The following is a 72,089-nucleotide window of genomic DNA, read 5'->3' as shown; positions in this document are numbered from 1 at the left end:
TTTTCCTCCAATTAATGATGTAAAATGGGGTCTCCTACCCCATATGAGGTAAATGATTCCTCCTGGTGTTAAAGGTGCCTCCTTTACCTCTTGATGTTATGGGCACCCCCTCCTCTAACTCCAGGTGGTAATGGAGTTTTCTCCTCCTCCTCCTTCTGATGGCACGGTGTTACCTTTTACTCGTCTTCTGTGGCACAGCAGCAGCTGAACAGCGCCCTCAGCCTACAAAAGAAAAACCATCATGACTTTCCTGAGATGGGAGAATAGCTAAAGGGAGACAACGCTGGAGCACCGTTCATCCCATATTGGTGTGTTATCATGTAAATCCATTATGACTTGTATTTACCTGGATAGGATGGTCCTCCTGCTGCTACTTCTGTCAGAAAAAAAAAATATTTAGAAATAGACAGAAATAAGTGGTATCATAAAACATCTCTTATATAAATATGTAGTTATTGGGGATAGTATACAGAGATAGATCTGAACACATGACTGAACTTTTTTTTCTTTGTGGCATGTTTCTATACTTTGGGTACATAATTGTGTGTTCTATTTTATTTGTTCTTGTTGTTTTTGTGCAATTTTTCACATTACAAATCATGCTATTCAAAAAGGAACCATACATTTACATGATCTATGAATCACAAGATTTGTTGAGGGAAAATACCCTAGAAATCAGCCCCCAAAAATCACAGGATCAAAATGCCACAAAAATGCCAGAATAAAATGCATGTAGTATAATAAAAAAAAAATAATTAAGCTGGTGTTTAGGACTTAAAGGGAACCAATCAGCAGATTCTAGCATATGAAACATTAGACAACACTTTATAAATGCTAAAATCATTATCCTCAACATCCACGGGGGACGTTTTCACCCCCAGAGATGGTGAAGATATTAAGACATAATGTCCCACCCAGCCGCCCCGCAAGTAGTCCCCTGGGCGGGGACTTTTGCTTACCAAAACTTGTTGACCCCCATTCCTTCAGCCGTGGCCCCGCCCCATCAGCTTGATTGACAGCTCGTGTCATCGCTCTGCTGCCTAAGCAGACAGAGCAGAGCAGTGATGCAAGCCCTCAATCAAGATGAGGGGACGGGAAGACCGCCAAAGTGACGGGTAATGGTAAGTAGAAGTCCCCGCCCAGAGAACTACTTGCGGGGTGGTCGGGGGGTGGTGAGGATACCGATTTTACCATAAATAACGCGTTGTCAAGCGTTACATATGCTAAAATATGCTAATTGGTTCCCTTTAACAGGGTACTCCACTACTTTCAAACTTATCTCTGATGCACAGAATAGGGAATAGATGTCTGTTCATGGGGGGTCTGACATTTGGGATCCCCTGCGATCTCTATAACAGGGTCCTGTCTCTCCCTGTGAATGGAGCAATATGTCGGCAGGCACTCCATGCATTCTCTATGGAAGTGCCGGAGATACATGTGCTCTGTACTCGTGTATCTCTGGTGATCCCATAGACAGTGCATGGAGCATGTGCCGACATACTACTCTATGTACAAGGTAAGACGGGTGCCATTCTGGAGATCTGGGGGGGTCCCAGAGATCGGACTATCAGACAATTTTCTCTTACAAGTTTTATTTTACACTGTCAGTGAGGTACTTACATCTGGTCCGGGGCATCGTCCTCCCTCTGGTCTCCATCGGTGCTGTTGGTCACACAATAGAGAAGATAGTGAGAAAACAACACACTATAGAGAACATTGATACATTAATATCTATTGGATTATCGGTATTGATCAGTGTTTCCCAACCAGCGTGCCTCCAGCTGTAGCAAAACTACAATTCCCAGCATGCCCGGACATCCAAAGGCTGTTCGGGCATGCTGGGAGTTGTAGTTTTGCAACTGCTGAAGACACGCTGGTTGGGAAACACTGGTATAGATACTGACAATATACCACACACATGGAGGGGATTCAGGCACACATAAGTTTTACATTTACAGTAAAGAACACTAACCTGGCTGCGGCTGCCGGTTCTTCCTCTGAAAAAAAAAATATTCATGTAAGATAATTTATATAAAAGAGGAATAAAACTAAAAAAGTCTCTCATTATGGCGGATGACATCCCTTGTGCCCTATGTGGATGGCTACATTGACAGAATGTACAATATCTATCTGTGCACGGACTGGCACGCACCCCATAGACTTCAATAGCCAGACCGTACCCAGATAGTGACTATGTTATGTCATTTTTCTGGCGTATACGTGTTTTATCTCAGACTCTAAAATGCAGCGATCCACGAGAGATGACATACATATACGCTGGGAAAATGACCTGAACGAGGTCACTAACTGGGTCCGGTCAGACCATTGAAATCTATGGGGCCCCACATGTCAGATATGAAATATATGGAGATGTTATTAAAGAGAACTCACCCTCCACGACGGTCTTTGCGGCCTGTAATAGAGAACAGAGAGTAAGCAGAGTATAGAGACAGGTAACCTGGAATAGGATCGGCTGCTGATCACTTACGGGGAAATCCGGGAGCCTGATCCCGTCATCCAGCTTCATAAAGATCGGCTGAAATAGAACAGAGGAGAATCAGGATTTAGTCGGCCAATATGTGCAATATCTGCCAAGTCACTTATTTGGAGCTTAAAGGGGTACTCCGGTGGAAAACTTTTTTTTTTTTTTTTTTAAATCAACTGGTGCCAGAAAGTTTAACAGATTTGTAGATTAAAAAATCTTAAACCTTCCAGCACTTATCAGCTGCTGACACAGAGGAAATTCTTTTCTTTTTGGAGTTCTTTCCTGTCTGTCCACAGTGCTCTCTGTTGACACCTCTGTCCATGTCAGGAACTGTCCAGAGCAGGAGAAAATCCCCATAGCAAACATATGCCACTCTGGACAGTTCTTAAAATGGACAGAGGTGTCAGCAGAAAGCACTGTGGTGAGACAGAAAAGAAATCCAAAAAAAAAAGAATTTCCTCTGTGTCAGCAGCTAATAAGTACTGGAAGGATTAAGATTTTTTAATAGAAGTAATCTGTTTAAATTTCTGGCGCCAGTTGATTTAAAAAAAAAAAAAATTTCCACCGGAGTACCCCTTTAAATATTTCAGAACTAGGTATATAGAGACTCTTACCCCGTCATCGTCATCGTCCTGGTCGTAATCCTGGAAAGATAAAATATATTATTAGAACTCTGCCTGGTGTCTTCTACATAAAGTCTGGTTTTAGGGTACATTCACACGTGCGGATTTTCGCAGCGGATTTCGCTGGGGATCTGCCGCTGAAGGTCCTCCTATATGCTGCCTTTATATGTGCCTGCTCGGAGCGGCAATACGCCGCTATGAGCAGACACACTGCGATGTGCGAGTCGCCGCGCGCATGCACAGTATACTCGCACATCGCGGCAGCTCTCGGCCTAGCTCATTGAGCAGGGGAAGCGGCCGCGATGTGTGCGAGTACATTGCGCATGCGCGGCGATTCGCACATCGCAGTGTGTCAGCTCGGAGCAGCGTATTGCCGCTCCGAGCAGGCACATTTAAGGGCACCATACAGAGGTCCTTCAGCGGCGGATCTGCAGCGTAAATTACGCTGTAAATCCGCACGTATGAACGTATCCTTAGGTTGTGTTTCCTATAGTTCTGTACAAGGGCTTACATACTATAGTGGAGGCCGGTGTAGCGGCTATGGAACCAATGGGGAGAAGGAGCCCATTCTTGGTTGGTCTGGGGTGGGATGAATTTGTACATGATATGTGGCCCCCAATCCCCCATAGGTAATGTGAGGAAACAAGGAAATGGAGAGTATACCCATAAATATGTGATGGAGGCCACAGAACCTCCCGTCCCAGATGGTTAGGAGTCTGGTGGTACCAAGGAGAATCTAAAGGGCCTTCTATTCATGTTTACTATTGGCCTCCTCGTCCTTTATATCAGTGTTTCATAAGCAATGTGCCTCCAGCTGTTGCTAAACTACAACTCCTAGCATGCCCAGACAGCCTTCGGCTGTCTGGGCATGCTGGGAGTTGTAGTTTAGCAACAGCTGGAGGCACACTGGTTGGTGAACACTGCTCTGTATATACCTGAGGCTGGGTGTGATGTGTTCAGTGTGGAAGGAAATGATGTGTGATATAAAATGACAACACTTACGTAGCGCTGGGTGATCCCGATCCAAAGCGGTCTCGTCTATAAGAGAAATAATGTTAAATACAGAAAATGTCAGTGTAAAGGGGTAGTCCGGGGAACTGAACTGATTAGACACTTATCCCCCATTCTGTGTATAGATGATAAGTGTCTGATAGTTAAAGGGATAGTCTGGAGAACTGAAGCTATCAGACACTTATCATCTATACACAGAATGGGGGATAAGTGTCTGATCAGTTCAGTTCCCCGGACTACCCCTTTAACTAAGTGAATCCTATAAAGAGGTTACAGGAGAAATTATAATAATAATCAACACAGTAAATAATAAGATATTATACCCATTACCAATAAGAACCATTCTCAGTGTGAAGCAATTTTATTTTACATTTTTCTTTTCTTCCAGCTATTGGAGGTAAGAGGTGCGACAGAGTGTGCTAACCCCTTAGGCATTAGCTGGTATAGAAAAACAATAGTCACATACAACAGTATTGGGGAATGTAAAGGGGTTATCCAGGAATAGAAAACCAGAGTTTATGTTTTCTAGAACCAGCACCGCCCCTGTCCTCAGGTTATGTGTGGTATTACAACTTGGATCAATTTATTTCAATGGAATTGAGTTGCAATACTGCACATAACCTGAGGGCTGAGGTGGTGCTATTTGTTTGTGAAGAAATCAGCTCTGTTTCAATAATCCTAGATAACACATTTAATAGAGGAGAATCCCCCCATTAGGGTCTTTATCTATTAGCCAGAAAAATAACAGCTACATAAAGAGCATGTGTCCCTCTGGAGCAGTAGAATCCAACCAGGGGGCCTTCAGCTGCTTAGAAACTACAACTCCCAGCATGCCCAGACAGCCAAAAGCTGTCCAGGCATGCTGGGAGTTGTAGTTGTGCAACAGCTGGAGGCATCCTGGTTAAGAAGCACTGCCCTGGAGGAACTAGGGTGTTGTGGTAACATTGCAGAATACCTGAACTCATGCTGCCCGCTTCCCCCACAGATCACTGATCATCACTAAGGGACCTTGGGATGAGCTGATAGCCGGGGGCCATTCTAACAAGTGGACAGTCCCATTTGGGCAGAGGTCCCCAACCCAGTCCTCAGGGCCCCCAACCGTTCAGGATGTGATTTTTTCCCCCTGTTCTTTTCCAAAGTAGTAACTAAAAAACCTGGAATGTTGGTGGAGGAGGGGACCACTGCTTTAGGGTACGTTCACACTGCAGATTTGCAACTGATTTTAAATACATTGTTTTGATTTCATGTAGAAACGCTACTAACTTTCTGCATCTCATCTGCGGCCAATCAGTAATATATTAGTCATAGTTTGGACTATTATAGGACATTCAGGAAACAAGGCTCTTACCAGGTCACGCCACTCATCCAGATATTCAAACAGCTCGTGCTGGTCAGGGATCAGCTCCTCCTCCGAATCGACATACGTCAGATAGACCTCCTCCGGCTCTGCATGCTCCAGGTGGTCCTCCTCCATCTCGTCACACGTCGCATAGTCTTCCTCCGGCTCTGCGTACTCCAGATGGTCCTCCTCTGGCTCCGCGTGCTCCAGGTCTTTCTCCTCCGGCTCCTCGCAGTCCATGTAGTCCTCAATCGACTCCACGTGCTCCAGGTCATCCTCCTCCGGCTGGTCCTCAGGCTCCTCCTCTGGCACATCTTTGGTCTCAGCTCCTCCCTTAAAAATGTAAACAATAAACAACCACTATGAGTACCGCTATATATGTGCCCAACTGGCGTTTTTTTGTGTTGTTTTTTTTTTTTTTTTTTAATATCAGCGATCAATCAGACTTGACACCATGGCCCTATAGGAGTCTGTGGTGGCTTCCTGGGTAGTTTAGCAGATGTTCCACATGAAGGCATGTCTGCTATAAGATGGCAAGACGTCCACCCTAGTGATGTGACAGCGCGCCATTGACCTCACCAGAGAGGAGCACAAAGCACAGAGCAGAACACACTCCCGTCTCACCCACCCTACAGGAATCATTCTTCAGGGCTCTGTGGCTCTATAAGGGTTAATTAAATAACCACTATTGTAACAACTCTATAATAGCCTCTGAGACCTGGATATTATAACTACTGCACTGTACAATACTCCTCTCATCTCTTCTGTTATATTATCCAAGTCTCAGAGGCTATTATAGAGTTAATACAATAGTGGTTATTTAATTAACCCTAATAGAGCCAGGGAGCCCTGAAGAATGATCACTGGACTTGGGTAGTAGCATGACTCGGTGATCATTCTGTAGGGCTTTCTGGTTCTATAAGGGTTAATATAAGATACTTCCCAAGCAGTATTTATCGAAAGATACAGGACAGAGGGGTTTGGGGGAGGAGAGAGACGTCTAAGAGGGGGGAGAGAATGGTGTAGGGGTAAGAGGGGTGTGTGGGGGATCAGAGGGGTCTCAGGGGTGGGGCAGAGGGGTGTTGGGCGAGTACAGAGAAGTCTAAGAGGTGGGGCCGAGGGGTGTTGGGGGAACAGAGGGGTCAAATTACTAACTGTGTTAATAAAAAAAGGCAGCAGTGCCGAAGACATCATCCAGGAGACATCAAGGCTTTCTTCTTCCTGGTCTTTGGGAAGGCGCTCCATCTCCGGGGTCCTCGCTGCTGGCAGTGTCAGTCCGGGTGGTCCTCGCAGTCCGGGTGGTGTCAATCCAGGTGGTGTCAGTCCAGGCGGTGGTCGCAATCCAGGTGGGGTCAGTCCGGGTGGTGGTCGCAATCCAGGTGGGGTCAGTCCGGGTGGTGGTCTCAGTCCGGGTGGTGGTCTCAGTCCGGGTGGCGGTCTCAGTCCGGGTGGTCCCTGAACACAGAAGCAGTACTTGAGTACAATGTATTTGTAGGTATAAATACAATAAAGTCCATATCCTGCTGTGTTACTTGTAGAGATGTACGGACGTCTACATAAAGTCACAACTAGAATATTAAGACACAAATATGGGAAACAATTTCACAAAGCAAAGAACTGCCTCACATTTATTAAGACTGGAGAATCTTACTTAACCCTTTAAGAACACAGAGTTTTGGACTCGAGGACGCAGTCAGTTTTTTATTTCTGAGTTTTTGTTGTCTGAGGGTCATAACTCTTTTATTTTTCCATCTAAAGACCCGTATGTAGGGGCCATATTGTTTTTTGCATGACCAATAGTACTTTATAAGAAGTTCTATAAAAATATAGTTTTTTTGTTGTGGGGGTGGGCTGCGGCCTAGAAAATAAACTTCTGTTTAGTTTTCATGCAGTGCTGGGGGGGGCAGACCCTATTAGAAGATCTCACCGGGGAACCAATGGGGTCTAGATTAGGAGACCTCCTGTTATCAGGGGAACTGATCAGACCCCGCATATATGTTGTGGGGGTGCCAATCGGGCAGTTTATTGTGGACCCCAATATACCCCAATTATAAAATCCATACCTCTTTCCTTTCTCCATCTACAGACCCATACGAGGCTTGTTTTATGTGGTATCTATTTTACTTTTTTTTTAAAGACATCACTCATTTTACCACAAGGAAACAAAAAATTTACAAAATGTATTTTTGTGAGGTGAAATTGAAACTAAAACCATAATTTATTCTATAGGTCCATACCATTACAGCGATACCCAATGTATAGGTATCTTGCTTTATTTTTCTACTTTTAAATAATGTAAACGTTTGTAAACCCCTTTAGGCAAATTTTCATTTTTACATTAAAAATTTTTCTTCTCTTCTTATTTAATGATTAAAAGGTTACTCCTTCCCTAAACATCTCATCCACTATTCACGAAGGGGCGGGCCCGAGATGTCCCGGCCTACGGCCCCTGTATCACCCGTCATCAGGCATGGAGCGAAGTTGACAGGGGGTGCTGCAGGAGAGATTTTGGGGGTTCCCAGCGGCGGGACCCCTGCGATCCGACATCTTATCCCCTATCCTTTGGAGTGCGGAGTAACCCTTTAATTTTTTGGTTATTAAAGGGGTACTCCTGTGGAAAACATATTGTTTTCAAATCAACTGGTGCCAGAAAGTGAAACAGATTTGTAAATTACTTTTATATAAAAATCTTAACCCTTCTAGTGCTTATCAGCTGCTGTATGCTCCAGAGGAAGTTGTGTACTTCTTTCCAGTCTGACCACAGTGTTCTCTGCTGACACCTCTGTCCATGTCAGGAACTGTCCAGACCAGGAGCCAATCCACATAACAAACCTCTCCTGTTCTGGACAGTTCCTGACATGGACAGAGGTGTCAGCAGAGAGCACTGTGGTCAGACTGGAAATAACTACACAACTTCCTCTAGAGAATATAGCAGCTGATAAGTACTGGAAAAATTAAGATTTTTATATAGAAGTAATTTACAAATCTCTAACTTTCTGGCACCACTTGATTTTAAAAAAAATTTTCACCGGTTCACCCCTTTAATGTTTTACTTTTACATCTACAGACCCATATGAGGCTTGTTTGTTGTGCAACCAATTTTACTATGAAATATCTTTTTATTTTACCATAAAGTGTATGGTGCAATCAAAAAAATATTATTTGTTGCAGGAAATTGAAAATAAAAGTGCTACTTGGCCATTAGAAGGCAAAGAGGTAAAAACGAAAGTCCCGATGTACTTAAGGGGGTTATATTTTATTTTAATAGTTCGGACATTTCCACACGCGGCGATACCAAATATGTTTGTTTACCTAATTGTTTTTTACTTTTTTATTTGTAAAATGGAAAATGGTGTTATTTCTTATTTTATTGGGGTAGGAGCTTTATTACTTTTATTTAAAAAAAAAAAAAAAAAAAGTATTTTTCTTAACTCCCATAGGAGACTATTTATAGCAATCATTAGATTAATCATAGGCATAACACTGATAGGTAATATCGGAGATCTGTTTCGATGGCAAAAGACCGCCAAAGTGGGCCAGGTGCGGGTGAGAGGAGCTTCGGCCGCCATCTTAACTCATTTTACCCCCCAGAGTGCGCAGTGGGTGGTCTGATGAGTGTCTCATATCCCGTTATACTTCAGAATCCGTGATCAGTATTGATCATGGCATCTGAAGGGTTAATATCGGGTATCAGCATGATGGTTGATGTCTGCCATTAGCGGCTCCTGCGCTCGCTTCATAATCCAGTAGAGACTTACACCAGGCAGCCAGAGTGTACAGTAATGTCCTGTGTCTTCTAGGGGTTAAAGAGGACCTGTGGCCTCCTCAGATAGCTCCTCAGATTTAATACCCCTTGAAAGCTTAGGGTGCCCTAAATCTACAGGGTTGTTCTTATTTTATAAATGTGCCTTCCCCCATTCCCAAGATAAAAGGTTTTTGTACCCTCTCTTATTGTCAGTGAATCCGTCAGATGAGCGTAGCCTTCATTACAATACTGTGCACTGATGCTGCAGTGAGGGGGCTGTGACTTACATAGGGGGCGTGCTGGAATGCAGACCCCCCCACACAAGACCCCTTAACTTAATAAAGACACACCAAACCTCCTAAATTAAGCATGAGACGAGATCCCTATACTAATACAGACCCCACACAAGACCCCTTTACTAATAAAGTGCCCACACTGGACCCACTAAGCTAATAAAGACCCTACACAAGACCCCAAAACGAATACAGAATCCACACCAGACCCCTTAAACTAATAAAGACCCCACATACCAATACAGCACCGCACTCCTGACCCTCTCAACTAATACAGACCCCTCACCAGAGCCCACACCAGACCACCTAAGCTATTACAGACCCCACACTAGACCCACGAGTAATGAACCTACACCAGACCCCTTCAACTAATACCAAACCTCACACCCGACCCCAATACTTATACAGAACCCACACCAGACCACCTAAACTAAGACCCCATACCCCCCTAAGCTAATACACCCCCCATACCAGACTACATGAGTAATGAGCCTACATCAGACCCCCTAAACTAATACCAATCCTCACACCTGACCCCAATACTTATACAGAACCCACACCTAAACTAATAAAGACCCCATACCATACCCCCTTAAAAAATATACCAGACCTCTAAACCAATACAGAGCCCACACCAGACCACCTAAGCTATTACCAACCCCACACCAGACCCCTAAGCTAATACACCCCCCCATACCAGACCTTCTACACGAGTAATGAACCTACATCAGACCCCCTCAACTAATACCAACCCTCACACTCGACCCCAATACTTATACAGAACCCACACCAGACCCTCTTAACTAATTGCAACCCCATACCAGACCCCTATACTAATACAGATCCCACACAGGACCCCTAAACAAACACATATCTCCACAGCAGACCCCTAAATTAATACAAACCCCACAATATACCCCTAAACTAATACAAATCCCTCACCAGTCCCGTTAACTAAAACACTGATGATTTAAAACCAATGTCAGTAAATGCACGGATTATACAGAACCAATGTCAGTAAATGCACTGATTATACAGAACCAATGTCAGTAAATGCACTGATTATACAGAACCAATGTCAGTAAATGCACTGATTATACAGAACCAATGTCAGTAAATGCACTGATTATACAGAACCAATGTCAGTAAATACATTGATGATACAGAACCAATGTCCTTAAATACACTGATGATACAGAACCAATGTCAGTAAATACACTGATGATACAGAACCAATGTCAGTAAATACACTGATGATACAGAACCAATGTCAGTAAATGCATTGATTAGTTTAAGCTAACACAATATTTGATTTTTCAGTTTTGTGCAGGTACCCATTTCCTAAAATGTAATTGCCTTTTTAATTACCATTTTCTATAGTTTAAATGTTGTGTAACATTTTGCGGCTTTTTTATCCAGTTGTACAAAAAATGTGTGTCTTTTTTTCACACAGTAAAAAAGTAAGCCATGTCTGGGCATGCTGGGATTTATTGTTTTGCAACAGCTGGAGTCACACTGGTTTGGAAACACTGCAGTGGGGAAAGCTCCATCCCTACACGATGATGTTGTTTATGATGTTTTTCTCTCCCTTGTGGTGTTTTTTGGGGTCAGGGACATTTAAAAAAAAAAAAAAAAAAACAGTGGGGGAGAGTTTGTTATAGCAACCAATCAGATTCCACCACCCATAGCAACCAATCAGATTCCATCACCCATAGCAACCAATCAGATTTCATCACCCATAGCAACTAATCAGATTTCATCACCCATAGCAAACAATCAGATTTTATTGCCCATGGTAACTAATCAGATTCCATTGCCCATAGTTACAAATAATATTTAATTGCCCATATCAACCAATCAGATTCCAGTTTTCATTGAATGCTGGAATCTTATCGGTGGCTATGGGCAATGGAATCTGATTGGTTGCTATAGATGATGGAATCTTATTAGTTGCTATGGGCAATGGAATCTGATTGTTTGGTATGGGCAATAAAATCTGATTGGTTGCTATGGGTGATGGAATCTGATTGGTTGCTATAGATGATGGAATCTGATTGGTTGCTATGGGCAATAGAATCTGATTGGTTGCTATGGGCAAAGAGAATCTGATTGGTTGCTATGGGCAAAGAGAATCTGATTGGTTGCTATGGGCAAAGAGAATCTGATTGGTTGCTATGGGCAATGGAATATGATTAGTTGCCATGGGCAAATGATCAAGAAATCACATGAATACAGATGAAAAAAAAACATTACAAAAATACACATATAGTAATACGCAATATTTTGGAGCATAGATTGCCACAAAAACAATATAAGGTACTATGAGGCAGATTCATCAAAACTTGTGCAAGGAAAAGTCAACCAGTTGCCCATAGCAACCAATCAGATCGCTTCCTCTTATTTTTAAAAAGGCCTCTGAAAAATAAAAGCAGCAATCGGATTGGTTGCTATGGGCAACTGGTCGACGTTTCCTCTACACAAGTCTCATTACAAGTCATGTGATTCTTTCATCATGTGACTTAAGAATAAATTTTGAGAAAAAAAAAAAAATTCTCCCATAAAAGTATATTGAAAAAAAAAACGCCAAGATTCCCTGAAAAAAAACACCAAAGTCTCTGCGTGCTGCAATTTAAAGAAAAACACCACAAAGCCATAAAACGCCAAGAGTGAAAAAAAAAACACCAAAGAAATAAACGCCAAGTGGGTCCAGTGTTTTCTATTTCCCATCTGGCTGCTGCTTTTTTTGCCACCAAAAAACACCTTAAGGGGTTTTCCTGGAAAGACGCAATAAAACCGTAATGGATGGGGCGAGGCTTTTATTTCCGCCATGTCCAGGTATTAGGTATTAGTCAGTAGGACAGTGTTTCCCAACCGGGATGCCTCCAGCTGTTGCAAAACTACAATTCCCAGCATGTACGGACAGCCAAAGGCTGTCCGGACATGCTGGGAGTTGTAGTTTTGCCACAGCTGGAGGCACCCTGGCTAGGAAACACTGCAGTAGGGAATATAAAGCTCCATCCGTACACTGCGTTGTTGTTTATGATGTTTTTCTCGCCCTTGTGGTGTTTTTTTGGGTCAGGGACATTTTTTCCTGAAAGCAGTGGAGGAGATTTATATACCTTGTGCTGAGGATCAGGGGGGCAGTTGTCCATAGCAACCAATCATATTCCATTGTCCATAGCAACCAATCATATTCCATTGTCCATAGCAACCTATCAGATTCCAGCTTTCATTTTCAGGGGCCTTTGTAAAAAAATGAAAACTGGAATCTGATTGGTTGCCATGGGCCATGAAATCTGGTTGCTATGGGCAATGGAATGTGATTGGTTGCCATGGGCCATGAAATCGGGTTGCTATGAGCGATGGAATGTGATTGGTTGCTATGGGTGACTGCTCCCCTGATCCTCTGCACAAGGTTTGATCAGTCTCCCCCAGTATGATCCATGGCGACATTTTTTGTCACCCAGTTTGTGTGGTTTTTCCTCCCATTGACCTCCATAGGTTATTCCAAAAAATGCAAAAACACACATGTACTAATACACACTCTTTTTTTTTTTTTTTTGCGGGGGGGGGGGGGGGGGGGGGTGGTGGGGGGGGGATTGGGTAAATGCTACAAAATCTACATACATTTTTTGTCCCTTTCTTCAGGCCAAAGGGAGGAAGCCTGTGGGATTGTCAACACTGCGTATTTTGCTGCATATTTTCCGTAGCTGACTTGAATGAGTAGCAAAATCCGCTGCAGAAAATCTGGCACAAAATATACAGCAAAATACGCACGAGTTACGCTACCATTGATTTAAATGGTTCCACAGACAGTCCGCAATTGTGTCAAATTTGAAATGAATGGTAGCGTAACTCGCAGCAGATTTCCCGCAGTGTGAAACCCGCTGCTAGTTACTAGCGTGTTAACGTACCCTAAGGGTAGGTTCAGACGGGCGGATTTTTTTGCGGGTTTTCCACTGTGTATTTGAGTGGGCGGGCTCTTCTCGGCTGTCCGCAGCAGATTTTCTGCGGTGGAATTTACGCTGCAGAAAATCCGCCGCAAGTCCCATTGAAGTCAGTAGGGACTGCGGTGGATTTTCCACTGCGGAAAATCTGCTGTGGACAGCCGAGAAGAGCCTGCCCACTCAAATACACAGCGGAAAACCCGCAAAAAAATCCGCCCGTGTGAACCTACCCTTAGGCTGGATTTTTACTTGTTTTTTTTGCAAACCCCCCCCCCCCCCCCACCAAAAAAAAAAAAAAAAAGCTCATGAGAAATATAAAACACCAAAACAACTCTTTATTGGCATATTTTGGCTTAGAGGCAGTTTTCAGAAATCGCTCCAAGCTGAAACTTTGTCGCTTTTATTATTTATTATCCAATAGACTTATATGGGAGGAAACAAACACCAAGAAAAACATAATTTGGGTTTAACATTGGCGTTTTTTCTCGATATTTTTAAACACATGATTAAATAATTACATGATTTGTAATGAGAAAAACCAAGAGACTAAAATGGAAAAAAGACAAAAGCACCAAAACTAATACCCATTATTTAAAATAAATAAATAAATAAAAAACAGCACAAAAACTGCACAAAAAGAAGCTTAAAATGAGAGGGAAGTTTTTTGTGATGTTTTTAGGTAAAAATATGTTGTGCAGAAACTTAACCTTAGACTGACTTATAAAACATCACACAATACATCTGCCCCAATATGTGACCCCCCCTACCCCCCCAAAACAAACAAAAATATTTTCCTTATTGGCAAAAAAATCTATTTGAGCCCTAACACCAAAACAGATGTACATTGTAAAATGTTAAGTTTAATTATTATACCAGGACATTACACCTGCAGTGCATGAGCCTGGCCATAGAGGACGCACTGACCACAAGGCAGTTGTCATGCTCCAGCTAAGCCCCGCCCACTAAGATGGGAAAGTGACAGTTGGAAAGTGACAGTTGGTAATGTTACAATATGGAGGATAACTAACACAATGTATAAGGTATTTATGGACCCCCTGTACTGATCCCATCCCCATCACCACTGATCTCTATGGGTGGGGGGGGGGGGGGGTTCACCAAAATAACATCATGTGATGGGGAGAAGGGGGGGGGTAATCAAATCTTACTCAATCTCTGACCCCTAACTCTGTATTGAATAGTAAATTCTGAATCACCTGCATCAGGAAAAATCGAAAAAAGTCGATGTCCTCTGGGGGCCGGTCCATGTCCACGAATACGCTCCTCACTCCTCCTCCAAGCTTCTCCTCACTCCTCCTCCTCAAAGCTCCTCCTCCTCCTCGGCTCAAAAAGATTTTTGGCAGTAGCAAATCGCAAATATCTCCTAAAATCATAGAAGAGAAAACATTACAGTAAGAAAATGTACTGAAAATATGCAGAAAATAATGGAAAAGATCCCCAGGAGGAGAGGAGATCCTATACTTACCAACTCCAACTCCAACTCTCATCAGAAACCGGTCGGCGCTGGATTATGTAACCTGCAGTGATGATGTCACCGGACTCCATTTAAAGTGATAGCGTCTCTATAATTCACCATCATGGAAATAAGCTTTGTATACACTGAAAATAGAGAAAATTAAGGTAAAATTTGATATATTGTGCTTTTTTGTCTGTTTTATTATATAATAAAGGACTGACTCTCGCCATGACTTGTGTGTTTTTTGTTAGGGCTCATACAATGATATCTATGGTGTCGGCTGCAGTGATTTCATACGGTTTAGATTGAGAGGGGTTAATATCGCTCACACCAGAAGAGTATATGGTGCTAAAAAGTTAGAGCCCCTCCTGTAAGAACAGATTCTTCTGTATAATATCATTACTATTTGTATTAATATTATAATTCATGGACAATAGATAAAATCCCATCCATAGAAATGAAGGGAAATATAACCCAGATTAATGTCCCATCCCGGCTCTTCTCCCCTCTACTCTGCTCTCGGCCTGTGTGAGGCGCAGTTCACATTTGGGGTTTAGTGTTGACAGAAATGACCATTACAGCTCAGCACCAGCTTCATATATGTATCATTATACCTGTAGGGCAGTGTTTCCCAACCAGGGGGCCTCCAGCTGTTACAAAACTACAACTGCCAATATGTCCAAACATCCAGCATGCTGGGAGTTGTAGTTTTGCTACAACTGGAGCCCCCCTGGTAGTAAAAAAAAAAAACACTTCTGTAGGGTAAAGGGACATTTGGGGAGATTTATCAAAACCTGTGCAGAGGAGAAGGTGACCAGTTGCCCATAGCAACCAATCAGATTGCTTCTTATATTTCTCAGAGGCCTTTTCAAAAATGAAAGAAGCGATCTGATTGGTTGCTATGGGCAACTGGTCACCTTCTCCTCTGTGCAGGTTATGATAAATCTCCTCTATAATGCCATGAGTGAGGCCTGAAGTGCAGTAGAGCATAAAACTATATATGGGGATAAAATCCTAAAATGTGAGTATAATCCCCCATGACACCCGGTTTATACCGCTATACAGCCATTACTAATAACGCCCCTCACCTACAATATTCTCTCATTCTCACTGGGACCAGATTTCCTTAAACCGTCCAATTCTTGCACATTGCAAACTTACATAAAACAATCTTCAAATCCACCAATGACAACAAAGAGGCTCTGATTTACTATAACAAGTGTGTCCAGAGGTGTACCTAGTGCCCCTTGGACCCCTGACAAGGTGCTGTATTAGTGCCCCCCCGCACACAAGCATTGACGCCCTACATCCCTCACCTTCCCATCCTCTTTCCTTTTCTTCTCCATGATCGCCATGACGACTTCTTCAGCCAAAACTTCATCTCTTCATCATCTGCAGGACAAACATATTAGACTCCACAATTTTTTTGAGTGCTCTCCCCAATTCTACACAATCTCCTCATCTATAGGCCTCCAAACTGTAATAATGCCCACCTGGGTGTCATGCACAGTAAAAGTGAGCAGGTAGGTAGGTATGTCCTACAGCAATTAGTTACCTTATTAGATAACACCCATAGGCAGGTATATAGGCAGGTAGGTAAATATATCCTTAGGTAGGTAGATCAACTCCCCAAGTAAGTAAATATGCTGGTAAGTAGGTAGCCAGGCTTAACACTAGTAGGTATGTAGCTAGCTAGGTAGGTAGCAAAGTAGCTTAGTATGTAGGTAGATAGGCAAGTAGGTAGATAGGTAGCCAGGAAGGTAAATAAGTAGGTAAGTAGATAAATAAATAAGTAGTTAGGAAGCTATGTAGGTGGGTTGGTAGCCATATAGCTAGGTAGGTAGCAAAGTTGGTAGGTAGCTAGGTAGTTATACAAGTAGATAGCTATGTAGGAAAGTAGGTAGGCAGAAAACCTAGTAGCTAGGTAGATATGTAAATATGTAGGTAGGTAACCAGGTAGCATGGCAAGTAGCTATGTAGACACCAAGGTATGTAAGTAATTAGGTAAATAGGTAGGTAGATAAGGAGGTAGCTATGTAAGTAGGTAACAAGGTAACTAGGTAAGCAGATATGTATATAGGTAGTTCGCTAGGTAGTAGGTAGGTAAGTAGTTAGGTGAAAAAGTAGGTAAGTAGGTAAATATGTGGGTAGGTAGGTAGGTAGCTAGGTAGGAAACTAAGTAGCTAAATTTATAGGAAGGTAGGTAAAACAGTAGGTAGGTAGCCAAGTAGTTAGGTAAGATGCTATGTAGATAGGTAGGTGGCAATTTTGGTTAAAAAGCCATGTACATATCGATGTTGTTTAGATAGCCAGGTAGGTAGTATTGTTGGTTTGGTATAGGTAGCCAGGTAGGTAGAAATTTTGCTTAGGTATAGGTAGCCAGGTAGGTAGTAATGTTGCTTAGGTATAGGTAGACAGGTAGGTAGTAATGTTGGTTAGGTATAGGTAGCCAGGTAGGTAGTAATGTTGCTTAGGTATAGGTAGCCAGGTAGGTAGTAATGTTGCTTAGGTATAGGTAGTCAGGTAGGTAGTAATGTTGGCTAGGTATAGGCAGCCAGGTAGGTAGTAATGTTGCTTAGGTATAGGTAGCCAGGTAGGTAGTAATGTTGCTTAGGTATAGGTAGCCAGGTAGGTAGTAATGTTGCTTAGGTATAGGTAGCCAGGTAGGTAGTAATGTTGGTTAGGTATAGGTAGCCAGGTAGGTAGTAATGTTGGTTAGATATAGGTAGCCAGGTAGGTAGTAATGTTGCTTAGGTATAGGTAGTCAGGTAGGTAGTAATGTTGGTTAGGTATAGGCAGCCAGGTAGGTAGTAATGTTGCTTAGGTATAGGTAGCCAGGTAGGTAGTAATGTTGCTTAGGTATAGGTAGTCAGGTAGGTAGCAATGTTGCTTAGGTATAGGTAGCCAGGTAGGTAGTAATGTTGGTTAGGTATAGGTAGCCAGGTAGGTAGTAATGTTGGTTAGATATAGGTAGCCAGGTAGGTTGTAATGTTGCTTAGGTATAGGTAGTCAGGTAGGTAGTAATGTTGGTTAGGTATAGGTAGACAGGTAGGTAGTAATGTTGGTTAGGTATAGGTAGCCAGGTAGGTAATGATGGTGTTAAGATGGTTTCACCAACGCCTAGGTGCACTACTAAGTGTGCCTGAATTCTGGTGAAATTTGGAGCCCCCCAAAAATTTGTCTTACATGACTTGTGCATTATGAGTTTTAGACACTTTATAGATGCTTCTTGCTGGGTCCAACAAAAGGAGAGTGGTCTGGGCAAAGGGGTGTGGCTTATGTTAAATAGGGCGTGGCCTTAGTGCACCCAAAATCGGTCTGATGTGGGCCAACTATTAGCGGGTCTAAGCTTAGACTAAACAGACCGGCCGGATCTATCAGCCTGATGGCTGTGTCCAGATGTTAGCTGCAAGTCAATAGTAAACTGCAAAATGCCAGATTCACTTGGCATTTTTCAGTTTGGCGTTTTTTTTTTAATCCTTTTGCTGTTTTTCAGCAATTTCAGGCTCAGAGGCTGGATTTTCAAAACGCCCGACAAAACCTAGTATGGCCTTTTTTGCCCTGAAATCGTGGCGTCTTCCTCCCATAGAAGTCTATGGATGAGCAAAAACCACAAGAAAAACGCCATGTTGGTTTTACATTATGCGTCTTTGCAGGCGGTTTTTATTCTCTTTTGGACTTCAGCGATCCAAAAAAGTGATGGAGATACTTTTTTTTTTTATTAAAATTTGGTAGGGTACCATTAAAAAAAAATAAAAAAGATACAGTAGTGATGGAAAAAATTATATCTAAGGAAATGTATCTTTTTTATTACGAAATGTTTATTAATTTTTAAACAGGGATCAATTTATGAGGGTGGGTAAAGCACAAAAAATGTAGCCGACAATAATAAAAATACAATGTGTGTTTTTCACTGTTCCATGATGGGAGTAGTAGTACCTGTATTAATTGACAGATCGCCCGTTGCGATCCTCCTGTATAATGTATAGATGCGGCCGGCCGCTCTTCTATGGTCCCCTGCACTGACGTATATATACACCTAAGGATAGGGGATAAGTTTGAGATCGCGAGGGGTCCGACCGCTGCGATCTCTCTGTACAGGGCCCCGGCTCTCCGGCCAGATAGCGGGTGTCGACCCCCGCATGAAGCGGCGGCCGACATGCCCCCTCAATACATCTCAATGGCAGAGCGCTTCAGCTCTGCCATAGAGTTGTATTGAGGGGGCGCGTCGGCCACCGCTTCGTGCGGAGGTCGACACGCCCCCTTCCCGCGGGCTCTCGAGGCTCCATACAGGAGATCGCAGGGGGCCCCAGCGGTCGGACCCCCCGCGATCTGCAACTTATCCCCTATCCTTAAGAGTCACCACTGGACTACTCCTTTAACTGCAGGTACTACTGCTCCCAACATGGAGTACACTCTGCTCCATGCTGTGAGCTGTAGTACCTGCATTAATAGACAGATTGCATCATGTGTCGGAAATTACACTCGCTGCGATCTGTCTATTAATGCAGGTACTACAGCTTCCAGCATGGAGCAGAGTGTGCTTCATGTTGGGAGTAGTAGTACCTGCAGGTAAGAAGAGATCACAGCGGGTATCACTACGGACACCCGCTGTGATCGTCCTGTCTATAGCAGAGATGGAGCGGCTGTATACAGCACTCGCATCCCTGCTCTGTACCCCGGGCCGGCCACTCACTCATTCATATTTTCCTCAGAGCTGTGATTGGCTGCAACCATGCGGCCAATCACAGCTCTGGGCGGAAAATGTGAATGGCCAGTGATGTGAATAGAACATCACTCAGAACAGAGCAGAGGTGCGAGCGCTGTATAGAGCCGCATCTCTGCTATATTATGGAGGATCGCATCGGGTGTCAGACTGACACCCGGGGCGATATGTCTATAGCACAGGTACTACTACTCCCATCATGGAACAGTGTGTTTCATGCTGGGAGTAGTAGTACTACATAAAAAAAAATGTACAAAAAAAAAAATAAGGATTAAAAAAGTTAAACACACACATTATTAAAATGTTGTTATAAAAAATAAAAATTTAGTTAACCCCTTAAGGACCAATGCAAATAAACCTGTACGCCCCTGAAAGACCAGGCCTGTTTTTTCAAATCGGGGATGTCTGTCTTTATTAGAGAATAACTCTGGTAACGTTTTGCCAATCACGATAATTCTGACATTGTTTTTTTGTCACAAGTTGTCCTTCATGTACATAGTAAAAGTAAGCCGATATCATTTGTAGTTTTTTTTTTTACAATGCAAAAAATCATGAAATTTTTACAAAAAATTACGATTTTTTGCTATTTTAACACTAATTGGTTGCATATATTTATACATACTGACCAAATAGTTTATGAAACTTATATTTTCAGATGTCTACTTTATTTTGACGTCATTTTTTAGTTTTTAATTAACATTTTAAATTAGTTAGAAGCCTAACAATTTAACTTGAAATTTTGAAAATTTGAAAAGTACATCTTTTTTTTATGTGCTATGCAAGGTTTGCAGAAATTAAAAGGTAGTAGAACATAGGACCACCCCCCCAAATGACCCCATTTTAAAAACTAGACCCCTCAAGGTATTCGCTAGGGGGTACAGTGAGTATTTTAACACCATAGCTTTTTGGCAGGAATTATTACAAATTCGAAAATTGCAATTTTTCACAAATGCATCATTTGGGGGGCATATTTTTTGTACATCACTTCTGATATTGAAAGAAATGCATCCTATATTTTATTTAGCTGCTTGTCCCATGTTCGGAAATACCCCCGCTTTGGCCATATATGGTTCCTTGGCCGTGTGGTAGGACTCAGAAGGAGAGGAGCGCCATTTGGCTTTCAGGGCAGAACAGTACCCCAACCCCCACAAGTGACCCCATTTATATACCGCACCCCTACAAGTTATTGGCTGGACCAGGGACCTCTCTGATTGGTCCTTGGTCAGCTGGCAGTATAACGCATCTGTCTGTGACAGTTAAGGCTCCTGATGGATATATCCGCCATGTTGTGGGAATAAGCACGCGCTCATGGCGAATATATCCATTACTGCTGCAGCTGGGTAGCTCAGTGTGTCCGCTCATGACTGCTGGCGGAAAATCCGCCGCTATGAGTGGACGCACAAAGCTACCCAGCCGCAGCAGGGAGCTCATTACCGTGACTGCTGCAAAATGTGTAGGAACACATGGGACATCAGCAGCATATTACATGCTGAAGATGTCCGCCAATGCAATCCTACACATTATGCTTTTTTTTTTTAATTAGATTCATTTAATAAATGTATTTTTAATATATATATATATATATATATATATTTTTTACACTTTTATTACATTTTTATTTATTTTTACACTTTTATTTTATTTATTTTTACACTTTTTAATGCTTTGGAATACTTAGTATTCCAAAGCATTGCAGTTATATGCTGCCTGCCAGTTTTCACTAGCAGGCAGCATATTTCACTAGCAGGCAATACCCAGGGCAGACCTGGGGGTCTTTGTAGGACCCCCGGCTGCCCAGGTATGCAGCAGCACCCCGCGATGCTCCGGGGTGCTGCAGGAGAGACAGAGGGAGCCCCCTCCCTCTGTCAGAACTCCTTACAGCGCGCGGTCACTTCTGACCGCGGCTGTAAGGGTTAAACTGTCGGGAGTGAAGTGAACTTCACTCCCGGCAGTGCGGCAGGCCCCGGCCAGCCGCGTATTACACGCAGCACCCCGCGATCGCGATGCGGGGTGCTGCAGAGGAGACAGAGGGAGCTCCCTCCCTCTGTCATAACACTTACAGCCCGCGGTCACTTCTGAACGCGGCTGTAAGGGTTAAAACTGCCGGGACCGAAGTTTACTTCGGTCCTGGCAGTGCAGCAGGGTCCCGGCTGTGTGATACAGCCGAGTCCCTGCCGCGATCTCGTGGGTGCACTGGGCAGCACCCACGAGAAGAATGGACGAGTATAGACGTCCAGGTGCGGGAACGCCCGCCAACCTGGACGTCTATACTCGTCCATGGTCGTTATTGGGTTAAATAAATTTTTTACATCCCTACTGCATCTTTTTTTTTTTTTTTTTGGTACCCAACTATTTTGTAAAAAAAAATGCCAAAGGGGCCAAAAAAGGCAAATTCCACACAAAAGGTAAAAACGCAAGAAAAAACACCAGAAAAAAAATGCCAAAAGGCAGGGAAAAACTATGTAGAAAAGTCCAAAAGGGTAAATATTTATACAAGGCTGTTTATGCTGTGGTCAGGATTAGTGATGAGCGAACTTCTGAAAAATTTGATTCGCCAATTCGGCCGAATTTTCCGAAAAAATTTGGTTCGGTACGAATTTATTTGTGGTGAATCTGTATTAAAAACGGCTATTTCTGGCCCACAGAGAGCCTCAATAGGGGTGTAGAACAGTTTGCCTTGGCCTAACACACAAAGTGTGTGCTGTGTTAGTGAAATAATATTGTTATTCAGTATAACATGCAGATTACAGGCATCGCTATTAGAATCACTGCAGCAGAGCGTCTGAATGTGGCAGCAGGGAGACCATATGGCATCAAAATTGAAGAGAGTAAATAGATTTTTTAATGTAAGTTTTATTTAATTTAATATGAATTTATTTACATTTTTTCTTGAGTACCCATTCTGGTGAGCATCGAGCTGGCGGTTCGCCGCAAGGCGAGCTACCACCCGTTCCAGCCCCTGCCTCTCACCGACCCCAGCCCCCCCCCCCACTGTCTTACTCTTTTGTGGAACTGCAAATGTTTCATTGAATTGGAAATTAATTGGTAGTGACCCCAAAATGGATGTATCTATACCTGCTAAGGACATAACTTGTTTTATCCACCTACCAAGAGTTGAAGGGGATCTAGGTAGGTGAGGTTTACAATATGAAATAATTAGTTGAGAGTTTGAGGGGTTTCTAATGGATTCAGTTTTATGTTCATAAGATTTAAGACAACTAACTATGCAAAGATTTTTACGATCAGGAAAAATTGGATAAAAAAACCTTCCGGATGTTAGTTTTTGTACATTTTTGTATAGAGAAAACAACACCTTGAGGAGTGAATTATCTGTGTAAAATGTCTAAGGCTTTAACACCAGAGACTCGTTTAAAAGATATTAGGCATAAAAGCATTGTAAGTGTGTAAGATAGAAGTTTTAAAGGGGTACTCTGGCGCTTAGAAATCTTATCCCCTATCCAAAGGATAGGGAATAAGATGCCTGATCGCGGGGGTCCCGCTGCTGGGGACCCCCATGATCTTGCACGCAGCCCCCCGTTACCATCAGTCCCCGGTGCATGTTCGCTCCGGGTCTGATGACTGGCGATCACGGGGCCGGAGCATAGTAACGTCACGGCTCCGCCCCCGTGTGACGTCACACTCCGCACCCTCAATGCAAGCCTATGGGAGGGGGCGTGACAGCTGTCACACCCCCTCCCATAGGCTTGCATTGAGGGGGTGATCGCCATTCATCAGACCCGGAGCGAACATGCTCCGGGCACTGATGGTTACAGGGTACTGCGTGCAAGATCACGGGGGTCCCCAGAAGCGTAACCCCCGCGATCAGGCATCTTATACCCTATCCTTTGGATAGGGGATAAGATTTCTTGGCGCTAGAATACCCATTTAATGGTAAAAGGTCATTATCTCCCCAGGAATTTATTAAATATAACACTATGGAAACATCCCATGTAGAATGATATTTAGGTAATGGCGGACATCTATATTTAATGCCCTTAATAAGTTTACAAACTAAAGGAGGTTTACCTACAGAAATGAAATGTATCGGGGCATGATAAAATGATATGGCTGCACGGTATACGTTAATAGTACGATAAGTCTTAACTTCATCATAGGAATGAAAAAGGAAATTAATGATTTGAGTGGCGAGAGTGCCTACAGGCCATGACGGTGGAGGGCATGACTTACTGGTTTCTTTGAGACAATAGTAGCTGCTCCACAAGTCTTGGCTCTTGGACATCTATCCTGATTCTTCTTTTCCTTCCTCTCAGAAATCTTGTGAGGAGCACCTGGTCGAGGCAAAATTTATGGGGAAATGATTGTCTTTCTAATTCTATATTATGGCCCCAACAGGGCTCAATGGAACATTCAGAAGCTTAGAAATGCACCTGTGGCCACCGCCATCTTTATAGATTACAACAATTAGGTTGTGAAGGTTTTGAGTTCTTTGCTTTTATCCATGATGAGATGTGTCTTCAGCTCTTTGCTTTTACCCATCATGAGATGTGTCTTGTATGTCACCTTGGCAACATGTAATTCAAATGTTTCCCAACCAGGGTGCCTCCAGGTGTTGCAAACTAAAACTCCCAGCTTGCCTGGACAGCTGTTGGCTGTCCGGGCATTCTGGGAGTTTTAGTTTTGCAACACCGGGAAGCACCCTGGTTGGGAATCACTGGTGTAATGCAACGTTTTTGTAGCCATCAGTGGGGACTGAACCTGCTGATATTAATTTGCACTGAAAAGGGACTGGATTGCGTTTTAATTACTGATAAACTTCAACAGTTGTTTTGGCTTTCCATGACTTTTTGCACCTCCCTTTCTTCATGTATTCAATACTTTTTCCCTGTGTCATTTCACATTATTACACGTAAATTAATTTTTGATCTTATACATAGATAAAATATCTCGATTTCAACTTAAAAGGGGTACTCCGCCCCTAGACATTTTATTCCGTATCCAAAGGATGGGGATAAGATGTCCAATTGCAGAGGTCCAGCCTCTGGGACCCCCTAGATCTTTATGCAGCACCCGGCATTCCGAACATTTGTTGCGGGCAGCCGTGACGTTACGTCCCCTCAAGTCTATGGAAGGTTGCGAGGCCTCTGGGACCCCCCCCAGCTGGTGGCTGTCCGGGCATGCTGAGAGTAGTAGTTTTGCAACAGTTGGAGGCACCGTAGTTGGGAAACACCATCTTATACACACATTGGAAGCGATTGCTCAATTAAGACTCGAGTGTTCTAATATTACACTTTAAGTGTCTGATGCTGGGAGAGGTAGCCTGCATACTTGACTGCTGCTCCATTCAAACTGGGGCACTCAGGACCCCTACTCTCGCAACAGGTGGGGAAGGGGGGGGGGGGGGGTCCCAGCAGTTAGACACTTATCACCTATCCTAAAGATAAGGTAAGACATTTTAGTCTTTTGGTAATCCCTTTAAAAGGAGGAGTATAACGATGAAAAACTTAAGCCCGACTTTCTCTGGGAACTGCACAAAGTGGTGGCAGACATGCCCCCTCCTTATATCTCTATGGGAAAGCAGATGATAGCCGAACGGCTCTCCCATAGAGCTACATGGAGATGGGGCGAGCCTGCCATCGTTTAGTGCGTGGGTTGGCACACCCTGCTCACGGGGAAAGCCACGGCCGTTTGTGCATTCCCGCCTCTCCCATAAAGCTGAATGGAGGGGGCGTGTGTGTTGACCTCTTAGTGAGGTCGACGTCATGAGCATTAGCCGTGCAAAGCCACGACGGTGCTGGGTCCCCTACAGGAGATGGCGGGGGGTGGGGTCCCAACGGTTGGACCCTCCGCGATCAGACACTTATCCCCTATCATGCGGCCAAGTAAGGGATAAGTTGTATATGGCTACAGTACTCTAACTACTTGATCAGATCCTAGTCATAGCTTTCAAGAAGGTCCAAAAAGGAATGTAAAAAGGAGATTTTTTAACACTTACCGTAAAATCTCTTTCTCGAAGGATCCATTGGGGGGGGGACACAGACCGTGGGTGTATCTTGCTGTCTTTAGGAGGTGTGACACTATGGTAATAAAAAAAAAAAAAAAAAAGTCAGCTCCTCCCAGCAGGATATACCCACCTTCAGGCTCTGAGCTAGTCAGTTTAAGTTCCAGAGCAATAGGAGGAGACCAACAGGTCAAAGAAAGACCCAAAAACTGTCCGAGAACCAGAAGAAAAAAAACAAAACAACTGAACACACCCTCGGACAGAGAACCAAAAGGAAAACCCCCAAAAAGGGCGGGAGCTAGGTCCCCCAATGGATCCTTCGAGAAAGAGATTTTACGTAAGTGTTAAAAAATCTCCTTTTCTCTATCGGCTCCATTGGGGGGCACAGACCGTGGGACGTACCAAAGCAGTCCCTTGGGTGGGCAGATAAGTAATCAGGCAGACGGCCGGTCCACTGCCGCCTGCAACACTTTACGGCCCAGACTAGCAGCAGCCGATGCGAAAGTAAAAACCTCAAGAAAGTATGCAAAGACAACCAGAAAGCCGCCTTGCAAATCTGTGAGGCCGAGGCTCTATTCTGGAGAGCCCAGGATGCCCCCAACAGAACGTGTGGAATGAGCCACAACCCTGAAAGGAGGAATCATCCGCTTACAGCGAAGGCTTCCGAAATGGCGGACCGAATACACCAAGAAATGGTGGCCTTGGAAGCAGGTTGTCCCTTGCGACGACCTTCCGTAAGGACGAAAAAAAGGAATCACACTGACGAAACGAAGAAGTGATGGAGAGATAAGACCGAACAGCTCGAACTAGGTCCAGCTTGTGTAGTAAGTGCTCCTTAGAATGAGAAGGAACCGGACAAAAGGACGGGAGGACAATGTCCTCATTGAGATGAAAGGCCGAGACCACCTTAGGCAAAAAGGAAGGATCTGGCCGGAAAACGACCTTGTCCAGGTGGATCACCAGAAACGGAGAACAGCAGGAAAAAGCTGCCAATTCAGACACCCTCCGGATGGAGGTGATAGCCAGAAGAAACACCACTTTTCAAGAAAGGAGGCGGAGAGACACCTCTCTAAGGGGCTCAAAGGGTGCACCCTGGAGGGCACTCAGAACCAAATTCAAGTCTCAAGAGGGAGGTGACCGATAAGGAGAAACAGCGTGCGCCACTCCTTGCAGGAAGGACCAGACATGAGGATTAGAAGCCAGGGGCCGCTGGAAAAGAACAGTAAGGGCCGAAACCTGACCTTTAAGAGAACTGAGAGACAACCCCAGTTCCAACCCCGACTGCAAAAAGGAAAGAAAACGGGGGACCGAGAAGGTCACCGGGGAGAAGTCCTGAGCTTCACACCAACGAAAATAAGACTGCCAAGTATGGTGGTAAATTCTTGCGGAGGAGGGCTTACGAGCCTTGAGCATGGTGTGAAAGACTTGGGAAGAGAACCCGCGGGCCCCTCAAAACCGCAGTCTCAACCGCCACGCCGTCAAATACAGCGACTGGAAATAGGGGTGGCAAGGAGGACCCTGAGAGAGTAGGTCCGGGTGGGGCGGAAGGCGCAGAGGAGCGTCGTCCAGGAGCTTGACTACGTCGGCATACCAAGACCTTCGGGGCCCATCTGGAGCTACCAGAATGACGGAGACGTCCTCTGCCTCGAGCTTCCTCAGAACCCTGGGAAGAAGCGGAAGAGGAGGGAACAGATAAGGAAGGGCGAACCTCGCCCAGGGAATCACTAGGGCATCCACGGCCAAAGCCTGAGGGTCCCGGACTTGGACACAAACGGAAGAATTTTTAGATTGTGCCGAAACGCGAAGAGATCCACGTCCGGGATGCCCCAGAGCTGCGTGAAGACCTCCGGATGAAGAGACCACTCGCCGGGGCGGGCGAGGACCGACTGAGGAAGTCCGCTACTCAGTTGAGCACTCCCGGAATGTGAATTGCCGAAAAGGCCGGAACCTTGTTCTCCGCCCAGGTGAGAATCTTGGTCACCTCGGCCAAGGCTGCCGAGCTGCGAGTGCCGCCCTATCGATTTATGTACGCCACGGCCATGGCGTTGTCTGACTGAAGGCGGACAGGACAGGACTGAAGAGGTGACTCCCAATGAAGAAGACGAGAAGAATCGGCTATAATTCCAATTCGTTTAATCGGAAGAAGAGTCCTGAACCGTTCCCTGAACACGCCGCCCCAGCCCGACAGGCTGGCATCCGCTGTAACAACCTGCCAGTGAAGGGGAAGAAAGGAGCGAAGCCACCAGAGCAGAGACTGACGGACCCTGAGAGGGAGATCAATCTGACGATCGAGGGACAGAGGAGACCTGTTCCATCGAGAGAGAATCGCCAGTTGAAGGGGGCGGTAATGAAAATGGGCAAGGGTACGGCCTCCATAGTTGCCACCATCCGACCCAGGACTTCCATACAAGTGCGGATGGAGACTGATACCTGGGTCCGAAGGGAGCGGACCCCCGCCCAAAGCGCCAGACGTTTGTCCGGCGGAAATTCGGGCAGAGGCCGGGTCGAATCGAAATCCCAGAACGGTTAGAGACTGGGTAGGACGGAGAACTGACTTGTCCCGGTTGACCATCCACCCGAAGCGAATCAGAGTGTGGAGAGTGACGTCCGAAGATCCTGGGTCCTCCAAGTGAAAGGTGTCTCTTATGGCTGTCACCAATGAGTTCACCATAGCAATTGAGTCTGAGAGGTCCTCTGGGTCAGATGCCGGTTCGGAAGCCTCGTCCACTAGTTCACCAGGGGAATGTGAATGAGTAGAGGCAGTCTTGGAGGGGGGGGGGGGGGGGGGGAGAGATCCAGACCGGGTACGCGGCTCTGGTGTGGCAGAGCGGCGACTCCGAGAACGTCCTCTAGAGGAGCGACGTTTGTGCCCAGATGATAGGGAGGGGCGGGACCCGCGAGGAGAACGTTCACGTCTATCCAAAGACTCAATGGAAGAGTCAGACGAGGCACCCCTAGCATGCTTGTGAGGGCGTGAGGTACGAGGGGACGAAGAGCGGGCTCTCTCAGAGGTCCTGCGCCGGGATGACCCCTTCAAAGCGGACACCATTTCGCGGGAGGCCTCAGCCACTGAACGGGAGACTTGGGACAAGTCAGCCATACACTGGGTCAGGGAAGAAACCCAGGCTGGAGGAGCGGCTGAACCCACCGGGACCGAAGGGGCATCAGGGGGTCTGGGGGAGCAGAGGAGCAGGCAGAGCAAGCGGGCTCAGCGGAGCCAGGCATCTTGGTATTACAGTGCTTACAGGTATAGTAAGTCACTAAATTCCCAGGTTTCTGTTTAGAGGGATGAACAGCCCTGGGTACGGACATAATGGGGAAAAAAGGAGAAGACAGGCACTTTCTCACCCAGATCTGTGTCCCCTGTCAGCTGCAGTGAGGAGAAATTGCTCCGGGCAGCTAGCTAGACTCATAAGGCCAGCCAATAGGGAGGGAGGGGCGTGCTTGGAGCAAGGCACGAAGTAACTGACCCCTAAACACAGAAAATCGCGCCCACATTGGGCGCTGCTTCGCGCCTCAGAGCTCCCCCCGGTCAGTGGGCGGAGCTACAAGCATCGAGGAAGAAGTGTCATGGCACCCGCTCCTTTTCCCGAGCGCCCATCTAACTGTATACGCGCTCGGGGGAACGGAGTGGGCGGCCAGAGCGCCGGCAGCCTCTGCCGGCGAAATGACAGTAAAACTGAGCTGGCGCTGAAGCGCCCGGCTCATAACAGCGTGGCGGCTGCAGCCACATATAAGGCGCTGTGAAGGGAGCTATAAGCCGGCGCTGAGAGCGCTCGAGCTGAAAAGCGGCGCGGCTGACAGCAGCATATGAGGCGCTAAGTAGTGTCCAAAAAACACACACCACACACAATAAAGGAATTTTTGTAATATATACCCCCTTAGTGTAACTGCTCCCCCAGCAAATGCAGCCCCTGTTAAAAAAAGCCCCAAAAACTGAGGGTCTCCAGAGGTTGCGAGGCTGTACCTGTGGAAAAAGGTACTTACCTCAGTCAGAAGAACTTACCTAATGGAGTCTTCAGTGAAGTCTTCAGCCAGCTTATGGTCCCTGCATCACGCCTGGCTGCTATGCGCAAGCGAGGTGAGCAGAGACATAGGGGGACCCGGACCCATGAGGTACCACCCAGGCGCTGACCGTTGGCGAGGGGGGGTTAACAGCGCATATACACAATGTCTATGCCCCCTTACTCGCAATGGGGAAACAGTGAACCGCAGTTCCTGAGTCCCCACCTGAAAACAGAAAGAAAAAGGAATAAAAAACTAACACGTCCCTATACTAGGAAAACAAAAGACCTGGTCTGGATAGCCCAGACCAGTCCACCTCCTTCAGACACTAAGCTTAAACTGACTGACTAGCTCAGAGCCTGAAGGCGGGTATATCCTGCTGGGAGGAGCTGACTTTTTTTTATTACTATAGTGTCACACCTCCTAGAGACAGCAAGATACACCCACGGTCTGTGTCCCCCAATGGAGCCGATAGAGAAAATGAAGTTGTAGCACCTGATTAGTGCTGCGATTTCACTGCTACAGTCTTTGGGCAGGGTCACATGGGGCGTATCCGCAGCATACTACACGTTGAGGACGTGCCGATAGTATTCACAGAGGGACTGCAGAGCAAGCTCCAGGCAGAGGCCGGGTAGTTCTGTGGCAGATTTCCCTCTGTAGTAATCCTCTGCTACAAGCAGACACACAGCGCTACCTGGCCGCAGCAAGGAGCCAACTCTGCAGTCATTCTGTGACTGCTGTCGGCTCATCCGCAAATGGACTACACTGTGAAAGCGCCCCATGTGACCCTACCTTTTCTCTGGATTACTGTAGTATTTTTTTGGAGCTTCCATTCCGGTCAGAGATTACTTGTAGAGCAGTGCTCTACTAGGTTCACCCTATTGACATGCACTATGCATACCAAAAATGTCATTCTATTGCAAAAACTTCTTTAATATTAGGGTTTCAAATAATATAACAAAATAAACAAAAAAACGGCTGCAATATCCAGTGTCCCGTGTTAAAATGTCAGTTTTAGGCACATCGTTTTGCACGTTCTTGTAGACACAGTGCAGTTCTCCAATATGCCAGTTTCTCATATATCTTGATCCCAGTGATGATGCAATGGTACAAAAACTCAAGTTTTTTTTTCCCTGCTCCTCGGGATAAGTGACTTTCACAAAGTTCGTCACGCAGGAGTACTCGGTAAACATTACCTCAGTCTGTTAAACCACTACTTGGAAAGAAGACTACTTCAATATGAAGCAGGCGGACGCCACCTAGTCAGCGGCAGTATAGTGAACGCGTGTTTTGGAGACAAAGCCCTCTTCGATGAGTTAGTGGTTTTACTAGTTTCTTCTTCGGCCGCGTTCCAGGATTCTGAAAGGTCCTCAAGTCTGCTGTCTCAAAGTCCCAAAACACGTGCAGGATATTTGGTGAAGCCTCGTATCAACGGAGCTGTGATAAGTATCCATCCAAGTCCTGGAACAAAGCAAAGTCACAGGGTTAGCAAAGGAAATCTGCCATTTGTGTTTTAAAACCGAGGGCATTGTTTTTTTTGGCATTTTTTTATAAAGATTATTTTCAGTAATAAATTCAAATATCGTAATGTACCACTAGGGAAGTTTATGCAGCGATGACTTTGTATACTTCAGCACTGTTCATACCACCATCAGGGTTTCCATTATAAACAGCATACAAGATGGTATGAGCAGTTTGCATGCACTACAACGGAAGTGGAGTCCTGACTGTCAAATAAGCCGGGGCACGGATGAGAAGGGGGTCAGGAGAGGTTCCAGCCCTCAGCATTTCAGGGTTTTGGGAACACCTTTGACCCTTGGCACCAGAGAATAAAATATATTTTCTATGCCATAGAAGCCCAGACAGGTATAGGAAAGGTGCCATGCGTCTCCCAGCACTAACTGAGTCAGTAATTTGGAACGTGAACTACAGCAAACAGATTCCCTTTAAAGCATTTTACTTCTTATAAAAGCACTGGAAAGGCTAATAATAGATAATTGATTTATAACCATTTCTAGGTTGGCTGCCATCTTGGGTCCTTCTTCCCCTTACGAAGCATACAGTTTTGGGGTGAGGGACCTGCTCTGAGTCAGCAAGTGATACATCAGTGACACAGAATGTGTGTCCACTAATTTACACTATAGTCTCTTATAAGATGCAGAATTTCCTTGTAAGGTTTTATAAGCAGGAGAAAGGAGAACAAGTTGTGAAGCTGCATCTCATAGGACACACCAGGAAATGTGCACACAGAAGTGACAGGTAGGAAGTCAGGGGAGTTGTATAACTCTGCAGCTAATCATTGTATGGATTTATCCATTACATCTACAGGTGAAAAATTAGAATATTGTGCAAAAGTCCATTGTATTTCACTAATGCAACCTAAAAGGAAAGGAAGCAGGTAGGCGGATGCGCTGACCCTGGACTTAATGAAGCACAGTGGACCAACATCAGCAGATTGTTAGATCAGTCATATATTCTATAGTCCCATATTTTATAGCCCCTCTATTTCCCAATGGTATATTATAATTGGTCACGGCCCCATACTGTACCACCCTACATATCAGTCATGACTTTACATATACCTTCCCTCATATATATTCAGATATGGTTTCAGATACACATTTACACTTTTATATTAAATTTTTCATATCCTCATTTACATACCTCTTCTCTTATTGCATGACACTGTCTGTTCAAGTCCCATTTACTTATTGAGACTTTTTAGTCATGACCCTATACAGCGGAGCCCATACAGAATCAGATGCTCCTACTTCCACAACAGCACCTTGGATAAACACCTTTACTACCATCAGGGTAATGTCTTTTCCTTATACACTCCTATTGTCTTCAGGGGAATGCCCTTTACTGAGATCGGTATACTTCCAGTGTTCCCGTGCATCAGGAGCACGTTCCTAATACGGAACGGCGGACTGACAGTAAGCCCTGCTTTCCCTCGCAGGTCCCCGATGAGCCTCGTTTTGATTTCCTTCATTCACAAAGGTTACGTCATCTTGCTCCTCTTTGTTTACTATGCGCTACATTGTATCCACCCCCACCACTCAGTATCACTATGGCGAGCATCACACATCAGCCTATTTCTGAGAGCGTGATTAAACTCCGCTGATCGGGAGCCTCCAGCGCTGCCAAATGGGCAAACATAAGTTTTATACCAAACTCAGTCTAATTTTAACTTTTATATATGTATATTTTCTAATGTTTTTATCACCTTTTATGTTGTATGTTATATTTTGCAATTTAAGAGTAATGTCATTGTGACCTTTCACCCGGAACCATTATGGGTCCCGGGTATTTTAAATGTATGTGTTTGAACCCCTTGTCATATGCCTGAAGAAGAGACTGGCACAAGACTCGAAACTATTGTTGCGAATAAACTTCCTTTTTTATTCTATGGATCTGCCTGCCTAAGATTCAGTACTCTACCAGGAGGGGAAGCTCCCGGAACCCAGTCCTCCTTTTATGTGTCCCAGGCTTTTGGTTCACATTATCCCAGACTGTATCAACACCAGCAGATGACATGGCTCCACAAATCATAGTAATTTGGGGGGCCTTTGGGGTTTTCATCAGCTGTAAGCCATAATCATCAAAATTATGACAAATCACGGCTTGAACTATCTTGCTTTGCATGCAATGAGTTTCATATATTAGTTTCACCTTTTAAGTAGCATTACTGAAATAAATGCACTTTGTACAATATTCTAATTTTCCGAGGTTAACCTGTATATCTAGCTATCCTGGTCCCTGATAAATTAAGAGTCCATAACAGAGGTGAGCGGTTTGAGAACTGCCCGGAGGAATTTGACAGATCCATACACAGGAAGCCAGCCACTAGGAGAGACCCCTGCTTACATAGAAAAGTGTGTACTCGTCTGCTGGTGTGAATGGGAATCACATCACCGAGCTGCAATAATGGAAGGGGGTCAAAATCTATGGATACGACTGAGCTGGAATAAAACAAATGACACTGCTACAATATTACTGGTAAGTTACCACTGTGGTCTCCTTACATACATGTATTTATTATAAGATCATTTTACATCTCCATCTAGTGGTCACTTGTATGATAGGATGTGCAGAACAGTAATACAGAAATCTCCAAAACTACATGTTGGATCTAATTCATTCTCTTAAAGGAAAACTGTCAGCTTTCTTCCCCCGCACTAACCAGCGGTACTGGCTAGTAGTGCGGGGGACAATGATCATTTTGATCCTTACCGTGCCCGGATCCACCACGCCGTTCGGCCGTAATCTTCTATTTTCAGTATATGCAAATGAGGTGCTAACTGGCACGCTGACGTCAGTGCCGCTGTCCGCAGCGCCGCCCAGCTCATCAATATTACTCCGCCTCTTCCTCTTCTCACCGAACTGTAATGAAGAGAGAGGGGAGGAATATTGATGAGCTGGACGGCACTGCGGACAGCGGCACTGATGTCAGAATGCCAGTTAGCACCTCATTTGCATATACCGAAAATAGAAGATTAGGGCCGAACGGCGCGGCGGATCCGGACAAGGTAAGGATCAAACTGATCAGCGTCCCCCGCACTACCAGTCGGTACCCCTGGTTGGTGCGGGGGAAGAAAACTGACCGTTTTCCTTTAAAACCCAAATAACACCATCTTCCTCCACCAATGATATAGACAACAAAATGGTGCCAACTCTCCACTGTTGACAATTGTAACGGGAGCTACCTACCTTGGCTATGTTGCCAGTATAACCTGGTACCGATGCAAGGTGACTTTCTTGTTGCCACATTCCACTAAGTTGACGCTTTAATATCAGGACATTTCTGAAAGCAAAGTAGTGAGTTAGCAAGGGGGCGAACATCACCAAGAACCACACATCACATATGGACAACTAACACATTCATATTATATATTTAAAAAATCCCTCTCTTCATCTCCCTATAGCAGTGTTACCCAACCAGGGTGACCCCAGCTGTTGCAAAACTACAACTACCATCATGCCCGGACAGCCAAAGGCTGTCCGGGCATGCTGGGAGTTGTAGTTTTGCAACAGCAGGAGGCATCCTGGTTGGGAAACCCTGCCCTATAGAGATCACAACTAGGGCTGTGTTCTCCCCTCAGGTTATCCATTAATCTCCCTGTACAAAGCCGCACAGATCGTATATCAGGCATTACCGCTCTTCTACCTATGGATAATTCACAGGTCTTTACTACATTTCACCCCAAGTGTAATACAAGACGACTGCTGACCTTTCACCCTCCACATACAGCAGGACCGGGGCTAAAGAGGAGTCTTGGCACTTACTCATCTGATGGCTCTTCCGAGCTTGTAGATAACTGCGTCCACCATTTCTTCACAATCGCCTGGAGCCAGTTAAGACCAACAATAACATATCTGGAAATTGTAGAAGAAACTCCATTAATTTTAGAAGGAATTTGTATGATGTAGGTTACCTCTTACCATGACCACTCAAACACAGCGATGTAAGACATTGAATCCTGTTACGTAAAAGAAGACTTATTCCAGGGTTTTACAAAAGTTTAAAATATTGCTGGGGACTTCTAGGAAAAATAAAAATAAATAAAAATCACTATACTTACCTACCCCCGAGTCCCCTACAGCACACTTCAGCCACTTCCTGTCCCAAGATGCTTATCCCTTTTTCTGCAAGCTCAGTGCAGGGCCTACCAGTTCAGCCAATCACTGGCCACAGCAGTGTTTTGTCCGATGACTGGATGAGTGGGCAGGTCCTGCTTCAAGCGCTCTTCTTGGAAACAGGAAGACGGAGGCATCAGGGGATTGTAAGGAGACGAATGGAGGCTGCAGGGGTAGGAAAGTATTTTTTTTCTAAGGCCCCAACAATACATTGTGTTTGTAATACCCCAGAATACCTCTTTCACACCTAATGACTGCATTTTAATTTTTTTCTCTCCTTCTAAAAGCCTTAAAGGAGTACTCCACTGGAAAATATTTTTTTTTTAAATCAAATGGTGCCAGAAAGTTAAACAGATTTGTAAATTACGTGGGGAAGAGTACGGCAATGCCGCCGAGCTTCCTGCACTCACCGCTACAGCTTCCAAAGGTATGCTCCTAGACGACCTCCTCCAGCGGGGACTTGAGGCAGTTCTGAGCGCCCCTGTCATCTGAAGTCCCCGCTGGAGGAGGTAGTCTAAGAGCATACCTTTGGAAGCTGTAGCGGTGAGTGCAGGAAGCTCAGCGGCATTGCCGTACTCTTCCCCACGTTTGACACTGTATTTTCTATTTACTTCCTCGCACCACCGGACAGTATACTTTGGATATCTATACAGTGATGGTTGTCTTACTACCCTCATTAGGCTTTCTTAATCAGTGGTGCCATCCAGAAATTCTCTTTTGTATTTAGATTTTTAAATTACTTCTATAAAAAAAATCTTAACCCTTCCAGTACTTATCGGCTGCTGTTATGATCCACAGGAAGTTCTTTATTTTTAAATTTCTTTCCAGTCTGACCACATTGCTCTTCTTCTGTCTGTCAGGAACTGTCCAGAGTAGCATAGGTTTGCTATGGGGATTTGCTCCTGCTCTGGACAGTTCCTGACACGGACAGAGGTGTCAGCAGAGAGCACTGTGGTCAGACTGGAAAGAAATAAAAAAAATAAAAGAACTTCCTGTGAAGCATACAGCAGCTGATAAGTACTGTATAACTGTATAACTTTCTGGCACCAATTGATTTAAAAAATAAAATAGTTTTTCACTGGAGTACCACTTTAAAATGAGCCATCACTTACTTGTATTAAGTATTGCCAGCATTATAGGTCTTTTAGTTGTATTGCACAGCTGTGTGGAATGGAAGCAAAGTGCCTGCTTGCCACCCTCCTCTGCCTCCCCCACTCAAGCCCGCCCCCGTAACAAATATGCAAAAGAATTCACTCTCACGTCACTAGGACGTGAGACTGCGCTCTGCTCTGAGAAGTGTGCAGCAAAGCAGAGTGCAGGCACCAGCAGGCTCTTATGTACTAGCTACGTGAGAGTAAATATTTTTGCAAATTTATTACAGGGGTGGGCCAGAGCGGGGAATATTGAGGAGGCAGGGGAGCACGGAGAGCCGGCGCCACACCTCCTTTACGCAAAGCTAGAAGACTGAAGACCTATAACTCTGGCAATACTTCTTTAATACAAGTAAGTGGTTCCTCATTTTAATGCTGTCCACTCGCACAATAACCCTGTATATTGGGTTTAGTGCGGGTAACCAGCCTGTCAGTTTCCCTTAAAGTGGTACTCCGCCCCTAGCAGTTACGCCCCCTCTCATAGACATAAATGGAGAAGGCATTGCATGACATCACGACCACAGCCTCCCATAGTGTTCAGAATGCCGGGTGACTGCACAGAGATCGCAGGGGTCCGGGCGGCCTACCCCCATGACCAGACATCTTATCCCATATCCTTTGGATATGGGATAAGAGGTCGAAAGGGTGGAGTACCCCTTTAAAAACTCAGCATTCGGAGACAGGGTCCCCACTGTTTCCAGCGAGAGAACCAGCATAATAAGATTCTACAGCACTGGGTCTCCTGCTGGACATGGGTGCAATAGGGCTGGAGCGGGAAGCTCGGTCTCCTCATGCACAGTTTTAAGAAGTGGGGCAACAAGTGGGGCTCGGTCTCCTCATGCACAGTTTTAAGAAGTGGGGCAAAGGTGGTCTTCGAGAGGTTTCATCTGATTTACATTGGCAGTTCCACAGTTTTCCCCAAACCATTCTAAATTTATGGGGCTAAAAAATAGCTGGAATTTGGTTTTGCATCTTATTAAGTGAATGACACACAATACCATCTGCACTGACAAAGCTGGGACAGTGAACAATGATTCTTTGTAACATGGTAAGAAGCAACAAATGAAACAAGGAAACTCACTCTTCAAATTTACTATTCAGTAGGGATTTAACCAGTGGTAACAGATCAACACAGCAGCCGACCGAGACCGTGGCCTTGTCTTCTTGAAGGCTGAAAAACAAAACATTAAAAAGTGTCACTAAAACTTACAGTATTAAAAGCGTACCCGTCAGATCCAACAAGTTTTTTTCCCTCAGTATGCTGTCTGCTCACATCTCCCCTAGCATTAGCACTACAACTCCCAGCTTGTCCTCACTGACAGTAGCGGGACACAAGCTGACAGTGGGAGGATTTTTCCTCCAGATGAGCCCTGCGCTCACAGCTGTCAATCAAGCAAGTGTGTCCATGACATAGGTGATGACGCATGGACACAGCAGGACTAGTATGTGTCCAGACAGGCAGGGGAGGGGGGGGGCAGTTGTTTGACTGGCTTTTTCATTATGAAACACTGAAAATTTTCTAAAGAAAGCAATTGCAAAACCTATTGGTTATACATGCTTTACAACATATCAAAAGTTTTTGTATATGACAGTGCCCATTTAAAATATAACATTGGACGGTAAAGCTTAGAGGGGGAACCGGTCATCAGATCTCTTAAAGGGGTACTCCGCTGAAAGACATCTTATCCTCTATCTAAGGAAAAGGGGATAAGGTGTCTGATCGTGGGGGTCCTGCTGCTGGGGGCCGCCGTGATCTCCTGCAGCAGTGGTCGTGATGTAACAGCCATGCCCCCTCCATTCATGTCTATGGGAGGTGGCATGTTGATAGACACGCCCCCTCCCATAGACATGAATGGAGGGGTGTGGCGTGGCGTGACGTCAAGAGGGGGCATGGCCATGGCATCACGATCATGGGCTCCGGCTCCAAGCATTCTGAACAAAATGTTCAGAACGCTAGAGTACCCCTTTAAGCAGTACAAACCCTCCTCAGCACATTGCAGCAGTGGGTACAGTATTTGTATGTGGTGCCCATAGTTACCTCTGTTTCAGCACTATTGAACAATCCTCTGCATTAAGTTCCCGGCTGTCTGTATGTCAATCAAGCGGGAGTAACTGAAGAGGGTGGGGGCAGCATGACCGCAGGGGCAGCAGCTCCACCCCTGTGGCTACTTAGCCGGCAGCGGGGAGCAGTGAATAAAGGAGGATTTTAACTTATGGGCGTCAGAGGTAACTCATGTCGTGGAAACATGTCAAGAGCTTTTATCGTTTGTGGTCTTAGTGTCCAGTCTGTGACCCATCGCTAAAATGGGCAGAGCAAAATGTGTGGCTAAGCGCTTCACTCCCTGCTATCTGTGCACGCGACTGACAGTCTTATAGTCTGAGTGTTAAAAACTTTTGATATCTCTATGTCAAATTTTTATTTATTTTTTTAAAGGAAATCTGTCATCAGAATCACCCGCACTAAACCTGTTACACAGGCTTGTAGTGCGGGTGATCCTGATTAAAACGCTCCTTACCTGGTTAAAAATGGTTCAGCGCTTCTTAAGATATCTATATTTTTAGTTTTCTGTTATTCCCTGGCTTGGGACTCAGTGGGAGGTGTTATCATCTGGGACTCGGCTACACGTCATTCTAGCTGGGCAGAGCTGCCGCCCGGCTCATGAATATTCATCAACTTATCCTCCTGGTCTAATTCTTCTTTCTCGGTCTGGTGTGGAGGGCCGCGCATGCGCCGCGTTCCGTACACCCGGAAGCGGCGTTCTCCCCCTGGCTTCACTCAAGCTGTGGCCCTATACAAGTAAGAAGACGGGCTGCATGAGTGAAAAGCCGGGGGTGGGAGGAAGGGAGGGACGGAGGGTGTATTTATTCACAAACAGACCGAGAAAGAAGAATTAGACCAGGAGGATAAGTTCATGAATATTCATGATATTCTCTGCCCAGCTAGAATGACGTGTGGCCGAGTCCCAGATGATAACACCTCCCACTGAGTCCCAAGCCAGGGAATAACAGAAAACTAAAAATAGAGATATCTTGAGAAGTGCTGAACCATATTCTTCTTTGTCTTCTTCATTGGGAGTCCCATCTTCAGTCCCGTCCGGTCCACATTCAGTCTGACAATGCCACAGCCGTAGGGTACATAAATCGTTAGGGCGGCACTCGCAGCTAGGCAGCCACGGCCGAGGTGACCAAGATTCTCTCCTGGGCGGAGAGCAAGGTTCCGGCCATTTCGGCGATTCACATCCCGGGGGTGCTCAACTGGGAAGCGGACTTCCTCAGTCGGTCCTCACCCGACCGCGGCGAGTGGTCTCTACATCCAGAGGTCTTTGCGCAACTCTGCAACCTCTGGGGCATTCCGGACGTGGACCTCTTCGCGTCCCGGCACAATCGGAAGATCCTTCCTTTTGTGTCCAAGTCCCGGGACCCTCAGGCTCTGGCCGTGGACGCCCTAGTGATTCCTTGGGTGGGGTTTGCCCTGCCCTATCTGTTCCTTCCTCTTCCGCTCCTTCCCAGGGTGCTGAGGAAGCTCAAGGTAGAGGACGTCCCCGCCATTCTGGTAGCTCCAGATTGGCCCCGAAGGTCGTGGTACGCCGACGTAGTCAGGCTCCTGGACGACACTCCACTGCGCCTTCCGCTCCGTCCGGACCTGCTCTCTCAGGGTCCTCTTTGCCACCCCAATTTACAGTCGATGCATTTGACGGTTGAGACCGCGGTTTTGAGGGCCCGCGGGTTCTCTTCCCAAGTCATTCGCACCATGCTCAAGGCTCGTAAGCCCTCCTCCGCACGGATTTACCACCGTACTTGGAGGTCTTATTTTCGTTGGTGTGAAGCACAGGACTTCTCCCCGGTGACCTTCTCTGTTCCCCGTCTTCTCTCCTTTTTGGAGGAGGGGTTGGAACTGGGGTTGTCTCTCCCTTTTCTTCTGGTTCTCAGACAGTTTTGGGTTTTTCCTTGACCTAATGGTCTCCTCCTATTGCTCTGGAACTTAAACTGACTAGCTCAGAGCCTGAAGGTGGGTGTATCCTGCTGGGAGGAGCTGACTTTTTTTTTTTTATATCAGCATAGTGTCACACCTCCTAGAGACAGCAAGATACACCCACTGTCTGTGTCCCCCAATGGATCCTTCGAGAAAGAGATTTTACGGTAAGTGTTAAAAAATCTAATTTTTACTTTTTGAAAAAATTAGAGGGCTTCAAAGTAGAGCAGCAATTTTCAAAAATGTCATGAAAATTGCAAAATCTGAAGGGACAGATGTTACAGAACTACAACTCCCAGCATGCCTGGGCGGTCTAGGCATGCTGAGAGTTGTAGTTTGGCAACATCTGGAGGGCTACCGTTTGGGCACCACTGTAACAAGTGGTCAAACTGTGACCCTCCAGATGTTGCAAAACTACAACTCCCAGCATGCCCAGACAGCCTTTGGCTGTCTGGGCATGCTGGGAGTTGCAGTCCGGCCTTCCTAATGGTTGCCACAGAAAAGATCACTTTCATTCCCTCCACTCCACCGTCGATTCCCTACCTGTGACGTGATCTCTGCTTATGTCTCCGATGATCGCTGCGCCCCACGCATCTGGTCCTCAGGTAAAGGCCTCCATCTTCTCCCCCCTGTTCTGCCCGACATCCAGGGGTGGGCAGAACGGGGGGTTTCCATGGCAACCCCCTGTCCTGCACTGCCATTGGTCAGAACTCAGTTCTGACTAATGGCAGGGGATAGGAGGAGATCACAGCACTGCGACCTCACTCCTATCCCTTAGGATGATCGGGGCTGTCACTGACAACTCCGATCATTCCTATTTTCCGGGTGATCGGGTCACCAGAGACCTGATCAGCCCGGAATTGGAGAAAATCGCATGTCTGAATTGACATGCGATTTTCTCCGATCGCCAACATGGGGGGTGTCTCAGGACCCCCCTCGGCGATGTTTCGGGATGCCTGTGGAATGATTTCAGCAGGCATCCCGATATGGTCCCCAACCGGCTAGTGGCGGGGACCGGAATTCCCACGGGCGTATCCATACGCCCTCAGTCCTTAAGGACTTTAAAACGGGGGTGTATGGATACGCCCGCCGTCCTTAACAGGTTAAAGTTACAGCGCCAATTTAGTATTCGGTTACTGATCTGTAGCACACAATCTAGCCAGGAAAAGAATATGGTAAAAGTAATAAAAGTAGATGTTACCTGTTCGTTAGAACTGGAAGACAATCTGCGATCACTCCTAGATCTTGCATCCTGGTAAGAAAGAATAAGAATATTACATTTTCAGGTAAGTAATGTTCGCTTACTGTAATCCCGCCATATACAGTAGGGTGTTTCACCTACAATCAGAGAGACATTTTACAGCCAGAAATCTCTCGACAATCTCTGTGTAGCGTAGGGTGTATAAACTTATAAGTGTAATTAGGTGGTGCATGAAAACTCTGCACTGGGCTGATGTTACCATACACCATTCAGTGTTCAGTGCTCCGATACATCAGTGTTGTGGCGTCCATGTTTAACAAAGGCCAAAAGATTGTGCCAGATCCATGTGATCGAAGAACTCAGCTGTGCCAAAGCGGCCCCAATAACTTTCAATGAGGTCTGCTTGGACCTATTCTAATAGCAGGAACAGAGCTGTTTGCTGCTCTATTCTTGCCATTAAAGGGGTACTCCACCCCTAGACATCTTATCCCCTATCCAAAAGGATTGGGGATAAGATGTCTGATGGCGGGGGTCCCGTCGCTGGGGACCCCTGCATTCTACCACGGACTTGCATTGAGGGGGTGGGTGTGACGTCACAAGGGGGTGTAGTCGTGATGTCACGATCTTCCGTTCTCGTGGTCGGTATGGTATTAGCCAGAGGGCCTCCAGCGATTCCGGAAGCAGTTACAGGTGGGTGCTGCATGGTAGAATGCGGGGGTCCCCAGCGGCAGGAGTCATCCAGAAATAGTATAACACGGCAGAATTCTTCCAAAAACAGCACCACACTTGTCCCCAGGTTATATGCAGTATCACAACTTTGTTCCATTCACTTCAATGTAACTGGACTGCAATGGAACACAACACCTGAGCACAGAGGTGGTGCTATTTTTTGGAAGAAATTTGCTCTATTATTCTATCCCCGGATAACCCAATGACTAATAGGGAATATCTGATGACAACAACTGCCCCTCTGCCCTATTAGGCCGGGTTCACACTACGGACTATCCGCCATGAGAAATTCTGGGTGGACACGAATCCGTCTCCATAGACAGCGATACATTTCCGAGCGGATTCTGCCAAAAATATTAACATGAACTTACTTTAGGCGGAGTCTGGAATTAATTTCTAATTTTCTGTGTAAACGTACCCCTTAAAATAATGTTTCCCAACCAGTGTGCCTCCAGCTGTTGTAAAACTACAACTCCCACCATGCCCGGACAGCCAAAGGCTGTCCGGGCATGGTGAGAGTTGTAGTTTTACAACAGCTGGAGGCACACTGGTTGGGAAACTCTGCTCTGTGTATGATCACTATAGAGGGGAAGCCTGCTTGAGACCCCCATCCATTAGCTTGAGCTGTGGATATACCTGACTAGATAGGCTACAAGTTCATTCACGCTGCGCTTCCTCCAGAAAGTAAGAGCTACATTTAGCCTGAGGTTTCGGCTGAAGAGGACCTGCGCCATTGTATCATGATCCTGGGACACCTAAAAACAAATAAGGACAAAGTTATTACCACAAAGAAATGTTATATCGATGAAGGTAAAAATCTTACTATGTGCAGGAAAAAAGAAAATGACAGAATGCAAATCGAATAAGGAAATAAAATGAGATGTTTTCATAGACTTGAATGGGACAACAACCTTCCTCCTGAAAGCAGAATGATCTAAGGGGTATTGATAGGGTGCATTCACGTTTTTGCAGTACAGTTCCCGTATCAGGTTTTTATTAAAAAACGGATTCCTCAAAACCGTACTAAAACTGTATCAAAAACGTGTGTACAAATTTTAACCCGTATACGGTTTGAAAAATGATGTCTGGTTGCATCAGTTTTTGAAGAAAAAAAACAAACATACACGTTTTTAACTCTTCACTCCATTATGAATAAAGCTTCACTTGTTTGATTGAAATTCCAAGAAAACAAAACTGTGCAGTCAAAAAACGTATGGTGCAAACCGGATAGAACCGTAGGCACATACGGTTCTGTACAGTTCCCATTGCCTCCCATGTAAAAAAAAAATAAAAAAATAAAAATAAAAAAAAAAAAAAAAAGTGTACGGTTTAATACAGATTTTCACCCGGATCAAAAACCGCAGTAGGCTACGGTTTTGGGTACGGGAAAAAAAAAAAAACGGACAAAACCGTTCAAGATGCAAAACTGCAACCGGACGCATCGTTTGGCATACAGTTTTCAATATACGGTTCCATATGGTTTTCACATTGAAAACGTATACGGGATCTGTATTGCAAAAACGTGGTGTGAACCCACCCATAGACTGATGTCCAAGTGAAGGATCATCACTTAGAGGACATTTGACGTACTCAATGGCTATGCCTTAAAATGGGAAACCCCTTTTAAAAGGCCTCACCAAATTAAGGGGCACATGCCATTATGCTGTCAATTTACATTGGGCATGAAGAGGTTAACCAGAGGAATGTCCTTGGTCCTAACCTTTTGCGTCAGGTCTTGTGAAATTCTACTTTAGGCCATGTTCACACTTGCTGTGGAATTCTGCATAGAAAATCCTCATTAGGCCATGTTCACGTGGCATAAAATGTGCGGAATGTCTGCACGGAAAAAACCCGTGGACATTCCGCACATTTGCCCGATCCAGCAGGCGCTAGGCTGGTTGGAAATGAGCCGGTCTCATAGACAGCAATATATTTTCTTGTGGACGCCGCAGAAAGAATAGACTTCCCTGTTCTTTCTGCAGGCGCCAGAAGAAATTTCGCTGTGTACACAACTGTGGTGGATGAGGTAAAATGGCTATTTCAGAACATGCTTGCTAAAAAGGCCACTCACCTCCCTCTGCCCACTGCTTCTTCACTCACTAACTCCCCCCCCCTCCCATAGAGTATGAAAGAAATGTCTTAAGATGGCGCTTCCAGAGAGACTCCACCCAAAATGTTGAGACCCACGTGGAGGGCTAGGAACACCTACAGATGAAAGAAACCAACGTCCGGTTGCGATCCATTTCACAAGTGCAGCAGAATCCAATCAATGGAACTCTGCTGCACGGGAATGTCCGTGCGGACAACTCCCACAAGTTCTGCCCATTTGAAAAAAACTCGAAGTGAGAAGATTTTTAGGGCATAATGGAAGTCTTTTGTCGCGGATTTGTATCCATATCTGTGCAAAGATTTTCTGCCAGGTGTGAACGTGGTCATATACTGCAGCTTTAAAATACAAAAATAAATATTCGACAGTCAAATCCACAAGGAATGTCTGACTTGCATCCCGCTCCCACTGAATTTAAAGTGTATCCGTCACCAAAACTGACCTCTGAAATGTAGCCCCTTACGCACATACTCCTCACTGTACTATCTCCTAACATACCTTTATTTTATATTGTGGTGGCCGAAATAAAGCAAAAAGATTGTTTTTGTACTCCCCATAAAATCTCTCTCTCGTAGCCTTCAGGACATAAAATGAAGAAATGGATGGGTGCTGTGTCCCCCAATAAAGGCTACGAAAAAGATTTTACGGGAAGTAAAAAAAAAAAAATCTCCTTTTCTCGGTCGCTCTTCATTGGGGGACACCGATACTGATGGGACGTACCAAAGTAGTCCCCTAGGGTGGGGAAAACAATCACCAGAGAAATGGAAACAGTCCAGAGACCGAACCCACTCGACCGTAAGGTCTGCGGACGAGATCCCGGACAGAGACAACCGAGGCCCACAAACTGAGCTCCCGGAAGAACCCCCATCTATGGGAATGGACTAAGACGCCAAAAGGAAGAGAACGTCCTATGTAGAGACTCTAAACCTACGGTCTATATAGAGACACAAGAAAAGGGGGGGCTAGGAATCCAGATGGGCCAGAACCATCCCGGGGAGGAGGTAGGAAATCAACTCCAAGGAAGAGAGAACCAGACAGAGGGCTAGCTCGGCTGAGTTACAAAAATGGAAAAGGGCACAAGAGAGCCCCATCCAGATTCAAGAGAACATAGCAGAAAAAACGCCAGGGGAGAGCAGCGTACACCGAGCAGAAGACGAACACAGGAGGTGGAGACCAGAAAACCACTGGAAAAAAGAAAGATGGAGACCGGCTCCAGAGAGGCCTGGTGCCCAAAATCGATGACCTAGACAGCTTCAGCCCAAAAAACCCTGTTTCAGGGGCCCACCGCATACACCTTGGATGATCGGCAAACCTGACAGAGCGACCTCAGCGTCCGCCAGGATGCAAAATCTCATCAAGGGCACCCGACCAGTATCTTGTCTCGGTAGGGAGGGAGTAGAAGTCGTCCGTGAGCACGACGGGCATGGTATGGCACTCAGTGGTAGGGGAGAACAGTTAGTGAATATATCCCCGATAGTTTCTAAGGGATCGAGAATCCTTGGCAATAACCCGCCACGTCGGAACTTATAGCAGGACGCGGACGCCCCCTCAGTCACCCGGCCGCATGAAATAGGCGCTGGCCGCACGATCGGCTTTTGTTCATAGGTACAGGGATGGGAAGGTAGAACGATGCAGCCGGTTCCTCCCCCGCCAGGGAAGCGCCCGGCTGCATGGGACCAGAGACCCGCTGTCCCAAGAAAACTAACAAGGGGGGGAACTGCAGAGGGTCTCCACAGCAGATAAGGGAACATTGAGCCTGGCCGAAGCTAAGAGCAGTAAGCGGGCTTGTGCGCCCGCACTAAGGAACGCGGTCGGCCGGCTTGGGACCGGAGACCCGCTCCCTGTAGCTGTAGGTCTCCGGTCAGCCTAATAAAGAATGTGGCCAGGCCACTGCGACATAATAGTAGTAAGCGGGCTGTGTGCTCGCCACAAGGACACGGTCAGCTGCGTGGGACCAGAGACCCGCTGCCTGCAGCTGTAGGTCTCCAGTCCTTCTAATAAATAACTAAGAGTAGTAAGCGGTTTATTGCACACCCACTGGGAAAGCGGATGGCCGCATGGGACCGGAGACCCGCTGCCCCAGAGACTGAAATGGGGGCATTAGTAATGAGTCTCCGGCAGAATGAGAAGGGAACGTGGCCAGGGCAGTGTGCCTGGCAGCATCCATGTTGACAAGTGGGGCCAAAAGAGGGGGAGGGCAGGTCCACCAGACTGTCCCCTCCAGAATGAATGGCACCGGATGCCATGAGGGGTCCGGCCCAGCACAGCCATGTGTAATGGCGGCTGAGGAGCTGGGCACATCAGAGAAAGGCGACCCCCAGATGAGCGAGGGAGAGGGGGAAGGAGGGTTGTAGTACACTCACCCATGGCTCCATCTTCTCATACTCACCTTTAAGTCCTCAGCCAGCTTAAGGCCGCGCTGCATCACACCAGGCTGCCATAGCAAGGCGGGCAGGGGCAAAAGGGGGAACTGGACCCAAGGTACTACCTCGAGGCGCTGGCCATTGACGGCCCATACTCTTATGCACCGTGCCCCTTTGTCGCATGTGGGAGATCAGGTAGCGCCATGCTCCTGTCGCCTAACCTAGAAAAATAACAAAGGAAAAAGAACTAGACATACTGAGCTAGAAAATAATAAAATAAAAGACCAGGTCTGGGGAGCTCCCAGACATGTGTCTTGCCTCCTACTGACACTAAAACGGATTACCTCACTTCCAGTAGGCAGGTATATCCTGCCAGGGGGGAGCCAATTTTTTTTCCTAGTGTCAGCGCCTCCTAGTGGCAAGAGCATATACCCATCAGTATCGGGGTCCCCCAATGAAGAGCGACCGAGAAATAGGATTTTGTAAGTCTCCTAGACATCCCCGGCCTTTGACTAACACACAGGGCTTTTGGCCAGCAGCAGTGCGCCAGTACTGTGGTCTCTCCTGTTTGAACCTTGTCGGCCGCCCTGCTCATCACAGTCACTAGAGAGCTCCCTCTAGAGACTGAACAGCCTCCCAACCCAAGCAACAGGAATCAAAGCTTCACTGCGCATGTGCCAGAAACCACAGTACTGCCGCACATGCAGACTGCTCACACAGGGCGGATGCTGGCATGGTAGCCCTCAGCATCAATGAAAGCCCAGCGACGTCTGACAGAGAGGCATTTCGGATTGGCGCAGCTTCAGACGCGCTGGCCCCACCTCTAGGACAATGGTAACAGACTTACAAAGCCCCTTTTTTGCTCCTTTTCGCCACCACAATATAAAATAAAAAGGTGTATTAGGACATAGCACAATAAGGAGTGTGCACACGGGCCTATATAAATTGGCAGGAAGCTGCATAGGGCCCCATTCTTTCTGGCAGCCTCCAAGTCTTTGACTGTGAGCACATGATAAATGAGCTTTTACACCTGTTCACACTGGTGCTGCACTGTGCGGCGTCCATCGCTGTGGGGAAGCGCGGCCCAGGGACTGGTTCGGGCAGCATTGGGGCTTCTCTGCCAGTGGGTTGTTCCCCCTGTGGGCACTGGTGTTGCGGTGGTGGTGGTCGCCGCTCAGTGCGGCACCATTTTATGCTAGCAACGTTAGGGACCCGCTACTTACAGGTGGCCATGACGTGGCTAGCGGGCTTGCACTTCATGATCATTAAGTACACTAACGACCTGTTAGTTTAATGAATGTTGCTGAGAAGCCTTAGATCAAGGTGCATGTTGTGGATGTGCGACCAGGTCTGTTTTCTCCTCTATCTGAATTCACATTACAGGGGTCAGTATAGGTGGCAGATGCGCTTTAATGGGATTTCCACTAATCTGCTTTCCTCCTGGACATTTCCGACGAGGATCCAAATTCCGGTGGAAGAACAAATATGATCAATGTTCCCCTTGAATCCGGTAGTAAAAGCCAATAGGACACAAATTCTGCTTAAAATAAGTGCCAACTCCTCACCATTTCTGCTCCACTTCCAATGGAGCAGAAAGGGTGTGCACCCAAACAGGAATGCACCAAGGAGATTTCCCTCGCTGAATGCTATAGCGTGAACGAACCCTAAAGATAGTTGGCTTTTTCCTTTTTAAAGCAGTGTTTCCCAACCAGGGTGCCTCCAGCTGTTGCCAAACTACAACTCCCAGCATGCCCGGACAGCCAACAGTTGTCTGGGCATGCTGGGAGTTGTAGTTTTGCAACATCTGGAGGCACCCTGGTTGGGAAACACTGCTTTAAAAGGAGTACTCCAGTGAAAAACTTTTTTATTTATTTATTTTTTACTCAACTGGTGCCAGAAAGTTAAAGACTTGTAAATTACTTCTATAAAAAAAAAAATCTTAATCCTTCCAGTACTTATCAGCTGCTCTATGCTCCACAGAAAGTTATTTTCTGTCTGACCACAGTGCTCTCAGTTGACACCTCTGTCCATGTCAGGAACTGTCCAGAGCAGGATAGGTTTGCTATGGGGATTTGCTCTTACATGTACAGAGGTGTCAGCAGAGAGCACTGTGGTCAGACAAAAAAGAAAATCAAAAAGAAAAGAACTTCCTCTGTAGTATACAGCTTCTGATAAGTACTGTAAGGATTAAGATTTTTTTTATATAAGTAATTTACCAATCTATATAACTTTATGGCATCAGTTGATTTAAAAAATAAAATAAATAAAACAATAGTTTTCCACGGAAGTACCCCTTTAACTCCTTAAAGACTTTTATTTATACAATTTCGTTTTTTCCTCCTCGCCTTCTAAAAATCATTACTCTTAGATTTTCATCCACAGACTAGTATGAGGGCTTGTTTTTTGCGCGACCAGTTGTCCTTTGTAATGACATAACTCATTTTACCATAAAATGTATGGCGCAACCAAAAAAAATACTATTTGTATGGAGAAATTGATAAGAAAACCGCAATTTTTCAAATGTTTTAAAATTTTGTACCGCTGTCTTATTGTACCGCTTAAAAAAATTAATTGCAAACTTTTTCTCTGGCTTTTCTCTCCAAAAATAACGGCTGCTATTGAATATAATGGGGTTCATCAGGACCCGTTATCTGCTGGTATGCTCAGGCAAAATTACAGCCGGCAAAATGCAAAAAATAAATAAATAAGAAGAGGGAGTTTGACGGCTGAATTTGCCAGAGCAGATTGGCAGTGTGATAGGGGCCTTAGTGCGTTTAAAATCCCTCTATTTTGCTGACCTATAACTTTTTAAATTTTTCCGTATAAGAGCAAATTTTGTGCGTCGTGATCTGTGCTTTTTTTTGATACCACATTTGCATGTATAAAACTTAATACATTTATCAATTTATTTTTGAATAAAAGGTTATAAAAAAGCATCAATTTTGGAATTTAAATTTTTTTTACGTTTACGCTGTTCACCGTACGGGATAATTAACAATATATTTTGATAGTTCAGACTTTTACGCACGCGGCAATAACAAATCGGTTTATTTTAATAAATTTTTTTTTTTTTTTTTTTTACACTTTTTTGGGGGTAAAAATGGGAAAAACTGATGATTTCCATTTTTATTAGGGATGGGGATTTTTCAAATTTTTTTACTTTTAACTTTTTTTTCACTTTAATATAGGGGACTATTTATAGCAACCATTTGATTGCTAATACTGTTCAGGGCTCGATCTCAGACCAGAGCAGTAGACCCCTGGAGACGGATGGAGGCAGGTGAGGGGACCTCCGTCCGCCATTATGGATGATCGGATCCCCGCGGCAGCGATGCGGGCGATCAGATCATCCATTTAAAGTACCGCACTGCCGCAGATGCAGGGATCAATACTGTACTGATCACGGCTTCTGAGGGGTTAATGGCGGACATCCGTGCAATTGCAGCAATGTCCGCCATTACTGGCGGGTCCCTGGCTGCTGATAGCATCCGGGACCTGCCGTGCATGACGCGACCACCGCTTTGGTGGTCACGGCGGCGCGTAAATGTACATCATGATGCGTTAAATACCACGGCACCATGACGTCCATTTACGTCCATTGTCGTTAAGGGGTTAAAGGAATGGAGTGTAGTAAAGAATCAGGACAGATGGTTATTCTGATCAGGGATATTGCTCTGTTCGGCAGTGAATGAGAAGTCATACCTCTGCAAAGAAGCTGCTGTACTTTGAGGAGGCCCCTTCAGTCTGCGGGGAGCTGGAGTCACTGGGGTTCAGCAGGAAGGTGTGCCTGTCGTTCTGGAGCTTCTCATGCAGGTTCCCTGCCGCAACCTCATTTTCCTTATTTGCCATGTCACAGCCCCAGCCTTTCTGAAGCTGCTTTCTTCTGTAAGCGGGGCTCAGTGCTTGGTGTGGGGCTTTCCTCTTACAAACCACCACTTTGTAAAGCTGCTGATCACTGGTTGAAGGTTGCCGACCCGGAGTTCTGCAGGATATAGGAAAGTGAATTTATATGAATGACCCCATCATCAGCACTAACAGACCATTTAATGGCAGGAGGCTGCAAAATGACATTTCAAGAGTAAATTTCTTTTAATAACAGCACCACTCTTGTCCTCAGGTAGTGTGTAGTATTGCAGTCGTTCCTTTAAAGTAAATGGAGCAAAGTTGTTATACCACATCCAACCTGAGGACAGGTGTGGCGCCATTTTTGGAAGAAATGATCTGTGTTTTTCCAAAGCACCACTAAAGATAATCAGAAATACATTAAGGATATCTATGTTCACGAGGCAGAAAATCCGTCCGGAAAATTTCCGGCAGACATTCCACAGGGCGCCGGTAGAACAAGCAGGCACTAGGACCGCTCGGAAATGAGCCATCTCTATAGACCGCAATGCATTTCTGAGCTGAATCTGTAGAAAGAACAGAAATGTCTGTTCTTTTGGTGGACGCCGGAATCAGAATTTCTGCAGCAGAAACATCTGCCACAGAAATTCCGCCATGTGCACAGTGCAGCAGAATCCCATTAAAATCTATGGCACAATGGGAGATCCCGTAGCGTGAAGGAGCACTTAAAGGGGTACTCCGCTGCTCAGCGTTTGGAATAAACTGTTCTGAATGCTGGACCCGGGAGCTCGTGACACCACAATTTGTGCCGCCGAGGCTCGAATACGTTGGGAAAATGTCATGGCGACGTGTCTGTGCTCGGACAAGCACAGGCCCTATTCATGTCAATGGGCCTGAGCGTAGTCAGCTAGTGACTACATTCTGGTCATTTTCCCAATGTATTAGAGTTTTGCCTCGGACTGAAAATTGCTGCAAAACACGTTTCTCTGTCCAAGACAAAAACCTTTTATACCTCGGGAAGTGATCCGAATGTAGTCACTAGTTGGCTACATTCGGCCGTTGAAATGAATTCGGCCCGTGCCTGTCAGCACGTACACGTCCGCATGTCTTTTTGGCAGTTTCCTTAGGTATCCGCATCTGGGAGCCACAAATCGTGGTGTGAATGAGGCTCAAGAGGGATGGAGTAGGTCGGATTTCACCATCGATTTGATTCTGTGGGAAACAAGCTGCTGGGTATTTTTGCAGCAGCAGCTGAACCATCTTGTATAACTCCTGGTCATTACAATTACAATAGAGGCCCAGATTTATCAAACTGTGTGAGAGAAAATGGGGAGTGATTTTCCCACAGCGACCAATCACAGCTCAACTAACAAGCTCTGGTAAAGTGAAACCTAAGCTGTGATTGGTTGCTAAGGGAAAAATCACTCCACTTTTTACACACAGTTTGATAAATTTGGGCCAGTATGTATATATTTTGTAACCTCCCTCTAAACAACATTGTGGAGGTTGTGGTCACTATTGATTTAAAAGGGTTACTTCACCCCTAGACATCTCATGACATCACGGCCACGCCCCGAACGTGACGTAACGACCACGCCCCCTCAATGCAAGCCTATGGGAGGGGGCGTGACAGCCGTCACGCCCCCTCCCATAGACTTGCATTGAGGGGGCGTGGCCGTTACAGCAGGAGGGGGCGTGGCCGTGATGTCATGAGCCTCCAGAGCTGCACCCGATCCTCTAAACCAGTGTGCCTCCAGATGTTGCAAAACTACAACTCCCAGCATGCCTTTGGCTGTCCAGGCATGCAAAGGCATGCTGGGAGTTGTAGTTTTGCAACACCTGGAGGCACACTGGTTGGGAAACACTGTTCTAAACGAATGCCGGGTGCAGCAGGGAGATCGCGGACCCCCGCGATCAGACATCTTATCCCCTATCCTTTGGATAGGGGATAAGATGTCTAGGGGCAGAGTACCCCTTTAAGACAGTGTTTCCCAACCAGTGTAACTCCAGCTGCTGCAAGACTAAAACTCCCAGCATGCCTGGACAGCCAAAGGCTGTCCTGGCATGCTGGGCGTTGTAGTTTTGCAACAGCTGGAGGTACACTGATTGGAAAAACACTGTCCTATCCTTTTTTTTGACATGGCAAGGTGTCAGTTGTATATTACAGTGTCCCATTACATCCTATTGTGGTGAGAACACACCCAGTTAGTACATACTGGTACGTGTTCATAGCAAGGGGTTAATGGTTTTACTGCTTTAGACAAGTTCATCAAGATTTCAGACTCACCTGTTCACTACAGATACCGACTCTTCCTGTGCAATATTACCCTGTGGAATACAGAAGAATATTAGTGCATTAGAGCAAGAGATGTTCCTTTTCACCAAAACTTTGCACAAAAAAAAAAAAAAAAAAAAATGTATATAAAATATCTGTCACATTAAAAACCATGCTGGCCATCTATTTCAGAACTGTAAAGCCAGGGGCAACTAAAGAGGCTCTACAGAGTGCGAGCCTTGTAAAAGTGACTATAATGGGTTCGACAGACCCCTATAACTTAAACTATTTATTTTTTTTAAATGGAAAAGTATTTTTTTTAAATCAACTGGAGCGAGAAAGTTAAAACAGATTTGTAATTTACTTCTATTTAAAAATCGTAACCTTTCCAGTACTTATTAGCTGCTGTATACTACAGAGGAAGTTCTTTTCTTTTTGAATTTCTTTTCTGTCTGACCACAGTGCTCTCTGCTGACACCTATGTCCATAGCAGGAGAGGTTTGCTATAGGGATTTGCTTCTGCTCTGGACAGTTCCTGACACGGACAGAGGTGTCAGCAGAGAGCACTGTGGTCAGACAGAAATTAATTCAAAGAGAAAATAACTTCCTGTGGAGCATACAGCAGCTGATAAGTATTGGAAGGATTAAGATTTTTAAATAGAAGTAATTAAAAAATCTGTTTAACTTTCTGGCACCAGTTGATAAAAAAAAGTACCCCTTTAAGTACCAGGACGCAAGGGCATACCCATACGCCCTGAGCTAGTTAAAAGGTAGATTTGTGCCTATATTACGTGACATTGTCCGTACCTCCTTCATGTTCTGCTTGGCTGCAGCAGAGACCCTTTTCCTTGGGTGATCATTGGTACAACCCTCATCTAGGTCCCGCTTCTTGGCATCACTGGCTTCAAATGCCATAATCCCCGGATAGTCTGTGACCAGGAAAGAGAAGACAGAAAAAGTATTAGTAGAGTATACGCTCAAAATGGTAAAAAAAAAAAAAAATTATAATATTTATAATGTGTGTGTGTGTGTGTGTATATATAATATATATATATATATATATATATATATATATATATATATACACACACACACACACACACATATACACACACACATATATATATACACACACCTCAAAAAAAAAAAAAAGGAAACACTTAAACAACACAATGTAACTCCAAGTCAATGACACTTCTGTGAAATCACACTGTCCACTCAGGAAGAACACTGATTGACAATCAATTTCACATGCTGTTGTGCAAATGGAACAGACAACAGGTGAAAATTATAGGCAATTAGCAAGACACCCCAATAAAGGAGTGGTTCTGGATGTGGTGACCACAGACCACTTCTCAGTTCCTATGTTTACTGGCTGATGTTTTGGTCACTTTTGAATGCTGGCAGTGCTTTCACTCTAGTGGTAGCATGAGATGGAGTCTACAACCCACACAAGAGGCTCAGGTAGTGCAGCTCATCCAGGATGGCACATCAATACGAGCTGAGGCAAGAAGGTTTGCTGTGTCTGTCAGCGTAGTGTCCAGAGCATGGAGGCGCTACCAGGAGACAGGCCAGTACATCAGGAGACGTGGAGGAGGCTGGAGGAGGGCAACATCCCAGCAGCAGGACCGCTACCTCCGCCTTTGTGCAAAGAGGGACAGGAGGAGTACTGCCAGAGCCCTGCAAAACGACCTCCAGCAGGTCACAAATGGTCATGTGTCCACTCAAACGGTCAGAAACCGACTCCATGAGGGTGGTATGAGGGCCCGACATCCACATGCCAGAGATCACCAAGATTGGCAAATTTGTCACTGGCGCCCTGTGCTCTTCACAGATGAAAGCAGGTTCACACTGAGCAAATGTGACAGACATGACAGAGTCTGGAGACACCGTGGAGAACATTCTGCTGCCTGTAACATCCTCCAGCATGGCTGGTTTGGTGGGTGGCGGTGGGTCAGTAATGGTGTGGAGTGGCTTTTCTTTGGGGGCCGCACAGCCCTCCATGTGCATGCCAAACGACCGTCAGACCCCTTATGACCGTCAGACCCCTTATGAGACCATATGCTGGTGCGGTTGTCCCTGGGTTCCTCCTAATACAAGACAATGCTAGACCTCATGTGGCTGGAGTGTGTCAGCAGTTCCTGCAAGAGGAAGGCATTGATGCTATGGACTGGCCGCCCGTTCCCCAGACCTGAATCCGATTGAGCACATCTGGGACGTCTCGCTCCATCCACCACAGACTGTCCAGGAGTTTGCGGATACTCTAGTCCAGGTCTGGGAGGACATCCCTCAGGAGACCATCCGCCACCTCATCAGGAGCATGCCCAGGCATTGTAGGGAGGTAATACGGGCACGTGGAGTCTAAACACACTACTGAGCCTCATTGTGACTTGTATTAAAGGACATTATGTCAAAGTTGGATCAGCCTGTAGTGGGGTTTTCCACTGTGATTTTGAGTGTGACTCCATATCCAGACCTCCATGGGTTGATTTCCATTGATAATTTTTGTGCGATTTTGTTGTCAGCACATTCAACTATAAGAGGAAAGTATTTCATATCAGATCTAGGATGTGTTATCTTAGTGTTCCCTTTATTTTTTTGAGCAGTGTGTGTATATATATTAGGGATCGACCGATTATCGGTTCGGACGATATTATCGGCCAATAATCACGATTTTGGGCATTATCGGTAATTACCTTGCCGATAATGCCTCGCCCCCCGACCGTTTTATAATTACCTGTTCCCGGGGCCCACGCTACTTCTGGCTCCTGCTGCGTCCTGCGTTACGCTGTGCGCAATGACGAGTGACGTGACGTCACCGTCAGTGCGCACAGTGACAGCTCAGGATGATGCCAACGGAGTAAGATGTAGAGTGGACCCCGTGCCCCGGTAATAGGTAATTATAAAACCGGGGATGGGGGAGGCAATGGGGGTGGATAAATAGCCGATCTGCAGCGGTGTCGCGGGGGGGATGAATAGCCGATAACTTATTCCGATATTCCGGTATAAGTTATCGGCTATCGGCCCTAACCTACACCGATTATCGGTATCGGCCCTAAAAAACAGATATCAGTCGATCCCTAATATATATGTTTGTGTGTGTGTACTAGTGCATAGGTGTCAAACTTGCAGCCCTGCAGCTGTTGCCAAACTACAAATCCCAGTATGCCCTATTTGATTTGTCAATGATTTCCATTAAAGATTCATCGGCCAACACAAACTTTTATTAGGGAAAGGGTTAAATCCCATTTTTTTTACTTTTTCTTTTCCACTTCGGATGCCGAGGAGGAAGGTAGGGACCCTCTGCGTGTGTCCTCATCTGATCGGGACACTGCGGTGATCCTGATCAGCCCGACTGAGCTGCCGGGATGCATTTTGTATTTTACATTTTAAACATGGTCATCAACTTTGATCACCGCTTCCAAAGATTTAATGCCAAACATCAGCCTTAACGGCGATGTCCAGCATTAGCCACGGGTCCTGGCTGCTGATAGCAGCCAGGACCATGCGGGTATGATAGGAGCTCAGCTCCTGAGCTCGCTTCATAACTCTGCAATGCCGCAGCGCAGTTTATAAATGGTGTTCTGCAGCAAGGGTTAAATATGATTTAAAAATATATATTTATACCGTCCCCTTTTTCTTTTATACCTGCGATGAGGCCTCTTCATTGCTCGGTTATCTGGGGTGGTGCAGGACCTGCCGGGTGCGAGGACATCATTTCATTGCGCAGCAGGAAAGAGGAGCAAAGGAGAAGGTCCTGCACCACAAACAGAACAGAGGCCTCAACATCGGGGTGAAGGCAAAGGCAGTGCGATTTTTACAATTACCTTTTGGAAAGGACTTACTGGGGGAAACAAATTGGGACCTGTACCTAACAGGAGGTTCCCTGACATCCTTACTACTGGGGCTTCTACCTAACAGGAGGATTTTTCTACTTTCTTATCTTCTGGTGACTTCTAAAGGGAAGGATGGCCTACCTATCTTCAGAGGGCTTATACCAAATAGGAGGGATTCCCTACCTACCTTTCAGGGACTTTTTTACATAATAGAATGATTCCCTACCTAACTATTGGGGACATACCCTGTCATAAATTTTTGTAATTTTTGCTCCCAAAGATGCGCTAGGTCTGTCTTATTTCTCCATGAAGAATCCACAGTGTACAGTGGATTATTTAGTCCCCCCCCCCCTCCCCTCAGTATCATCCCCATGCCGTGGATTGAATCCACTGGCACAGAACAGGGGTGATGCTGGGGGAGAGTTTAGAGAATCCAGTGGGGTTCATGAGTCTCCCCCCCCCCCCCCTTTACCAGACATTATCCTCTGTGTGTCTGTGCCTCACAGTGCCCGCCTCACGCCCCGCGTTACTCACTGTTGCAGAGCGAGGAGCAGGCGGCGGTGGTTACCGTAGTCTGGGTGTGACAGCGCGGGCTGGGACGACAAGTGATGTCCCCCTGTGCAATGTCAGGAGCATCACTCGTCATCCAGAGAGACGGCCGCCACAGCTCACTGGTTTAATGGAACCGTGCGCTACCTGTGCAGCTTGGGCTGGGCCTTATATTCGGGGAGAGGCCTTATATTCGGGGAGAGGCCTTATATTTAGCCAGAATGAAAAAGGAACAATAGGTCTTATTTTCAGGGAAAGACAGTATCATCATTAGGAGTGTGAGTAAGGACCACAGGTTCGATGTTTAGCTGACAAGGCCTAGAGCCGCTGCCAGACCAACAGCAGAATTATACTTTTAATTAATTCCACTGCTACAAAAAACTTAATTTATCCCACATCAAATCAAGTCAAACAAACAAAAACTACTGGGAAAAGTGAAGGTATAAAAGGCAAAGACATGTCCCTATATACCCACTCTACACTTACCCCTTATCACACTGCAGGTATCATCCTGCTTCTTTACTACTGTTATTTTACAATAACGGATGAAAAATAAAAAACGGATGCAATAACTGGTAATAACGGATGATAACTGACGACCATCATCCGTTATTTTTAATGTTTTTCTTCTTAAAAAACCTGATGTTGTTCATCCGTTATTACCAGTTACATCCATTTTTTTAAATCAGGTTTTTAACCCTTTTTGTTGTAAAGCTGTACAGAGCATGCTCAGAGCAAAAAAAGGATGTTAAAAAACCTGACAATAACTGATGGTAACGGATGTTTTTTTTTTTTTTTTTTTTTTTTTTTTTTTTTTTTTTTTTAACATCCGGTTCCCATCGACTTCAATGTAAAATTTTAACGTCCATTTTTTTCACCATTATTTCTTTTGCCAGACCAAAAATTAGTGCATGCACCGTCTTTTGTGCCGGCAAAAACGTACATGCCTGATGCAAAAGGATGTTCAAAAAATCCCATTTACATAATTGGGACTTTTTGCCGGGAGTAATAACGGAGGTTTTTCCAACCAAGGTGCCTCCAGCTGTTGCAAAACTACAACTCCGGGCATGCTGGGAGTTGTAGTTTTGCAACAGCTGGAGGCACCCTGATTGGAAAACACTGACACACAAAGTTAGCCATATCACTGTCGGACGCGTTTCACTTTGACCTGTGGCTTGAAGTCATCAGGGGGAAAAAAAAAAAAACGATAAAATAAGATAAAAATAAGACTGGAATATCTTCAGTACATGCTACAAAATTCTGTATGAATAAGGCTGGTCTGTCCGGCTGAAACGCGTAACCTTGTGTCCTGCTGTCCTATGGCTTGAATCTACAATAAATTTTGGCTTTTATTGCACGTTATCCTGCGCTGGACCATCTATTTCTTCATTGCTATCTTGGTGTTGGTTCACACGGTGCCGTGCGACAGGCGTCTGGCTGGAAGGGTGAGCTGAGTTATCCTATACTCTTATGCTACAAAATTATACAATCAGACTACAACATGTAACATGCACACCTAGACAGATCCTGGTATACTAGAACTAGGGATCGACCGATATCTATTTTTTAGGGCCGATACCGATAATCTGTGGAGGTTAAGGCCGATAGCCGATAACTTATACCGATATCCCGGTATAAGTTATCGGCTATTTATCCCCCCCCAATTCCGCTGCAGATCATTGATTTAAAGCGGGTGCTTTAAATCAATGAACTGCAGTGGCTTTTGCGGTGCCAGAGACCGCAGCCGCTACCCGCTTCTTTCCCCCTGCCTGTCCTGAGGTCCTACTGAGTCCTACCACCGCCGCTGGCCCCCCCCCCCCCCCCCCTACCTATCCTCTGGCTAGAGACCGCCGCCCGCTTCTCTCCCCCTGCTGGTCCTTAGTCCGACCAACGCCGCTGCCCCATTGCCTCCCCCATTCCCAGTTTTATAACTACCTGTTCCCGGGGTCCGCGCTACTTCTGGCTCCGGCGGCGTCCTGAGCTGTCACTGTGCGCACGGTGACGTCGCGTTGAGGACATCACTCGACATTGCGCAGCACAGCGTAACACAGGACACCGCAGGAGCCAGAAGTAGCGCGGACCCCGGGAACAGGTAATTATAAAACTGGGGATGGGGGAAGGCAATGGAGCAGCGGCGGCGGTCTCTGGTCGGGGCAGTGGGGGGTGCGCTGCGTTGCAGTTTTGCGGTCGGTGCATTATCGGATTATAGGTAAGGTAATTGCCGATAACGATAACATCCAAAATCGTGAATATCAGCCGATAATATCGGCCAAACCAATTCCTAACTAGAACGTTTACACACAACAGTGTTTCCGAATCAGGGTGCCTCCAGCTGTTGCAAAACTACAACTCCCAGCATGCCCGGACAGCCGTTGGCTGTCCGGGCATGCTGGGAGTAGTAGTTTTGCAACAGCTGGAGGCACCCTGGTTGGGAAACACTGACACACAATGTTAGCCATATCACTGTCTGACGTGTTTCACTTTGACCTGTGGCTTGAAGTCATCAGGGGAAAAAAAAAAAAAAAAAGGCCAGGAACAACTGGCCCCTAATAGGCAGAAGTCATTATAAATGGAAGAGGTAATCATTTCCATCCATAGAATATATCGTTCCAGCTGCAAAAGTGAGGAGCTACTGCTGGTCCCATTATCCAGCAACGTGGTGAGGAACGACAACACTGGGCGAGTGCAGCCCCAATAATGACGGAGGCAGTCACTGCTCTGAGGAGGTTACTTCCTGAAGTCTATTTACACTCATTAGCCACTATTAGGTTTAAAAAAAAATAAAAAATGTAAATGATTTTTTTATACCTAATCCAACTCAATGCATTTAGGTATGTGGATGTGGTCAAGACAACTTGCTGAAGTTCAAACCAAGCATCAGAATGGAGAAGAAAGGGGATTTGAGTGACTTTGTACGTGGCACGGTTGTTGGTGCCAGATTGGCTGGTTTCACAAACTGCTGATCTACTGGGATTTCCACACACAACCATCCCTAGGGTTTAGAGAAATGGCCAACAAGAGAAAATATCCAGTGAGCTGCAGTTGTGTGGCCGAAAATGCCTTGTTGATGTCTGAGGTCAGAGGAGAATGGGCAGACTGTTTACAACCAAGGTATGAAGAATACCATCTCTGAACGCACAACATCCAATCTTGAAGCAGATGGGCTACAGCAGCAGAAGACCACACCGGGTGCCAAACCGGTCAGCTAAGAACAGGAAACAATTCCCACAGGCTCACTAAGAGTGGACAATGGAAGACTGGAAGAAAGTTGTCTGGTCTGATGGGTTGATTCCAGCTGTGACATTCAGGTGACGGGGTAAACATGAAAGTCATCATGTCCATATGGGGGAACTGTGTGATGTCATCATGTCCATATGGGGGAACTGTGTGATGTCATCATGTCCATATGGGGGAACTGTGTGATGTCATCATGTCTATATGGAGAACTGTGTGATGTCATCATGTCCATATGGGGGAACTGTGTGATGTCATCATGTCCATATGAAGGAACTGTGTGATGTCATCATGTCCATATGGAGGAACTGTGTGATGTCATCATGTCCATATGGAGGAACTGTGTGATGTCATCATGTCCATATGGAGGAACTGTGTGATGTCATCATGTCCATATGGAGGAACTGTGTGATGTCATCATGTCCATATGGGGGAACTGTGTGATGTCATCATGTCCATATGGGGGAACTGTGTGATGTCATCATGTCCATATGGGGGGGAACTGTGTGATGTCATCATGTCCATATGGAGAACTGTGTGAGGTCATCATGTCCATATGGAGAACTGTGTGATGTCATCATGTCCATATGGAGAACTGTGTGATGTCATCATGTCTATATGGAGAACTGTGTGATGTCATCATGTCTATATGGAGGAACTGTGTGATGTCATCATGTCCATATGGAGGAACTGTGTGATGTCATCATGTCCATATGGAGAACTGTGTGATGTCATCATGTCTATATGGAGAACTGTGTGATGTCATCATGTCTATATGGGGCAAAATCTATGAGGAACGTTTCCAGCACCTTGCAGAAAGTATGTCACCGGCATAAGGGGTCCAATCCCGTACTAACAAGGTGTACCTAATAAAGTGGCCAGTACTGATCCTGAGTTATATCCTGTATTATACTCCAGATCAGTACTCACTATTCTGCTGGTGAGGTCACTGTGTACATACATTACATTACTTATCCTGTACTGATCCTGAGTTATATCCTGTATTATACTCCAGAGCTGTACTCACTATTCTGCTGGTGAGGTCACTGTGTACATACATTACATTACTTATCCTGTACTGATCCTGAGTTATATCCTGTATTATACTCCAGAGCTGTACTCACTATTCTGCTGGTGAGGTCACTGTGTACATACATTACATTACTTATCCTGTACTGATACGGAGTTATATCCTGTATTATACTCCAGAGCTGTACTCACTATTCTGCTGGTGAGATCACTGTGTACATACACTACATTACTTATCCTGTACTGATCCTGAGTTATATCCTGTATTATACTATGGAGCTGTACTCACTATTCTGCTGGTGAGATCACTGTGTACATACATTACATTACTTATCCTGTACTGATCCTGAGTTATATCCTGTATTATACTATGGAGCTGTACTCACTATTCTGCTGGTGAGGTCACTGTGTACATACATTACATTACTTATCCTGTACTGATCCTGAGTTATATCCTGTATTATACTCCAGAGCTGTACTCACTATTCTGCTGGTGAGGTCACTGTGTACATACATTACATTACTTATCCTGTACTGATCCTGAGTTATATCCTGTATTATACTCCAGAGCTGTACTCACTATTCTGCTGGTGAGGTCACTGTGTACATACATTACATTACTTATCCTGTACTGATCCTGAGTTATATCCTGTATTATACTATGGAGCTGTACTCACTATTCTGCTGGTGAGATCACTGTGTACATACATTACATTACTTATCCTGTACTGATCCTGAGTTATATCCTGTATTATACTATGGAGCTGTACTCACTATTCTGCTGGTGAGGTCACTGTGTACATACATTACATTACTTATCCTGTACTGATCCTGAGTTATATCCTATATTATACTCCAGAGCTGTGCTCACTATTCTGCTGGTGAGGTCACTGTGTACATACATTACATTACTTATCCTGTACTGATCCTGAGTTATATCCTGTATTATACTCCAGAGCTGTACTCACTATTCTGCTGGTGAGGTCACTGTGTACATACATTACATTACTTATCCTGTACTGATCCTGAGTTATATCCAGTATTATACTCCAGAGCTGTACTCACTATTCTGCTGGTGAGATCACTGTGTACATACATTACATTACTTATCCTGTGCTGATCCTGAGTTATATCCTGTATTATACCCCCAGAGCTGTACTCACTATTCTGCTGGTGAGGTCACTGTGTACATACATTACATTACTTATCCTGTACTGATCCTGAGTTATATCCTGTATTATACTCCAGAGCTGTACTCACTATTCTGCTGGTGAGGTCACTGTGTACATACATTACATTACTTATCCTGTACTGATCCTGAGTTATATCCTGTATTATACTCCAGAGCTGTGCTCACTATTCTGCTGGTGAGGTCACTGTGTACATACATTACATTACTTATCCTGTACTGATCCTGAGTTATATCCTGTATTATACTCCAGAGCTGTACTCACTATTCTGCTGGTGAGGTCACTGTGTACATACATTACATTACTTATCCTGTACTGATCCTGAGTTATATCCTGTATTATACTCCAGAGCTGTGCTCACTATTCTGCTGGTGAGGTCACTGTGTACATACATTACATTACTTATCCTGTACTGATCCTGAGTTATATCCTGTATTATACTCCAGAGCTGTACTCACTATTCTGCTGGTGAGGTCACTGTGTACATACATTACATCACTTATCCTGTATTGATCCTGAGTTATATCATTTTATACTGCAGAGCTGCACTAGTACTGCTGTCCCGCCTATAGCCATGAGGGGGCGCACTAGTGTAGCAGCAGATACAACACAACAGCCCGCAGTATTCCCGGCCTACCCCCGCAGCCTCCACCCCGCACCCCCGGTCACCCCAAACACCGTCTCACCGGCTCATGGCCCTGCCGTGGGGTCACTGTCTGCTCCGCTCTCGCTCTCCTCCCGCTCCGGTCACCGGGATAGGACTTCACTGTACAACAAGCAGTCGCTTCCTCCTGACAGAACGCTGCGCCATTCAAACTGCCCCGCAGGGCATTCTGGGTAAGCAACAACCGCTGTCAATCACACCCTTTCCTCGGTTTCCTGTGATTGGCTGACAGTGCATAAATGGGCGGGACCAATGTGCTTCTACGAGAATTACGTAAGGGGAGAGCAGGCGTAAAGTTTTTTTTTTTATTAGAGTCATGTGACCTGGCGTCACGTCTCTGTACGTACCGTTCTAGTAGCTTGTCAGCCGCCTGTCAGAACGTTCCAGGACGCGTAGTGACGCGTGAGGTGACGTGTCTGGCGTCTTCTGTGAAACTTTACAGCAGTGCTAATGCATGATGGGAGTTGTAGTTTTCCAACAGGTTGGAGACGGGGAGTATACGCTGCCTTACTTGTTGTACGGGCTGCAGTGAGGGACAAACTTGTCCCTTAGTTACGTTGAATCACGTGACTTAGGTTACTTTTCCATATTATTACTATTATTATTATTTTTTACTTATTTTTTAATGTTAGTTTATGACTAGTCTCCAAAACAACAGATGTAGCAAAACTACAACTCCCAGCATGCCCGGACAGCCAACGGCTGTCCGGGCATGCTGGGAGTTGTAGTTTTGCGGAACAAGTTGTTCTTTTTTAATGCTGCCATAAATGTGATTGGTTAATTTTTATTAACTCTTTTTTTGCTAGTCAAATGTAAAGAAATGCGATTTTGTCATTCATTCCTTCATGAAGTTTAAATTTACGCCATTTACCATACGCCAGAAATACCGTTATAGCTTTGTTCTGCGATTAGTATTTATATAGGATTTTTTTTTTAATTATATTAACTACATTGCCTTATCAGAAACATTTAAATAGAAAATAAGAATCTTTACTATTGCCAGATTACTACTTTTTTCAATTTTTTCCGCCTGATGGCGATATGTTAGGGCCCGATTGTTATTGGGCAAACTTTTCGTTTTTATTGCTACCATTTTGGAATATGATGGATAGAAAGGAAAAATATAATTTTATATTTTTTTGGGGAGAGGTGGGGAATCTTTATATATATATATATATATATATATATATATATATATATATATATATATATATTTATATTGTATAAAAGGTTGTATAAAATGTATAAATTAAATATATATACAATAAAGTATTATATATATATATAATTATTTATTTTATATATATTTAATTAATACATTGTATACAACTTTTTTTTTTTTTTTTCACTAGTCCCAAAAGGGGACTGACAGCAATTTATAACACTGACAGGCTATGTACTCAGCCATGCGGCACAGCCGGGTACACAGACACCCATGACAAGCCTGGGGGGGCCTTCATAAGACCCCCGGCTGCCATGGCAGAAGATCAATAAAATGGAGGAAAAAAACGGAGGTAGCGCCGGGTGCAGTGTAGGTCTTTATCCGGTATAGGTAGGTACCCGGGGGGGGGGGGTAGCATGTTTGTTTTTACAGCATAAGTAATCAAAGAAATTAATAAATATAAAGCAAGACGCGTTTCGGGAGTCACAGCTCCCTTTTTCAATTGCAGGTGGTTGCTGTATCAGCAACCACCTGCAATGGAAAAAGGGAGCTGTGACTCCCGAAACGCGTCTTGCTTTATATTTATTAATTTCTTTGATTTCTTATGCTGTAAGAATAAATTATTTTGCATCAATACCCACGACTTGGGGGTTACTTCCTTGGGAGCGCCAACGCAGCTTTTTCTCTCCAATACTTCTACATGGCAGAAGATCGGACAGCCGGGGATCGCCGGGGCTGTGATGCTGCAGGTAAGCTGTTCAGGCACTCTTCATATACAGCGGTCAGGATTGGACCGCGGCATGTGAAGGGTTAAAGGGGTACTCTGATGGAAAAAATTTTTTTTAAATCAACTGGAGCCAGAAAGTTAAACAGATTTGTAAATTACTACTATTAAAAAAAATCTTAATCCTTCCAGTACTTATTAGCTGCTGAATACTGCAGAAGAAATTATTTTCTTTTTTGATCACAGAGCTCTCTGCTGACATCTCTGTCCATTTTAGGAACTGACCAGAACAGCATATGTTTGCTGTGGGGATTTTCTCCTATTCTGGACAGTTCCTAAAATGGACAGAGATGTCAGCAGCAGAGAGCTCTGTGTTCCAAAAAGAAAATAATTTCTTCTGTAGTATTCAGCAGCTAATAAGTACTGGAAGGATTGAGACTTTTTAATAGAAGTAATTTACAAATCTGTTTAACTTTCTGGCACCAGTTGATTTAAAAAAAAAAAAGTTTTCCATCAGAGTACCCCTTTAAATCAAGGCTTGACGACTAAAATAAAATTTGGTGGCGCCCAGGTTTTTGTCTGCCATTTCCAATCAGGATTGTCCATCCTTTAGAAAAAAACAAAAACATTTTTATTTACCTCCATCTCCGTTCCTGCACTGATCCCCGATTCTGGCTGCAGTCCCTGGTCTGGACCGCTGCAGCCAAAAGACATCCCTGCTGTACACCAGAGCGCCGGCAAAAGACATCAGATGATGAACACCGGAGGCAGAACAGGGGATCAGTGTGGGAATGGAGGGTGATGTGAGTAAAACTGTAAAAAGATGAGAGGACACTTATGACTGTGACACACAGGGGGGAAATGAGTGGACATTATTAACTGACACACGGGGGGAGATTAGGGGGACATTATTATCTGACAAACATATAGGGGGTGAGGGAACGGTAATTACTGACAAACGGGGGGTGATTAGTGGACAGAAATAACTGTGACACAAGGGGAGATGAGGGGACAGAAATAACTGAAACACGGGGAGGAGGAAGGGACAGATATAACTGATGCAAGGGGGAGATGAGGGGACAGTAAAAACTGACACAGGTGAGATGAGGGGACAGGTATACCTGACACACAGGAGAGATGGGACAGTAATAACTGTGACACACGAGATGATGAGGGGCAATAATAACTGACACACGGGGAGGAGGAGGGGACAGTAATAACTGTGACATACGGGAAGATGAGGGGACACTAATGAGAAACATTAAGGGGACATTAAAGGGTACTCCGGTGGAAAACTTTTTCTTTTAAATCAACTGGTGCCAAAAAATTAAACAGATTTGAAAATTACTTCTATTAAAAAATCTTTATCCTTCCAGTACTTATTAGCTGCTTAATACTGCAGAGGAAATGATTTTCTTTTTGGAACACAGAGCTCTCTGCTGACATCACGAGCACAGTGCTCTCTGCTGATATCTCTGTCCATTTTAAAGGGGTACTCTGGTGCTAAGACATCTTAAGATGTCTGATCGCGGGGGACCCGCCGCTGGGGACCCCCGTGATCTTGCACGCAGCACCCCTTTACAATCCGTACAATCAGACTGATTGTAAAGGGGTGCTGCGTGCAAGATCACGGGGGTCCCCAGTGGCAGAACCCCCGGGATAAGATGTCTTAGCGCCGGAGTACCCCTTTAAGAACTGTCCAGAGTAGGAGAAAATCCCCATAGCAAACATATGCTGCTCTGGACAGTTCCTAAAATGGACAGAGATGTCAACAGAGAGCATTGTGGTCATGATGTCAGCAGAGAGCACTGTGTTCCAAAAAGAAAAGAATGTCCTCTGTAGTATTCAGCAGCTAATAAGTACTGGAAGGATTAAGATTTTTTAATAGAAGTAATTTACAAATCTGTTTAACTTTCTGGCACCAGTTGATTAAAAAAAAAAGTTTTCCACCGGCGTACCCCTTTAAAACTACAATTCCCTTCAGCCCTGTGGAGGATGATCTTCCTTCCACCCGGCGGTCGCTCCACCCATTGAAGCACTGCCATGCTCCCTTTCAACATCTGACTAGTGATATAATGACTGGGCCAAAAAGAGCACTAGGAACTAAATACCTAGACCTTAAAGGGGTACTTTTTTATTTTATTTTTTTTTTAAATCAACTGGTGCCAGAAAGTTAAACAGATTTGTAAATTATTTCTATTAAAAATTTACCCTTCCAGTACTTTTTAGAAGCTGTATGCTACAGAGGAAATTCTTTTCTTTTTGAATTTCTTTTTTGTCTTGTCCACAGTGCTCTCTGCTGACACCTGATGCCCGTATCAGGAACTGTCCAGAGCAGTTGAAAATCCCCATAGCAAACCTATGCTGCTCTGGACAGTTCCTGACAGAGACAGAGGTGTCAGCAGAGAGCACTGTGGACAAGACAAAAAAGAAATTAAAAAAGAAAATAATTTCCTCTGTATTATACAGCAGTTAATAAGTACTGAAAGGGTAAAGATTTTTAAATAGATGTAATTTACAAATCTGTTTAACTTTCTGGCACCAGTTCAGTTCATAGGCAAAATAAAAAGGTTTTCCACCGGAGTACCCCTTTAAGACTTTCCAAACACATTGTATATGTATATGATGTACGACCAAATGTTTGTATATATGTCTGTCAATGGGTATGAGATGTCCATCACATGAGGAACTGCTTTCCTATGCAGAAGCACCATATGGAATACAGACACGGTACCATGTGAGTCCAGATTTTCAACCATATTCTGTATATGGTAGTGGGCTCCAAACTGTGGACCTCCAGATGTTCCAAAACTACAACTCACAGCATGCCCGGACAGCCAACTGCTGTCCGGGCATGCAGCGAGTTGTAGATTTGGAACATCTGGAGGTCCACAGTTTGAAGACCACTGGTGTATGAGAGTTGCTACAACACAATAAAAGTGTAATGCGGACACACTGTACAGTATACGGGCTATGTGTTATAGTCATCCCGTGCCTCCAGTCCTGACATTTCATAACACGGAGAAGCACATTATGCCTGTCTCGCTTTCTACACATTTCAATCACACAAGTCATCATGTTCCTCCTCCACCAGAACAAGCAAAGCAAATTTGTCGGCACGCCTAGAAGATGTACAGTAAATGTGGATTACATCACCGACCTGGGAATAACACACTAGCATCAGACCCATATATTTTTTGGCTGTCTTAAAGGGGTTATCCACCAAAAGGTGACTTTAGTACTTACCTGCCAGACAGTAATGGACATGCCAAGGAAGGATTCGTGCTTGTCTTGGGGATAAATGGCTATTTCCTGTTGGAGTTCCCTCCCTCCAACTACAAGTCCCAGGATCCCTTGTTTGTAAGTGTGAGGTCACTTTTCTCCCTCCCACACATCAATCACCCCACCCAGTGCAGCACAGCTAAGCTCCCTTCCATGTGTGCTGTGATTAAAACTACAATTCCCTGCAGCCCTGTGGAGAACGATCTCCCTCTCACCCATTGAAGCACTGCCATGCTCCCTTTTAACACCAGATTAGTGATGTAATGTCTCGGGCAGCACTGCAAACTGAGAAAATCCCGAGACAGCACAATAGGTATTCTGTTAAGAATGAACATTGGGGCAAAGATCCCATAAGAATGGTAAGACCACCATGAAACACAGGTTCAGACACTATATTATGAACTACACTTACTTTACAGCCTTTGTAGCACAGTCAAATTAAAAAATTAAAAAAATCCCGGAATACCCCTTTAAGGGAAATATATGACCTTATTTTTTTCACTTAAATTGTTTGTTTAGCTAAGAAAATATATTTTTATTTACACTATTAGGGAATATTGAGTTACAAGGGAGGGGTCTCTTGCTGAGGATCCCGATATCTTGGTCAGAGTGTAGACAAGTTACAAAGAGGAGGACCTGTTCTGTCCTGCATTACACAGATGAACCATTGATTTAAAGGGGAACTCCAGTGGAAATTTTTTTTTTTCAAATCAACTGGTACCAGAAAGTAAAAAAGATTTGTAAATTACTTCTATTTAAAAATCTTAATCCTTCCAGTACTTATCAACTGCTGTATATTACAGATATACTACAGAGAAATTTGGGAAGTTCTTTCCAGTCTGACCGCTGTGCTCTCTGTCCGTGTCAGGAAGTGTCCAGAGCAATGAGTTTTCTATGGAGATTTGCTTCTAATTTGGACAGTTCCTGACACGGACAGAGGTGTCAGCAGAGAGCACTGTTGTCAGACTGGAAAGAACTTCACAAATTTCTCTGTAGTATACAGCAGCTGATAAGTACTGGAAGGCTTCATATTTGGAAATTAAAGTAATTTACAAATTTGTTTAACTTTCTGACACAAGTTGGAGTTCCCCTTTAAATGGGTATTGTGTAATGCCTCCCCTTACCTGGGGTGGTGCTGCAGGGAAATAGTTACTGCCTGATTGTTTATATACTAATAACAGATGATAACAAGCTGATCAGTGTACGTCCGACCACTTGGATCCCCACCGATCACAGAAATGGAGAAAAATTGTCTCACTAAATGGATGTGCAGTTAGAGCTTTATTCCCATTGTCATGTTTAGCGCATTTATTATTAATGGAGCAGTGGACACACATGCGCAGTGCACTCCAGGGACTTAAAGGGGTACTCCACTGGAATTTTTTTTTTTAAATCAACTGGTGCCAAAAAGTTAAAGGGGAACTCTGGTGGAAAACGTTTTCTTTTTTTAAATCAACTGGTGTCAGAAAGATAAACTTATTTATAAATTACTTCTATTAAAAAATCTTAATCCTTCCATTACTTATCAGCTGCTGTTATGATCCACAGGAAGTTCTTTTCTTTTTGAATTTCCTTTCTGTCTGACCACAGTGCTCTCTGTTGACACCTCTGTCCATGTCAGGAACTGTCCAGAGCAGGATAGGTTTTTCTATGGGGGTTTGCTCCTACTCAGGACAGTTCCTAAAATGGACAGAGGTGTCAGCAGAGAGCACTGTGGTCAGGCAGAAAGGAGATTCAAAAAGAAAAGAACTTCCTGTGGATCATACGGCAGCTGATAACTGCTGGAAGGATTAAGATTTTTTAATAGAAGTTACTTACAAATCTGTTCAACTTTCTGGCACCAGTTGATTGAAGAAAAAATGTTTTCCAGTGGAGTACCTCTTTAATCACAGCACGCATGGAAGAGAGCTCAGCTGTGCTGCAATGGGTGGGGTTCAGGTAGGTTATTGGTGTAGAAGTGAGGACACGTACAATGTGGGGCCCCTCCCTCACAGAGATTGACCCTCATACATATAATGTAACATGGTACAGGATTGGATTTATAAGGGAACCTCTCAGTATATGGATCCCCCTAAAGGTCCTTCTTGATTTAAAAAATAAAATAAAAATCTCTTTACTTCTGATGTGCCCCACAGAGCCCAAATGTGTCTGCTCCGGAGTAGAACCATTACCTCAGGTATAACCTGTAGAACCCCTGATGTGCCCTGTAAAACCCCTCATGTACCCTGTAAAACCCCTGATGTGCCCTGTAGAACCCCTGATGTGCCCTGTAAATCCCCTGATGTACCCTGTAGAACCCCTGATGTGCCCTGTAAAACCCCTGATGTGTCCTGTAAAACCCCTGATGTGCCCTGTAAAACCCCTGATGTGCCCTGTAAAACCCCTGTAGTACCCTGTAAAACCCCTGATGTTCCCTGTAAAACCCCTGATGTGCCCTGTAAAACCCCTGATGTGCCCTGTAGAACCCCTGATGTGCCCTGTAAAACCCCTGATGTGCCCTGTAGAACCCCTGATGTGCCCTGTAAAACCCCTGATGTGCCCTGTAAAACCCCTGATGTACCCTGTAAAACCCCTGATGTGCCATGTAAAACCCCTGATGTGTCCTGTAAAACCCCTGATGTGCCCTGTAAAACCCCTGATGTACCCTGTAAAACCTCTGATGTGCCCTGTAGAACCCCTGATATGCCCTGTAAAACCCCTGATGTGCCCTGTAAAACCCCTGATGTACCCTGTAAAACCCCTGATGTACCCTGTAAAACCCCTGATGTACCCTGTAAAACCCCTGATGTACACTGTAAAACCCCTGATGTACACTGTAAAACCCCTGATGTGCCCTGTAAAACCCCTGCTGTACCCTGTAAAACCCCTGATGTACCCTGTAAAACCACTGATGTGCCCTGTAAAACCCCTGCTCCTCATGTGACCTGTAGAGATTTTACTTTGGATGTGCCCTGTAGATCCCATGTCCCAGAAGTGACCGGTGAAGCCCCTGCCCCAGTTGTGCCCTGTAGAGCCCCCTATTTCAGAGTAGAGCCCCTTCCTTGGGTGTGCCCCATATAACCCCCCTACCCCAGATGTGTCTTATAGAGCCCCTGCCCCAGATGTGCCTTATAGAGTCCCTGCACCAGATGTGCCTTATAGAGTCCCTGCACCAGATGTGCCTTAAATGGAGCCCCTGCCCCAGATGTCCCTTATGGAGTCCCTGCACCAGATGTGCCTTATATAGAGCCCCTGCCCTGGATGTTCCCAGTACAGCCCCTGTACCCAGATGTGCCTTATGGAACTCCTGCCCCAGATGTGCCTTATGGAGCTCCTGCCCCAGATGTGCCTTATAGAGCCCCTGTCCCAGATGTGCCTTATAGAGCCCCTACCCCAGATGTGCCTTATATAGTCCCTGCCCCAGATGTGCCTTATAGAGTCCCTGCCCCAGATGTGCCTTATAGAGTCCCATCCCCAGATGTGCCTTATAGAGCACCTGCCCCATATGTGTCTTATGGAGCCCCTGCCCAAGTTATGCCTTATATAGCCCCTGC

The 72,089-nt window shown here is 45.2% G+C and overlaps 2 protein-coding genes across 8 annotated transcripts in view; both read right to left on the bottom strand.

The window, feature by feature from the left end:
• Nucleotides 1-16,324, bottom strand: part of LOC130295110 (YLP motif-containing protein 1-like) — a 16,477-nt gene extending 153 nt beyond the window's left edge. The window contains exons 1-12 of one of the 7 annotated variants that reach the window (XM_056545429.1): nt 16,234-16,324; nt 14,658-15,060; nt 6,614-6,913; nt 5,468-5,791; nt 4,111-4,146; nt 3,100-3,129; nt 2,489-2,536; nt 2,392-2,413; nt 1,973-1,997; nt 1,621-1,662; nt 347-376; nt 1-222 (exon numbers count right to left, since the gene is read on the bottom strand). The exon at nt 1-222 is cut by the window's left edge and continues 151 nt beyond it. In XM_056545429.1, coding sequence (XP_056401404.1) covers nt 177-222; nt 347-376; nt 1,621-1,662; nt 1,973-1,997; nt 2,392-2,413; nt 2,489-2,536; nt 3,100-3,129; nt 4,111-4,146; nt 5,468-5,791; nt 6,614-6,913; nt 14,658-14,948 — 1,194 coding nt within the window. In that variant the 5' untranslated portion in view covers nt 14,949-15,060; nt 16,234-16,324 and the 3' untranslated portion in view covers nt 1-176. The other 6 variants (XM_056545430.1, XM_056545431.1, XM_056545434.1 and 3 more) reach the window with 6 other exon arrangements.
• Nucleotides 16,325-30,520: 14,196 nt separating this feature from the next.
• On the bottom strand, nt 30,521-63,644 carry KATNBL1 (katanin regulatory subunit B1 like 1). Its single transcript, XM_056545437.1, has 10 exons — nt 63,411-63,644; nt 53,694-53,815; nt 52,899-52,939; nt 50,471-50,750; nt 42,935-43,053; nt 41,570-41,620; nt 37,477-37,566; nt 34,894-34,983; nt 34,318-34,411; nt 30,521-31,068 (listed from the first exon to the last, which is right to left on the bottom strand). Exons 2-10 carry the CDS (start codon nt 53,799-53,801, stop codon nt 31,036-31,038), a joined length of 906 nt encoding a protein of 301 aa, XP_056401412.1. The 5' UTR covers nt 53,802-53,815; nt 63,411-63,644; the 3' UTR covers nt 30,521-31,035.
• Between the last annotated feature and the right edge of the window lie 8,445 nt (nt 63,645-72,089).

This window comes from Hyla sarda, chromosome 11 (assembly GCF_029499605.1).
Source record: "Hyla sarda isolate aHylSar1 chromosome 11, aHylSar1.hap1, whole genome shotgun sequence".
NCBI classification, from domain to species: domain Eukaryota; kingdom Metazoa; phylum Chordata; class Amphibia; order Anura; family Hylidae; genus Hyla; species Hyla sarda.
This window is presented reverse-complemented; position numbering and strand designations above follow the sequence as displayed.

Coding starts and splice junctions, on each gene's coding strand:
- KATNBL1 (XM_056545437.1), bottom strand. CDS start 53,801: ATGGCATTTGAAGCCAGTGATGCCAAGAAGCGGGACCTAGATGAGGGT. Junction 52,940..53,693: donor CCAAGCAGAACATGAAGGAG/GTACGGACAATG, acceptor TGTATTCCACAG/GGTAATATTGCACAGGAAGA. Junction 43,054..50,470: donor ACAGCAGCTTCTTTGCAGAG/GTATGACTTCTC, acceptor ATTTGTTTTTAG/GTGTCCCAGGATCATGATAC.